The following is a 70,689-nucleotide window of genomic DNA, read 5'->3' as shown; positions in this document are numbered from 1 at the left end:
AACACAAGAGATAGAGAGGACAAAGGTGATGCCGAATGCTGTGTGTCGCAGCATGCAGGACCACTGAGAGGGCCGACCGATGAAGGTCAGAGAACACAGGAAACACAGAGTCAAGGAGAAGAGCAGCAGGAAGCTCAGCTCAGAGTTGTTGGCCCTCACAATAGGAGTCTCTTTGTGAGTCAAAAAAATGACTGATGTCAGAAGAGATAGAAAAACGCCAACACAGCCAAATCCAGTTAAAAGTGCTCCCATGATTTCTTTGTAAGACAGGTATTCAGTCAATTTCGGAAGACACTTGTCTTTATTTTCATTTGGCCAAAACTCAGGTGGACAGATCAAACAATCAGGGGAATCTGTGAAAGAGAAATACAACCATTACACTAAAATAAGAAATACTCAAAAAATTAAATGTACACATATTATATTATGTTAAAAAATATAAATGTATTGTTGCTCTTTCATATATCCCCACTACAAAACACATGACATATTCAATTTTAAGTTATTTACTCACTTGTCTCATTACTTATTGTTCCCTCAGGGCACTCAAAACAGTCAAAGCAACACACAGGCTTCAACTTATTCATGACCTTACGAGTCCCTGGTGGGCATGGTTCTCTACAGACAGACCTTACGACCTGAAAAAGTAAAATCCGGCATGGAAAACCCAGAAATGAAACAAAATGTTTTTGTATATCATGGACATATAGTTCATTAAGTTCTTATAAAGTATAAGGAACACAATTAAATTAGCTTTTTTAAAGTACTTTTTACATTATATTTCAATTTTAACTTTTATGATCAGTATTATAAGAACTTTTGTCTGTTATCTTGTGTGTATTAGGACATATGTAACGTCTGCAATACAATGATATATGTGTTTTTAATCATCAAACAAATCTGACATCAATTAGTTTTCTATCAAGTAAAGACCTTCTATCTATCTCACAGTTTGCATATAAAGTATGTGGGGACTGACACTCTGTTGACTTTACCTTATTCTTGTTTCCTCCCCAAACAATTGTGGTGTTCTTTTTTAGTTTGAACTTTTCCCCCTCTGGAAAAGAGGTATCATATTGACCGATATTTACAATATCCACAGAGCCGTCTTCTTTCATCTGCCAGTTAACTAATTCATACTGAGCAACTGAGTCTCCATTTTCATCAAAGAAAACCTTCGCTCCATTCTGTGTTGTGAAGTTCACATACTTAATGTGTTCCAACACCTACAGAGGAAAAATTATCAATTTTTAGCAATCATAGACTTAACATTCAAATGGTACTCTAATACCTTATATGTATAATATGATATTTATGTATTTTTTTGCATTTACCGCAAAACCAATAATCACTCAATAATAAACAAATAAGTTATATTAAAATAAAAACCGAACTTACAAGCTTAGGCTCAACTTCATTCTTGTTTACACAGGGCTTTCCTGTGGTGGGATTTGAGCCATTTTTACATTGCAATAGTGCATGAAGGGCATATGCCACCAAGTACACAGCTTTGTACACGTTATTCTCAGCCCTGAATTGTGTCACGTCTGTGTAGTCATTGGAGACAGTCCTGAGATCCTCTGTGCCAGTGCACATAGTAGAGATATTTGATGACGAGAAGGTGCAGTCAAAAAACATCTCCCACATTGCTTTAACTATAGCACTTTCTGGTTCATCCGCCGGTTTAAAGTTGAGCAAGAATTCAGCAAGACCTGGTATAGATGACTGAGGCAGGGCAAAGCCCATTGCCCCCTGCAAAATGTTTTTTTTCTTGACAGAAGCTAGGTCTACCTGTGTGATCCAAGCCTCACTACCTAGCCACTGCTTTCCAGTTATTTTATATCCATCCATTTTTGACAGTAACGATTTGGTAAGAGACAAGGACATAAACAACAGGACCACATTTGACGAGGATGCCCTTATTGTCTTTTCAAAAGCATACACCTGCCTTCTTGAGTAACGTAATGTGTATTCAACACATATGCCCTCTTTTTTTGCTTCCTTAATGAGATGAGCGGTTCCTTGTTCTGAGTACAAAGAGTTAGCGTAAATAATCCCAAACCAGCGCCAGTCAAAATATTTCATGAGCTGCACGATACCGATGATTTGGAAGTGGTCACTTGGCACAGTTCTGAAGAACGAGGGGTACCGTCTTCTGTCACTCAAACAAGCACAGGTTGAAAGATGGCTTACCTTCAAAGCAAAAACAACAACAACAACATGCAAAATACAGCAAATAAGAATACAAATATTTTAAAGATGGAAATATATATATAAAGCAAACAAATTGGACACTACAGTTGTATCTACTCACCTGTGGAATGGATAGTGGGCTTAGTATGCTGTTTATGTCTTCACTCACTCCAGAAGATGAATGACCTAAGAGAGCCTGGATGTGACTTCTGCAGCCTTTGGAGTCGTCTCCATTTACAGCTTCTGCAGCTGCTTGTACCAGGTTTTCACTCCCACAGCCATTGAACAGCCTATAACCCAGACTAACTCCAGGAAGAAGCTCAGTATCTCTATTTATCTCTTCCACAGTGAAAATTACTGTTCTGGCAAATTTCAATTCCCTGGTATTCCACCTGAAAACATAATGTTAAGTATTGGAACTTTACTAATAAAGAAGTTATTAAAGCTGAAACACACCAGACGCACACATACTGTTAAACTTGCAATTTTCATAAATTGCATTCCATTTCTATAGATTATAATTTAAGCACTTACCGTGTGCAGTATGAATTTGGCAAAGCCTGGTAGCCATTATCATTCAGTTTGCGAGTACTGGTTATAGAAAACACTCCTCCTATAATAAGATCACCTTCTTTTGAAAACTCCATAAACCTGTCTGCCCAATCAAATTGCATGTTTGGTTTTCCGTCCGACATTGTCCTTGCCAGCAGAGTGAATAAGATGATAGTGATCCAACCCATCATGAACCACCCTCCTCTTCACAAAAGCACGTCTGACCTGGAAGCTGACCTTTATAGTTTTTCTTACCACATGAGAAACATCAGCAGCCAATGTGAGCACAGTCTCAATTCTCAAAGATTATTTTTGTTTTTTCACTGCACTTCAGAAACTAGTCTTGCTGATTGACAGATGATTGACAGTTACCTTTTTTTTTTGTGACCAACTTTTTATTGTTTTTTTTTGTTTGTGCCCTCACAGAGGGACTTATATACCAATTCCAATATATATACCAATACCAATGCAGATACCAATTATATAGACAATATAGACAATAATACAAAAAGAAAGAAAAGACAAAGAAAGAAAATATAGCGAATCCCTTTCCCATGCCACCCCGTCCCTCCCCTTCCCACCCATCTTGCCATTTCACAGAAAATCCACCTGATGTTTGTTAGCAATCGTCTGAGTTCATCTCTCTATTATATATATATATTATTTATATTATAGCATTACAATTTATCCACATAAAATACATTCATACCTTTTTTTAAGAAATAAACATATTAACTATTAAATGTACTTTCTCTTTAGCACACTGTTGTGATGAAGAGTGAAAGAGAATTAGCCAGAAGGCAAAGCTCCCAATCTACCGGTCATCTTCATTCCTACTCTCACCTAAGGTCATGAAGGGTGGGTGCTGACCAAAAGAACGAGATTGTGGATTACAAGGGTCCAGTATGGGTTTCCCCTGGAGGGGCTGGCATCTCCCTTGGGAATAAGGGGAGGAGTTCAGTTGTAGAACGAAGCAAGGTTGAGGTTATTCCGGCACCTAAGGATGCCACCTGGCCGCCTGCCTGAAGTAGGGTAGGGGAGGAGACCAAGGGCCTGACCCAGGATCAGGTGGAGGGATTATTTATTATTTTTTTTTTTCATATACCCATAATCGGCCCACAGAGGGGAAATTTACATTCTGCAATTGACCCATCCTAGTGTTAGGAGCAAGCGGCAACTCTGGGGCAGAGCCGGGAGGCCAATAAGGAAGCTGCCACAAACTGTAGTTCATCTATTGGCTGATAGGCGATGACTGCAGAAAGGATGATTTTCATAGACCCCCATGTTAAAATGCCCAACTTTACAGCAGAAATAAACATGTTTCTACTCCTGGATTGCAATACAAATTATTCGGGATATAGTTAGATTCCACCTTAACCTGTTTAAGCCCGAGAGACCCGGTACCGGGGCACTGCCGCAACATCTTGCAGGAAACAGTGTCTGAGGGCAATGTTCATTTAATAAACTATGAATGTTTTATATCCATGTAACGGGAAGACAACTCATCTAACTGATCTTTTTTTTTTTTTTCTTTTAAATAAAACCCACAATACTAACACTGAGCCTCTGAATTAGCAACGACGCGAAAATGCTAACACCTTACTGCACCGAAAAATCACTCACAAAACCTTATTATTTATCTCTTCCTCTACATCCATGACATCGTTTCACATCGTGAGGTGACACAGAATCGATGGACACCCACATTATTACTGATTATACGAAATGGCGACATTATAAGCAAAAACGGACATCAAAACAGGTGACGCTAGGTAGGCTAAAAATGCTAACATTTTTACCTTGGCTCTGTAGTCTCTCCAAAGTGGTCTTCAATGGCATTAAACGATAAAAACGCTGCTGAAGTTAATCCACAGGTTAATCCAATGTGTCTGTGTCCCTTGAAATGATTTCTGATAATCCATAAGCATTAAAAACTGCTTTTCCGTTTCCAGATGTCAAAGCTAGAGATAGGTTCACTCTGATGCCAAAATTACATGCGCGAAGCCCCCACCTTTTCTCTTCACAATGAGGTGTGTGTGGGGGACTCCCCCTTCGTTCTATTGGCTCTAACGGTCAGAAAGAGGTGTCAACCATCAACAAATCGACCAAGGGGGGCCAGAGATATGGAAAATCCACCCAAATGACCCCAGAAGTGGTTTATTTTTGCTAAATCTCTCCTAAAAAGGTCAAATGTCACTTGTTTTGTCATCAATCTTGATACAGGGTACTTATTATATGTTGTACTTTGGATTCCTAAAGCTTTTAGTCTACCTTACCATCATCCAAGGGTAGTTTTCAATATAAGTACAAAATAAGTTTGGGACGGACATTATAATTTTACAGTTTTTACTATGTAAAATCAGAATTTTCTTCAAAATAACAAACATCTATATTGATTCTGACTTTTCTACATCCAACTCACAGGTGTATCATTACTTTGAGAAAAAAGATTATTAATTTAACCCTTTTAGAAGGGAAGATATGGTCATTTGTTCTGGGAATGTCATTTTCGAGCTTGAGACCTGAAAAACAGGCTCAGGGCTTAACAGGTTAATGATTATTAATTGTTGAGTGAATTGTTTTATAACGCAACCCTTTTGTGGGGGAAACTTCTGAAGCAATTGGAAACAGGTCGCAGAGAGGCACGAGGAGAGCTGGAGCTTTGATGGCAAACACTGATGGTTTATTTGGAGTTACGGCCGGAGAATTGACAAGACAGGTGGTGTGTCACGAGTTGACACAGCGGTTGCCAAACCAATTCTGAAGAATTCTTTCTGGAGCTGGAGGTTTTAACTAGTTCGGAGTGTAATAATCAACATTCTTCATCAGCAAGACTAAACAAATATGGACCCTGAATCTAGAGCTCTCGTCCATAGGAAAGAATGTGCGCCAGGGAACCTACGTCCCTGAACAGTAAACTACCTCATGGCGGCTTGTGCTCTGTCATAGACTGGCAACAACAATGCGCCCAAGCTGCCCCTCCTTAAGAGAGATAGCAGCAATACCCAAGGCCGAAGACCTATGCCATGGGAAAGGAGACAGTGAGAGGAGAAAATGATGAACTGTGTCGAAGGTTGAATACCTAAGCAAATTATTCCCTAACACCTTTTATTTATATTAGGTCTTAACGTTTTTGCATAAATTAGGGGCGTGCTAACAGCAACTTGTCCACTCTGCTAGGCTACAACGTTAACTAGTTGTAGTTTCTGTACTTGACCCTTTAGCCGTGTTCGTGGTGATTGTGCCTTTTAGCGAATGTTGTTACAAATACCAGACGATTAAAATGTTGTGCTGTGCGGTTGAATGTACTAACAGAACTTCCAAGAAGTCTAAAATGATAATATTATTCATGTTAACCCCGTTAGCAGGTGTTTGTGTGCTTGTTAGCTTAGCTTGTTACATAGCTTATTAGCCAGCTAAGGACGTAACCCTTTATACATGTATACATATATATATATACATATACAGTTTAGTTCTGTTTTATCAAAACCAAAGTGCCACGCAGTAACTTGGTATGCATGTATTTCATGTTAGCTTAGCTTCTTAGCTTGAGCTAGCTCTGGAACTTCCAGTTCTGTGGCAGCAGGTCCCTGCTCGGCTCCGCCTCTTTGCCCTTATTTGGATCAGGCTGGAGGAGGCGGGAGATAGACTCTGACGTCACCAGAGGTGTGGACTCGAGTCACATGACTTGGACTCGAGTCAGACTCGAGTCACCAATTTGATGACAACATTTTGGACAAAATCACAAAACACTTGCGACTCGACTTGGACATGAACACCAATGACTCGGGACTTGACTTGGACTTGAGCCTTCTGACTTGAGGTGACTTGATAATTTAATTCAGGGGTCTCCAACACGGCGATCGCGAGATGCCGCTAGAAGAGCAGACTCCCGTCGGAGAGAGCAGAATCTTCAGCCGCTGCAACTCTTGCTGTGAATCCAAGCAGGCAGGGGCGGGACTTTATTTTGCTGAGCCACCATGCGGCCAATCATATGCGAGGACACACTAGGATCATACCATTATGTGAAAGAAGGGTGGGGGGCAGACGCTCCAAAGACAGCAGGTGTAGTGGTACAGGCCAGCTACAGAGCGACAGGGAGACGGAGAGCCGGATTTAAATGCAAGCGTGTCGGAAAAAGTCAAGAAATTTGCGAAAACCGAAAAAAGAAGCAGCATCTGGCTGCATTTCAATGATATTGGAGAAAGCAAAGCTGAGTGCAGGATTTGGTAACAACTCAGGATTTATTGTCAGAGGTGGGAGAAGTTCAGATCTTGTACTTGAGTAAAAGTACCAGAGTATAGGAATACTCGGTTACAATAAAAAGTCCTGCATTCAAAATGTTACAAGTAAAAGTACAACAGTATTAGCATCAAAATATAGTTAAAGTACCACCTGCACAGGGATCTAGATTCAGGTGTTCTTTTCCCCATAGAGACGCCTCGCTGCACATTATCCCTTGCATAAAGATATATTGTGGGTCCCTTATAACATGTTGTACACAGTGGAAATAAACATTCTGGTCTTAACATCAGGGATCTTATACATTAAACTCCTTCTGAATCAAACCGTCACGGTAGCCTTACCTTACTCATCCCTCTTACAATAGAAGAAAAACACGTTACTTTACCAGCAGAGAGAAAATGCATTATTAAATGATTAATGTGACTAATAAAGAGCAGTTTGATTATTAAGTATTATTCTGTTGATCGATGTCATTACATTTGTTGAAAAGCACATACGGACTTGTTTAAGACTCGTTTTGTCAAAGTTTAGGACTTGGACTTGACTTGAACTTGCCCATCCTGACTTGAGACTTGTCTCAGACTTGAGCGCAAAGACTTGAGACTTGACTCGGACTTGCAAAACAATGACTTGGTCCCACCTCTGGACGTCACTGTCCAGACGTTAGTGGCCAGTCCGCCTCCTAAGGGCATCTCGGCAACTCTGCAGGATCCTATGGGTGATGTCACGGACACTACGTCCATTTATATATCCAGTCTATGGTTAGGAGCAGTGGGCTGCCATTATGTACGGCGCCCGGAAAGGTGCCTTGCTCAGGGACACCTCGGTAGTGGTCGGTCTTTCGGGGACTTGAACTGGTGACCGTCAAGTTGCCAAGCCAAGTCCCTATGGACTTCGCCACCACCGCCCTGGCTTGGGAGAGCCTTGAAATCCCCCAGGAAGAGCTGGTAAATGTGGCTAGACCCAACCCAGCGGTTAAGAATGTATGGATCATTGGACATGCTGTGCAGTTATTGTTACACTTCCTTGTCATTCAGAAGATTCTGACTGGCTCAGCATCTTTAATAACCTGGTAAAAAAGCAGAGTCTATTTATATTTCTTATCTCCATAAAATCTCTTCATGAAACTTAACCAACTAAAAATATATTTAACAATTTAGGTGTTCAACTAATTGTAGAAATTTGGCAAGTATTACAAAAAGAGCTGTGGCATTATTTATTTTTTCAGGTCAATCTTGAGTCATTATTTAAGATCCAATGTGTTAATTGTAAAAAAACAAGTCACTGAACTGGGACTTAATGAGTATTTGAATCAAGTTATTGTTGTGTAAAGTGTATATATTGCATGTGTATGCGTCTCAATGAGATCGAAGACACAGAAAAGTTAGGCTTCGGTTTTTACAAATATATGCTCATCCTTTAATATTTCAAAATATTATGGTGTGTTAATGTGTGTGAATGTTAGTTTCCCTGAGCTGGGCACTTTGTATTAATTTGTATGAGTAGGTGTGAATTTGGTTAATCCTGGCTTGTATGTAAAAGCGCTTTGAAGGGTCTCAAAGGCTGGAAAAGCACTGTATTATTTAAAGCAGGCCAAAGACAGTGAATTAGGAGGTACAGTATAATGCAATCTAAATAACATTTTTTTATTATTGTTGAAGTCATTAACATGCAAATAGGCAAATTGCAAATTCACTCCAATTTACAAAGTTTCCTTTTCAAAATATCATATTATTAAGTAATTTTAATAACTTAAATTAGTCTTTATCTAATTACTGGAAAAAAAAACATAGAAACAGTATTATTAATTTCTCCAACAAATTATATTCTTTTTAACATTTGTGACCAACACAACTTTTCTCAAATCCCTTGAAACAATAAAGACAGAAAGCCCTCACAAAACCAAACTGGGAACTAGTGTTGTAGAACGGCTGCCTTTAAAAAAACAAGTGTAATCTTAACACACTAGAAGGTAGCTCAGGAGTGATTAATGTATTTCCTTTTGCTTTTCCTATCTCAATTTTGCATACTTCATATGTTTTCAAAGTCAAGTGGGCTAACATTATTTATTGCATAGATATAACATGGATATATGAACATTTTAAAGTAATTTAAAATGTTAACAAAAGACGTAATGTAAAACATGTTATAATTTATTAACCCCACAGTGTGCTTACTGTAAAGTTTTAAATCTCTATGCCATGATAAGTCATTACTATACATGAACACACAGGAGACATATCCATTTAAAAGCAATCTTTATAAATGAAAACAAAGAGCCCAGGAATTGTCTAAAATGTATAGCCGAGCTTAATAAAATGTACATATATAACATTCAACTGCCATTGATTTGACTGATTTGATTTGATTGACTGCCAGTGTCTGGCATCTTGTGTAAGAAAGATATTTAAAAAATTGTATTTACCAAGAGCAGCTGTTCCTCAGCTGTTGATGGACATTAACTTCCTATATAAATATTATTTTTTCAAATGAACCCGGTGATCTTAATAAACAGTTCATATTTAGTTGCTACCCTTGAATTCTGTACACAGGTTACCAGTTGCACATGTACGAGAACACTCAGGAATGTTAATCTTGTCAGGATGGATTTGAGCAAACTGGGAAGAGAGAGGAACACCAAGTACAAAGCCGTCAGTAGCTCTATCTGCCCCAACACAGCCCATGAACCCACACTTCCCTCAACAAGCATGTCCTCAGACCAGTGTTTTATGTTCATATTTGGGAAAGGAGAGCTCAAAGTCAACCAGATAATAAACACAGTAACAGGCAGAACCCTAAATTGTTGCTGTGTGGGACAAAACAATTTTATGACAGTATGAGCTGCCCTGCAGGCAATTAACACATGTACAGTTCTTTCCAGAGCACAAAAGAGGCACACCATGAGAGAGATCCGGACAGCTAACCTGTCAGAAGGCTGACTGGTGTTACCTGATACTGGTACAAAACAGTGAAATGTCACAGTAAAAAGCATCATCATGGTTGAGTTACTGCCATGAGCAGGACTGACTCTGTTTGGTATTATTTGTATTCTCGCCAGGTAGATTCCAAGTAGCACCACAGCAGCCAGAGCATATCTTGCAACCCATCTGTTGGTGTCTGAAGGCCACACATTCGCCATCCTGCCTGAGTAAACAGTACATTTCATGTAGTTATTCATTTTTAAGGAAATAAAAGCAGGAAACAAATTACATTTTTGTTTTTTACTATTACCTGCTTGTGGCAGAAGTGCTTGGTATTGTGCAGAAAGCATCTGTTGACAAGATGACAGTAAGTTACTGCACACATTACAAATACAGTTGGGCAGTATTACAATGCATACTATACTGTGAGGAGATTCATTTGGTATTAGTGTCGTCGTTATTTTGGATATATAAAATTGAGTATATCAATCATATACATTTCAAATAATTGATGTGTATATTTATTTCTGGACAATCTCTCTATAGAATTAGCAAAATATTTTCATCACATTATATTCTATATCACAATACATACATACTACACTAGAATATGAGTATCAAGAATGCCCACACTTAAAATACTATTCTTCTATACATGTCAGTCTTATTTGATATTCCTCTCCAAACTTCATCTCTGACAGAAAGGTTAAATCTGCACCTGCACAAAGTAGATCCTGACATACGGCCTCCTCAACTTTTCTGAGGACATCAGGCTCACTTGGCTTTCACACAGAATGAAGATAGGAAATTCTTGATATGCAGGTCCGATTTCTCTGTTCAAAAAAACTTGCCGGATTTTGACATCAATGTTGCATGCCTTACAGATGCAAATATAATCCAATGTGTGTTCCGCTTTAACAAAGGTAATGATGTGGTAGCAGTGAGCCACATAACTCAGGAGAACAGATGAGGGACACAAACTGCTGTTATTTGAATGTGTGCTCTGATTACCAGTCTTTATCTGTATAAAGAAAATTTGCAAAAAAAAACAACAACACGATAATGAAAACAGTTATTGATAAATTGGTGTAGTAGAAATACACTCTCTGTAACTCTGGTGCTCACCTTCTCTTTAAGTAGCAGGCAATTGCTCTTAGACAGGGAATACACCAACAACTGTTGCAATTTACATTTGCAGACATGCCTGTTTTGCTTCACAGGTTCCTTTACTTTTTGCAACAGGTTTACACAGCCATTTAAGACAATGCTGTTCAAAGCACCAGGAATAAGGGCACTCTTTTTGAACCTGTCCTCTGTTAAAATCCTCTCAGAGGCAACACTCTTTTCAGTAGATCTAAAAAATAAAGAAAACATCAGTATGTGATACAACTATGTAGCAAATGTTACCCTTATCTACAGTCAAACATTGCATTAATCACTGAACTGTTCAACATGTGTAGCCAAGCATAAGCTCAACCGCCATTTGAACAAACAAAAGCAATTTAAAACAACATATTTAACATTGTATTATTTCATTAGAGTGACTTCAAATTGTAATTGATTCGTCAAAACTCCTCTAGAGATTGTCTCATTATCTATTGAGGGTTCTCTCAATATGGTGTTTAGGCCCCTGTAATTGTAATAAATGGAAACCACACTGGGGTATACACATCATTGACAAAACAAAAAGCTAGTTAATGAGCAAGATACAAGTGAAGGGAATAACAGAAAACACTGCAATTTGGCAAAAATGTACTCACCTCTCCCAAGTAAGTATCAGTTTTGTTTTATCATGAACGACAGCCGTTTTGTATGATGCATTCGAGCTGCAGCCCTTTTTCTCTTCATCACGACCATACTGACTGCGCTCGGCAAACGGATGTAGTCTGAGCCATGTGCCAGATGACACTATCCAAGTGAACAGTGTTAAGTAGACAAATGTGACTGTTGTCATCTCAGAGCCTCGCCTTTGGCACAGCAAAGATTGTTGCTTCATGTGTTTTATAGCTTCTTGTCTGCTTCTCAGGTGTAGGTGGCAACTTAGTGGTCAATTATCAGCGGTACAAGCAAATCCTACGACATAAAGGATGTCAGGCATGAAGATTACATCTGACAGGACTACACAAGGGGCCTTTGTCCTCTAATAACAATCAATCAGAGTGTTTACTGAGACAGACTTAAACCTCTGACACAGTGTTCCTTAACTGCCTTTATGACGCTTTATCAAGCTTAACTTTGAAGTTAGAATGAAGGTACTGATATAATTCTAAACAAAGAAATAATTAATCCATTGATATGACATGTAATGATCAATATTATTATTATTATTATTATTATTACTTGTTACTTGTTAGACGCTTTTATCTAAAGCGACTTACATACTCAATACTGTGGACAATCCCCACAGGAGCAATTTGGGGTGAAGTGTCTTGCCCAGGGACACAACGACATGACTGCAGTGGGGTTTGAACCAGTGACCCCCTGATCCAAACACCAACGCACAACCCACTGCGCCACACGCCTCCGTTTAAACAAATACATTTCCAAAGTAAAGCAACATTTTGGTGCAGAGTGTCTGAATTGGCAATATATTCACAGGGGACCCGCAACCTTTAACCTCAAGCTATCCTAATTAAAATGGGTTCTATGGATACAAACAACTTTCCCCTTAGCAGCCATGGCAACGTTATGCTAATCGAATGCAGTTTTGGACAAAGGCCTGCAGTGATTGGTGTAGATTCATGTGTTATTTTGCTCAATTAGCTTAATTCTCCTATGTTAATTGTCCATAAAGGGGGTTTTTGAGCAGTTTCCTCAACAGAAGCGCTAAAAAACTATTTAGCGAAATGTATTTTATTCTTGAAGAAACCGACAAATGTCTTAGTATTGCAGTTTTTTTTTAACATTTTTATTAATTCTGGTCAAAAATGTTTAAATTTGCCACCAAAACAGTGTAACAAATGGTATGGATCCAAATGTTCCAAGGACTTATACAGAAATGCTTGGAAATTCGAATAGGCGCCTAACAGAAATACAATGTTTATTATAGATTTATCCCCAAAAAATCTTGACAGCACTAAATAGCTAATGCATGTGATGGTTAAATGACTGCAAACACTGAGTAAATTCAAATAAATCATGTATTTACTTATCATATGAGCCATGTAGGATGTTTCATAGTGGTTACACTTAGGAAAGATTTGTATTCTTGTCTGTCACAACCACATGCACAAGGCTCTGCACTCGTGTCTGAATCATGTTTTATTTACTTGATTTTGTGAAGTAAAATACATAAAAATTGTAATTGTCTATTAAGGTATGTTCATATCCCTTAATCACACTTCAACAATGAATCACTAAACTTTCTGGGCTATGGATGGCAGCAGAAATTTGACGATTTAAGGTATTTAAAAGATACAGATTTCATGGCTGTTTGGAGTAAAATTCAACAATTTTTCAAATAATGTATTTGTATTTGCTTAACAAACATGTTCTAATACAAATAAACATGTACACGTGCAATGGTGTTATTAAGTTGGGAGACTCAAAAAAGAAAGTGATTGGTTGGGAAATAAATATTTAATTGAGTCATTAATTAACAATCCAAAACATGGTTTAAATGGAAGTCGTCACAACATTGTACAATTAATGGTGGATATCTTTTGTTTTCCCAATTACATGCTTTTTGGTATTTTGTTCTGGCCTGAGTAAAATAACAACACATTTAGGGATAAAAATACAGAATAGTAGCCCATAACTGGAGGCCAGAATAGCAAATATCTCCACAGCCACAGTGAACTTCCCAGGAGAGCTGGCATATGCTGGGATAAAGGTGATCCAGACGGCACAGAATATCAACATGCTGAATGTGATAAATTTAGCTTCATTAAAATTATCAGGCAGCTTTCTAGCCAAAAAAGCAAGAACAAAACACAACACAGCTAAGAGCCCTATGTATCCTAACACAGCCCAGAACCCTACAGGTGACCCCAGGGCACACTCAAGAATAATCTTATCCTTATATTGGTTCATATTCTTAAAGGGGACTGGAGGGCTTATTGTCAGCCAAAGTATGCAAATGATAATCTGTATTAGAGTGAAACCAGAACACTGAGTCTCTGCTGGGCAGGCCCAAACCACTTCATCATATTACTGCCTGGAAGTGTAGCCCTGAATGCCATTAGCACCACTATAGTTTTCCCCAGAACACAAGAGATACAGAGGACAAAGGTGATGCCGAATGCTGTGTGTCGCAGCATGCAGGACCACTGAGAGGGCCGGCCGATGAAGGTCAGAGAACACAGGAAACACAGAGTCAAGGAGAAGAGCAGCAGGAAGCTCAGCTCAGAGTTGTTAGCCCTTACAATGGGAGTTTCCCGGAAGTGAAAAAAAACTGATGCTATAAGAGTTGTCAAAATCGCCCCCATCAAACAAAATAATGTTAAAATGATCCCCATGATCTCTTCAAAAGACAGAAATTCTATTTCCTTCAGGATGCATGTGTCCCCTCTGGTATTTGGCCAATAATCAATGGGACATTTGAAGCACTCCATAGAGTCTGTTTTTGAAAGAGACAAACAATTAGGTCATAATCTGATCATGGAAAGGGAAAAGCACAAATCCTGATACAGTATTTTTGTAGATCAAACCTGTGATGTTGCTGATTTCTCCATCTGCACACGGTATACAGTCATAACAGCAAACAGGTTTTCCTTTCTGAAAGACTTTGCGTTTCCCCGGGTTACAGCTCTCACTGCACACTGACACAGGCACCTGGCACATGAATATGTGGAGGAATTGTATGTGACCTACAGTGACACTTTTTAATTTTATTGTTGTTTACATGTAATTTGAATTTGGAAACATTATAATATGTATCAATCTAGTTATGCTTAGCTTCATTTATGTGGAACATTAAATATTATGCAGTATTGCATTATGACTAACAATCCAGAAATATGAGTATAAAATAATATGAATTTGTACCGTGTGACTTCCTCCTTCCCACACTATCTTCATGACATTCATTATAAATTGACGATCATGGGGCAGAGAGGCATCAAAAACCCCAACTGTGTCAAAATGTATGGTCCCTGAGGTCACATGTTGTAAATTAATGAGCTCATATTTTGCAGGCGAATCTCCATTCTGGTCAAAGGTCACTCTTTCCCCCTGACTTGTTGTAAAGTTTACATTCTGTAAGTAATGTAGCACCTGCAAGGAAAACGGGGGGCTTTGGGTTATTTCAAATTCCATCTTAGTTTTTTGGGATACAAATAAATAATTTCAAAAGAGCAATTCAAGTTTTCTTTCCTCACTTGCCATGGTTGAATGTGTTTAGTATCAGCACAGCTCCCGTTGTAGAAGGGGCCCCTCCCCTCTTCACATGTGACAAGGTTGTGTATAGCATGAGCCACTGCGTAAACTGACTTGTATACATTATAAGTGAATCTAAGCTCTGAAACATCTGTAAAATATGATTCAACATTCTGCAAGCTCTCAAAGCCACTGCATGGATTTTTTTGTGTGTTTGAAGAGTCATTCAGGGCACAGTTGAACACATCTTCCCAGAGATCTCTTACAAAATGACTGTCAGGAAACTGTGAGGGATGGATCTGCCTCAGGTGTTCCTCCAGCCCGGGGATTTGAGCTTTGCTCACAACAAAGCCCAGTGAGCCCACAAGGATGCTGCGACCCTCGCTGTCAGTCAGAGAGTGATCTGTGATCCAGGCGTCACTGCCAACCAGCTGCAGTCCTTTAATGTTCTGTCTGTACAACTCAGTCGCCAGCACGTTAACTTCTCTGTGGGACATAAATGCCACAATAACCTTAGAGGTGGAGTGCTTCACAGTTTCAACTACTTTGTTTAAGTCATGAAGAGGACCTGTTTGATCAAATGCCTCGTAATACTCAATGCACACCCCCTCTTCTTGTGCAGCTTGTATAAAAGAGGCCATACCGTTGACACCATAGTCATTTTTGTTACTAATTGCCCCCACCCAGGTCCAGCCGAAGTGCTTGACCAGCTTTGCCAGGGCTCTGCTCTGGTGGAGGTCACTGGGAATAGTACGGAAAAAGGATGGAAACTCCTCTCTGTTGCTGAGACATGCACAGGTTGCAAAATGACTGATCTGTGCGAAGGAAAGTTAGACGGAACAGAATAATGTTGATTACAAATTCATCATATGAATATTAAGGATCTATATTATAAGACAAGTTAATCGAGAAGCCCTCTAAAATACAGAATTAAATATATTTCCAAAACAACCTCTTAGTCGAATCACATTGATTCAGAAACATCCTCTTATTCTGTGTGTTTTAGAATTATTTATATGCAGACAATAAAAGTAAAATATTTACCACTGGTATCTGGAACCTTCCCATAATTCGAGCAAATCCCACTGTAGGTGCAGAGGCAGAGTGGCCTAGTATAGCCAGAGCAGTGTCAGCCTTTGTACAGTTCCTCTCATCTATGATCTCCCTCTGCCCGTTGGCTAAATCTAGCGCAGACTTAATCATATTTGTCATTCCACAGGAATTGTATATCTTGTAGCCCAGGTTGGGAAGAAAAGCAGGATTTTGGTTTATTTCCTCAATTGCAAAGATCATAGTCTGGGCAAATTTGAATTCTCTTACATTGATGCTAGAAAAACAAGACATTTATTTAAATTATTTTATTTGGACAAAAATGTATTGAACAAGAAAGCGCGTAAAATAAAAAAGACATACTCACTTCAGGCATTTTGGAGGATCAGGTAAGGTTTGAAAGCTGGGTATGCTGCCTCTGTATCCAGTTTGAAAGGTGAAGATGCCACCTAAGACAAAGTCTCCAGCCTTGGACAGCTCAGGGGGTTGTGCCCTCCCCTGCAGCCGGCACACAGGCATCACCCTCCTGGTAAGAAGAACCAGGAATAACAGGTTCAGTAGAGGCATTGCTTCGCTCTGCAGACTGGCCTCAATGCCTTTATGAGACTTTTTATATTCAAACCTAAACCTTTTCAATGTGTCAATGCTCTTATTCTAGACAGCTTTAGGGTATGAAGCACATGACACAGAGTAGAGGGCCCCAGGGATTGAAGTCAAGGTTTTGGCGTGTAAAGCAAATCAAAGATAATACAACATGCAAAATTAAGTATCCATATCTTCTATCCAAGTTTTTCTTTCTATATCACAAGTCATAGTTCCTGACACATTTATTTGTTTGTCTGTTTCTTACCCCTTTATCCTTATTTTGGCAGAAAGGCAAGTCATGACTCAAAATAAAACTGTAACATGTACAGGCATAACATCTTCACAATTTTCACATGTAATGCGAACGATAAAGAAATACTGCATCTGATTCCCATGATGAAAGAAATAAACATGGGGCAATAATTCACTTTTACCAGGTCCATACAGCCATTAGTTATACAAGTAAACTACTAAAGTGTCAGGATTGGCAGGAATACACAAAATATGACCAAATTGGAGAAGCTCTGAGAGTCGTTTGGCGTTGGCCTATAATTTGCATTAACCACGTTTGTGTCTGCTGTACTTCTAACCTGGGGCTGTACGGTGAATTTCCATTTTGATCCATCCACTTGACTAAATCCAAAGTGTCAGAAACAAGAAAACGGTCTGCAAACATGTCCTATCTTCTCGCCGCCAGGACTCACCATGCTGGGTGGACAGATCATACCATTTGAATTGGTTTTGTGTATGTTGGCAGTGGTTGTGCGATCTAACTAACTTGTATTACTTCAGAAATATATGAACTGGTTAGTTGATCATATTTTCACTTTAACACAAAAACAACTTGTTCCCAATTACTACAGGAACATTGTAGGGTGTAATTGTGAGGGAGACATCATATTGAATGGCCCTTTCACTTATTATTTACATTTGTTTCAATTTCAGGAAAACTCAAAATAAAACTTTCAAATGAAAAGGGATGAAATAGCAAGCCAATTAGTATTACGTTATGTAAAATGCCATAATGCTCCTAATGTGGTTTCAAACAGGCCTGGTGTTAGAATAAACAGGAACTATTGTTTTCTTTAAAAAAAAAAAAACCTTAATTGATTTAACATGTCACATTTACATGTTGTGACACAATTGTCAATCCTTTTAGACCCTATTTTTCAGCTTGAAGCGATATGCCACCTGTTGTTCCTGTTGTTGTGTAAAAGGATGAAGCAATCTGCAATGTTTACCCTCCAGTGTCCATGTCCATGCAGGAGTTTCCCCACTGGAGTCAAGCCGCTGGGTGATAAAGTATTGCTTTAAACAGATGGGGACTCATTTATCTTTCATTGTTGTTCTTCTGTGTTGTTTTTAATTAAGTACAAGTGTTACCTTTATTTCTGGTGTATTGCATCATTGTATTTTTGAACTTGAGAGCTTCACGTTTGAAGGGGACACTAATTAATGTAATATCCCTTCATCTCTCCTGCATCCACTGCTGTTGCATTGACTTGTTATTTATTTGATTTAAATATTTGTTAATGAAAACTTTAACCTTCTTGAATGAAATCAGAGAATACATTTAGTTATGGATGTTATGCGTGAACAGGTGCAACTTGAATTTACTGTGAGATCAGAGGATATCAAACAATGGCCACCAAACACAGGAATATGAACATTGAATTTAATAAATAAATACAATTTAGTTTGTGTAGTGGTGAGCCGTATTATTTCAAATTGAGTCATGCAATATTTAAAATATTTAATCCTTACAATTTAATTTGTTATCTTTTGATTGAGGATTTTACGCATCAAGTTCATAATATTTGTCAGGAGGTAATGGACATTAAACCATAATCTCTCGCCGGGCGCATTATATTTCAATGATTAATGGCATTATTTTTATACCTATCACAAACATATTAAAAGTCAAGCTTTGTTATCATGAATACACTATTACTAAATAAAAACATTTGTATAAATCTGTAATTGTTATTATTGAATGAATGTGTAAAAACAACACGCTTGTACAAAATCGTATTTGATTAAATATTTATTAATAGAAACAAATAGTACATTGCATTAGGAAAACACTATGATACAAAAAGAAGAAGCACATTTTTCCTTTTAGTTGGTTGAGATAAAAACAACATTACAACTGATTTGGGCAATGGTTAATAACGTACATCATTACTAGCTGTCCTTGCCATTAGGTGTTTTTTAGTGTTCTGCTCAGGCCTCACTTTGGAAGTGGCATGCTTAATGATCTCTATTATATTCTGTAGGCTATAAGGTGGACCCGACGATGAAAATGCTTCAGAATACTCAATGCACACTCCATATTCTTGTGCAGCTTTGATAAATAAAGCCATGCCATTCAGGCCATATCTATTATCAACAGCAAGAGCACCAATCCAGGTCCATCCAAAGTGATGGACCAGCTTTGCCAGTGCTCTGCTCTGGTAGTAGTCACTTGGAATTGTTCAGAAAAACATGGGATCTCTTTTCTGTTGCTCAAACAGGCACAGGTTGCATAATGGCTGATCTGCAATAAAATAGACAAACATCTTAATGTCAATGACAGAGCAAACAATCAGCAATGTTACATAAAGTTCAGATTCCTACTACACTAACAATTTTCAATACATCATAAAAAGATGGATATGTGTCTTACGAGAAGACCCTAATCCGGGTCTGGCAGGTCGTTTTTTCACAAAACTGTGTCTCAGGGTTTCTTAATATTTAAAAACCTATTAATGTGTCATACCAGATTAACGGGAAGAAACTCAGCTAACTGACGATGCGAACCATTTTTACCAAAACAAAACACAAGCGTCTAAATGACCCCTGAGCGAAAAAATGCTAACGCATTTGGCACAGAACTCAAGGTAAAGATACCCTTATTACTTATCGTAACTGCACATACAAGATATCGGATTAAAGCTGAGATTCCACAGATTATATAGGTATTAGTATCATCACTGAGTGATCAGAACTCGCGACAGGGGAAGCAAACACAGACATCACAACACGTAGCATTACGGAGCAAACACGGGAGATCGTCTCACATTAGCTGTTATTCTGATCAAAAGTCGTGTTCAATGGCAATAAAATGATAAAAACGCTGCTGAGGGTTAATCCAAAGGTTAATCCAATGTGTCTGTCACTTTGAACAAATTATTGATAATCCATAATTCAATTTTTATGTAAAAATCTGAGAAATAATATTAGCTGCTGGTAGCCACCAGAGTGTATCGCAGCTTCCGGTTTTGGCTATGCGTCACTCTCACTCCTTATTTGGTAACATGTGTGTGTATGTGGAACCTCCCCTCGATTCCATTGGCTCTAGTGGTTAAAAAGAGATGTCAATCATCAAAACCGACCAAGGGGGGCCAGAGATAGGTCAAATCCACCCAAATGACCCCAGAAGTGGGTTTTCTTTAGATAAATCTCTCTAAAAAGGTCATATTTCACTTGTTTTGCATCAATCTTGATACAGGGTACTTATTATATGTTATAGTTTGGATTCCTAAAGCTTTTAGTCTACCATCCCATCATTCAAGGGTGGTTTTCACTATAAGTACATTTCTTTTTTTGGACGGACACTATAATTTAAATTGTTTTACTGTGTTCAATCTGAATTTACTTTAAAATAAAAACATCTATATTGATTCTGACACTTCTACATCCAACTCACAGATGTAACCTTGCTTTGAGAAAAACGTTTATTAATTTACCCCTTTTATAAGTGCCTGAGACCTGAAAAACAGGCTCAGGGCTTAACAGGTTAAAGGTACACTTAATAGAATGTTAAAAAACACTTCAGAACAACTTTAATTGCCTTTATTTTACATACCACAGGTATGTGAAACCTTCCAACAACTTTTGCAAATGCAATAGTTGGTCCTGATCCTGAATGTCCCAAGTTAGCTTTCACCGTTTCAGCTCTGGTGCAGTTGTCGTCACTGACTTCTTTCTTAAATCCACTCACCAGTGCCAGTGCAGCTCTCAGTATGTCCATAGTTCCACAGTTATTATAGATACTGTAGCCAAGTTTAACATTACGGAGAATGTCAGGATTTGTGTTGATCTCATTGATAGCAAAAATCAATGCTTGAGCAAATTTGAATTATCTCAAATTGAAGCTAGGGTGTTGTGAAAGATAGAACAAAATAATACATTTGTGTTAAAGGTAGGGTAGGTAAGTTTGAGAAACCGGCTCGAGATCGCTAGAATTTGAAATAACACAACTGGAGAAAATCTGCCAATTCCTTACAGAGCCCTCCTCCAACACACGAACGCGCACATGACCAATGAGGGCACGAGATAAGTTTGTGCACAGATGGAAGGCTGACAGGCAGGTAGGCCATCCAGTTATTTTAGCCGGGCCGGCTAAAATGATTGGTCGTACTTTTTACAGTATTACGGCTTCCACAGATGACATTTTTTTATGGATTTTTTGTCAAAGCACTTAAGATATTCATTGCTATCGGGATGTTAAGAGCATTCCATGGAATATAACAAAAAGTGTATCTCGAGCCGGTTTCTCAAACTTACCTACCCTACCTTTAAGTCTCAAATACAGTACAATGAACATATATAAGCCGTTGAAAATATGCCTAACAATACATACTTTTTACATTTCCGTACTCCTGGAATTGTCTGAAATGTGTTAATTACGTAATCCTGCCTTGTGCGACAGGAAAAATGCCTCCAATAACAAGGTCAACAGTTCAGGCGGTTGTGCGGAGCCTTGCAGTCGGAACACAGAGTCCCCCTTCCCCATTAGCAGAACCAAAAGGAGCGGCCTCAGTAAGGACATGGCAGTGCTCTTCAGGTCACGCCAATCTGCTTGAGAGCTCATGACAAACCCCTTTATACACCATCAATAACAAGAAGGGAATTGTCCTGCTTGAAAATAAGTCTCAGGAGACGAGAGGAAATGTACTGTAAGTTTAGTCAAATGTTTTATGCGAGACAATGTTGATTTTATTATTTGAATAACAATTTCTGAAATCACATAGGAGATTGGTATTTTGGGTCTGCATATAATTGTATTCTTTTTTTATTTGCATATATACATATTGGTTGAAACGATGGTACATTGCATTCTATTAAAAGGAGTCATCTCAATATGCTACGTTACACAGTAAAATAACTCACAGTTGGAGACACTAAAATAAACAAATATAATTATAGGGTTCCATAATTATTTTAGGGCTCCCTTTCCCATTATATATTTTTTTGTATTCCTCTCTGGTTTGAGTAAGATGATATAACATTTTGGGATGAAAATACAAAAGAGCAGTCCAAAACTGGAGGACAGAATAGCAAATATCTCTACAGCAACACTAAACTTTCCAGGAGAGCTTACATACGCTGGGATGAAAGTGATCCATACAGCGCAGAATATCAGCATGCTAAAGGTTATAAACTTGGCTTCATTAAAGTTATCAGGCAGTTTCCGAGCCAGAAAAGCAAGAATGAAACATAAAATGGCCAGTAGTCCTATGTACCCAAGTACAGACCAAAAGCCCAAAGCTGAGCCCAAAGCACATTCTAAGATTATTTTGTCTTTGAAGTCTTTAAAATTCTTAAATAGAAAAGGAGGAGAAATTGTTAACCAGAGGATACATATCATTACTTGTATTAGAGTGAAACCCAGAACAGTTAGTCTCTGCTGGGCAGGCCCAAACCACTTCATCATATTACTGCCTGGAAGTGTAGCCCTGAAGGCCATTAGCACCACTATAGTTTTCCCCAGAACACAAGAGATACAGAGGACAAAGGTGATGCCGAATGCTGTGTGTCGCAGCATGCAGGACCACTCAGAGGGCCGACCGATGAAGGTCAGAGAACACAGGAAACACAGAGTCAATGAGAAGAGCAGCAGGAAGCTCAGCTCAGAGTTGTTAGCCCTGACAATTGGAGTCTTCCTGTATCTGAAGAAAATGAATGCCACAACAGCTGTGATGCATGTTCCAAATAAGGATGCTGCAGTGAGCAGCGCTCCCATAATCTCTTCATATGACAGAAACTCTGCCTCCTTCTTTACACAGGCATCTCTTCTTTCATTTGACCAGAACTCAGGGTGACACCGCACACAGGTGACAGAATCTGAAAAAAAAAAATGTGGTAAACATTATGTATAATTATTTTTTAATTTTGTATTTGTCCCTACGTTGCATCTTTTCTAAGCATACAAGACAGTACAGCACATAATAAGTATATACAATGTTTTGCTTATGTGTACAAGCACAAGTTCTTCCCAGGGATTTCTATGAATTTCTATGAATAATGAAATGATTTATTTTAGTTAGACTTGAAGTAGAAACATTTATTTTACATTGGTGCTTTAACATAATGCATTAATCCTTAGGAAGACTTTTGCATATATTTATATAGCTGACTTCAGAATTCTGTCTCAGTATCTGTATATGTATCATTTGCAATTATTTGTTATGTAACGATATTGTGTTTTTTTTCTTCTTAAAGGACTGCATGGTTTCAAAATCCCCCAAAAACCCACTGCAATTTCTTAAAATGAACAATACATGTTTTGTCTTGCATTCATGTAACTACACCTGTAATGTTGCTGATGTGTCCCTCTGCACATCTTATACAGTCATAGCAGCAGACAGGCATTCCTTTTTGGAGAACCTTGCGAGTTCCTGGAAGACATTTTTCACTGCAAACTGACACAGGCACCTGTGGGATCAAATCGACTATGAGAAGAAAGAAAAAGATCGGCCTTCACTTAGATTACTGTGTTGCCTTTGCATATTTCTATTTAAAATGTTGATGCATAAAAACCATACATTATGATGTGCATGACTAACAGTGTCAATTTCATATTTACAATGAAAAAAAAAGACTGTAATTAGCAACGACAGTGATCTTAGAGTATGTTACCTGTTGGGAGTTCTGTGTCCAAGTTATAGACACATTTTGCAGATTTAGCTGTTTGTTTGCAGGTAAAGATGCATCATAAAGGCCAACTGTGACAAAGTCCACAATGTCATTTTCTCTTGGCTTCCAATTTATAATTTCATACTTTGCTGCTGGGTCTCCATTTTCATTGAAGTAAACCTCTTCTCCTTCCTTTGTTTTAAACTGAATAGTTCTTATGTGCTGTAAAATCTGAAACACAAATATCCGTCAATGCAGCACATAATTTGAAGAATGTGTTGTAGTCCAAGTGTTTTAACAGCATGATAGACAGCAAAAGTTAAAATGTCATAAACATGTTGCTTGTTGATGTGATTCGATGTAAAAACTTCAGTAACATTGGTGTTCAACTCACCGTAAATGGATCTAGCTGCACCTTGGTGTTACATGTTTTGTTACAGCTGAGGATAAAATGAAGTGCGTGGGCCGCAGCATACACTCCTTTATAGACATTGTTAAAGATAGGCATCAGAGACATATCGGTGAAGCTGTTTTGCACTTCAGTCAAATCTTCACGTCCAGTACATTCTTTCTGATTTCTTGATGAAGACTCTGACTGCTTGAACTTACAACTAAATAACGTCTCATAAAACGTTGTAAACATTTCATTACTAGATACATTGAGCGGCCTCACATCCAACATGAACTCCCTCATGCCACTGACATGTGCTTTGGGGATGGACAGGCCTATAGCACCGTCTAGAATGTGATGCTTATCCACGGCTGCAGTTTGAGAATCAAAGATCCAGCTCTCAGACCCTATCCACTGGTACCCAGTCAAGTTGTGGTGAGAAAATTCATGTAGTATCACATCCAAATCCATGTAGGAGAGGAAAGCAATGATCACCTTGGAAGTGGAAGCCTTGATAATGTCAATTATCTTTTGCATTTTGTCTGGTGGATCGGTTCTAAAGAAGGACACAGAGTACTCAAGACAGATGCCAAGCTGCTGGGCCGTTTCTGTGAATGTGGCCATACCGTTGTTTCCATAATCATCATTTGTTCTAATCGCTCCAACCCAAGACCAACCAAAATGCTTAACCAGCTGTGCCAGGGCTCTGCTTTGGTAGTAGTCACTGGGTATTGTTCTGAGGAAGGATGGGTACTTGGATTTATCACTGAGACAGGCACAAGTAGCAAAGTGGCTGATCTAAAAGAAAAAAACAAGTTATATCCCAACGTAAAGATTCAGGATATAAAGTAGTTATACAGCCAACTACAATCCCTTTTGCTATACATAGTTGCAATAGTTGAATATTAATAATATCAAACAATCTTACCCACCATTGGAATATGAAAGGGTCCGATGGCAGTAGCCATAGCCATGCAAGGAGAGGAAGAACTTTCTCCCATAATGGCCTGCACTTGGGCAGGTCTTGTACATGGTACTTCAGAGGGTTGTGATACAACTTCATTACCATTTGCAAAGGCCAATGCAACCCTCACACTTTTGGCAATTGAGGCACAGGAATCATAGATCCTATAGCCCAGAGAGATACCAGGCAATAGGTCCGTGCTGTTATTAATCTCCTCTAAGGCAAATAGCATAGCCTGGGCAAACTGGAACCCTCTGAAATCCAAGCTTGATGCAAACAGTTAATAATAATTAGTTAAAAAAATTCCATGCAGTAGAAAGAGTGGCACAGTACATGGAAGTATTTGATGATAAAATCAAACACAACAGGAGTATATCTTCGTTTAAATATTCAATGTTATACCCTTTCAGAAATATGAAGCAAAATATTGATATGGTATACTGTTACCTGGTGCATTGCAGTGGCAGTGGTTTGTCCATGTAGGAATCCCGTCTGTTCTTCCAGCTGCTGTGGAAAGAGAAGATTCCCCCCAACATTATGTCCCCATCCTTAAACATCTGAGGGATCTCAGGGTCCCCTCTATGTGTGCACACTGGCTCCTCAGCCTGAGAGAAAGATGCCACCAGCAACAGATGTAAGAGTGCCCATCCCTGCTCCGGCCACCTCTGTGTGGATGACATACTGTTTGAGTGAGCCAAAACAATTCAGTGGCATCACATGAACCCCAATGTAAATTTAAATTGGGCACTTGTATTTATATATTTTGGAGAAACTTGGGAAAGAATAATGGAACATTGATGTTTTATCTCTGTGGACTTGGGGGCAAAGGAAGGAGGCGCCAAACAGGAAAAGGGTTATTTGCGTTACCAAACTTACTGGTTTTAAATAGACAAATACATCTGATTGACAGAGAGCTGTGACACTGGAAGTTGGTAAACTTTTCAAGTAAAGGCGTGGACTGGGTTTATCTGCTAAAAAAAACAACTATTAATCAATTATTTCTCAAAAGATCATATCTTGAAACTTCTCTAACCCAAAATCCATGGCCTATTTCCAAGTTGCCTTTTATAGTTAAAGCCAGCTAGTGCTAGTGGAGTACGCGCATGAACTGCGAGCGCCGGAGCCTCGCAGCGGCGGAACTGTGGCGCACTTAATTGCGTCTCTTTTACGCATCAGATGAGGCCCCACGCAGTCTGCGTGATCTGCAAAAACCACTGTAGGGAGGGGTGGGCCTGGATGGCATGTTTTAGGTTTGGCAGCTTCAACTTCAGTAAACAGTTTTGTTTTTTAAGAAATCTACCTAAGGATTAGATATAAAATGCATAAATAAAAAGGATAACATTGATCTAAGGAAATGTGCAGTAGAGGAAGCCGATGGCCTCAGTAGCCATTCGGATCATGCCTTCTGCCTTTCCTTCCCTGAGCCAGCTAGCCCACCTACTTTCTGACTGATCTTGTATTTTCTGAACCCTGTGAGCCTTCAGTCGACCTGTTGACCAGTAAGCCTGACATCCTTCGGCCATGTCTCACCTTGCCAGGGGCGGACTGGGACTACAAATAAGCCCGAGACTCTCGACCGGCCCACTTCGGTACCGCTGGCCCACCTCGGTACCGCAAGTAATTACCGCTAGTAAATTGTCAACGGGGGTGGGGAGCGGGTGCTAGTGACTTATCCGACCGTCCAACATCGTCCAACCGGCCCACTTCAGTGCCGGCCCATCGGGATTCGTCCCGAACGTCCCGATGGCCAGTCCGCCCCTACACCTTGCCATTTGCAGGACGTTATTCCTACAAAAAAGCATTCACCATGCCATCTTTGCGGATGCACAGCCAGATCATCAGTAGGCCATCTACACTGACAGCCAGCCAGATCAGTCTTCATTGACACCTAAAATCAGATGACCATCTCTTCCAAATCATCGGTCAGCCTACCTGAGAGTTCCTGCACTGCTACTCTCAGTAGTTAAACAAATAGAGCATTATTAATGTGCTAATGCACTTACACGTCAAACATAGGAAGAACATTCAAAGGTCAGAGGGTTGCACACTTTTTATTCCTCCAAATTAAATAACTTTTATATCAACATGCACCAGTGGCGAACCGTTAGGGCCTTCAAGGTATTCAGAGAATACCCTGGAACACTCAGATAAAACAAACAAAAAATCGATTTAATTATATAAATAAAATGTATGTAAAATGAATAAATGAGAATCGTATCTGTGTTGATGATCTGTAATATTACAGTGTTACGTTGATTTGTTTGTCCTTCTCGGTCCATGCACTACGCATTTCAGTGGTTTTGTGTTAGAAAAGAAAAGCAACTAATCAGATATTTGTCTGGGTCTCTGGGTAGAATATCCTTCAACAAGGTATTCTATATCCTTGATAGAATACCCTGGCCGTTGCACTGAATGAGAGCGTACCTTTGGATTGACAGTTTGATCAACCAATCATATATTGATTTGTAGCCAATGGGCGTATTCTTTCAGAGTTTCCCTCGGTTCCAGGGTATTCTAGAAGGCCCGGTAGTTCACTGGCTCGAGACAGAGGATCTAGATAAATGCCACGAAGCAATTCATATGCCGATTTATTGTTTTTAACGTTGAAATGGCAAGTGCAACAGGTGAAGATGATGTTGTTGCGGAATTGTTGTGAGTACCCTTTTCAAGACGACAATTCAGTGAAAAGACGGACATTATAACGGCGGGGGGCGCGGCGGTGGAGGCGGAGGGTGTTTGTGTGTCTACAGAAGGTCCAGTTGTGATAGACACGGTTCGCCACTGACATGCACACATTGTGAAACATTACCAATACTATAACGTTGGTAAATGTTCTATCACTTTTATTTTTTACTTGTATCTCATTGTTAAGTTCCTGTCAAAGCCTAACAGTATGGTCTTATCTAGGAATGATTTGACATCTAACTTAATTGCTTCCAAAGGTTTAAAAACATAAGCATATAAACTTAAAGTATGAGTCTTTCTTTCTTTACTTCAGGGTAGAACGTTTTGTATCGAAAGTCAACATCATGGTCAAATCCTCCAGGGCATAATTATGATTATCATGATGCAACAGGCCTGAGGGGAAGTTTCCAGTATAGGCTGAGGGGACAGGTGTGGAGCAAGCGGCAAACTCTGGGGAAGAGCCGGGACGCCAATACGGAAGTGCCACAAACTGCAGTTCACATATTGGCCGATAGGCGATGACTGCAGAAAGGAGGAATTTCCATAGGCCCCCATGTTAAAATGCCCAATTTTACAGCAGAAAAAAACATGTTTCTACCCCTGGATGCAATAAATATTATTATGGATATAGTTAGATTCCACCTTCATGATTATGAATTTGTGAGTGAATTGTTTTCTAACGCGACCCTTTTATTTATATTAGGTCTTAAGGTTTTTGCATAAATTAGGGCGTGGTCAATTTGATGGACAGGTACGTGCCTCACTGTCAGCTAACAGCAACTTGTCCACTCTGCTAGGCTACAACGTTAGTTAGTTGTAGTTATTGTACTTGACCCTTTAGCCGTGTAGGTGTGCCTTTTAGGGAATATTGTTACAAATACCAGACAATTACAATGTCGTGCTGTGCGCTTGAATGTACTAACAGAACTTCCAAGAAGTCTAAAATGATAATATTATACATGTTAACCCCGTTAGCAGGTGTTTGTGTGCTTGTTAGCTTAGCTTGTTATATAGCTTATTAGCCAGCTAAGGACGTAACCCTTTATACATTTATATATATATATACAGTTTAGTTTATGACTCAGCCTTGGGTAAGACTTTTATAGTATATGGCTATGACGCCCATAATGCTAAACGGGAGCAAATGTTAAAAGGGGACCCAATTATCCCAGTGGTGGCCGCCGGAGCTGACGGAGCCGCAGGGGGCTAGCTCCAGCCGGCGTCCAGCTCCAGCCGGCGTCCAGCTCCAGCCGGCGTCCCGGAGCCCCCTGCGGCTCCGTTAGCTCCGGGCGGTGGAGTCCGGCGTTATAACTGGAGATCAAGGAATGCAGCGAAATGTGGACTTGGTTTGCCTGCAGCCCGCTGTAGTATTAGCTAAATAAATGATGTTGAACAAGGCTTATTAAGCTGAACATCGCCACAATTGTTCTGCTATGTATCGGTACTTCTTTTATTTTATTAACGTGATGACAAGCATTAAGAATAACAAAAAATAGCTAATTCTCTTGCAGATTGTCTCGTTTGATTATGAATGTAACGTTTATATAGGGGAACTACACTGTTTTATCAAAACCAAAGTGCCACGCAGTAACTTGGTATGCATGTATTTCATGTTAGCTTAGCTTCTTAGCCTGAGCTAGCTCTGTTTACTTCCAGTTCGGAGGCAGCAGGTCCCGCCTCGGCTCCACCTCTTTGCCCTTATTTGGAGCAGGCGGGAGTTAGACTCTGACGTCACTGTCGAGCCGTTAGTGGCCGACTCCGCCTACTAAGGGCTTCTCGGCAACTCTGCAGAATCCTATGGGTGACGTCACGAACACTACGTCCATTTATATATACAGTCTATGGTGTGGAGGAAGGCTGGGGACACTGTGAACTCCAGAGGAAGTTTGTTAGTTTGTTAAAGCGCTTCGAGTGGAAATAGCCTGAGGTTTATCTGCAGTAAAATAGACACCAGTGCCAGTGCAACTCTCAGTATGTCCATAGTTCCACAGTTATTGTCGATAGCCTACTGTAGCCAAGTGTAACATTAGGGAGCATGTCAGGATTTTTGTTGATCTCATTGATAGCAAAAATCAATGCTTGAGAAAATTTGAATTCTCAAAAATTGAAGCTAGGGTATTGTGAAAGATAGAACAAAATAATACATTTGTGTTGAGTCTCAAATACCGTACAATGAACATACAACATTGAAAATATGCCTAACAATACATACTTTTTACATTTCCGTACTCCTGGAATTGTCTGAAATGTGTTAATTACGTAATCCTGCCTTGTGCGGAATGAAAAAATGCGTCCAATAACAAGGTCACCATCTTGGAACAGTTCAGGCGGTTGTGCTGAATCTTGCAGTCGGTAAAACAGAGTCCCCCTTCCCCATTAGCAGAACCAAAAGGAGCGGCCAGTAAGGACATGGCTGTGCTCTTCAGGTCACGCCAATCTGCTTGAGAGCTCATGACACCCCTTTATACACCATCAATAACAGGAAGGGCATTTTCCTGCTTGAAAATAAGTCTCAGGAGACTAGAATGAAATTTAAGTTTAGTCAAATGTTTTATGCGAGACAATGTTGATTTTATTATTTGAATAACAATTTCTGGCAATTAATCTGAAATCACATAGGAGATTGGTATTTTGGGTCTGCATATAATTGTATTCTTTTTTTATTTGCATATATACATATTGGTTGAAACTTGTATTCTATTAAAAGGAGTCATCTCAATATGCTACGTTACACAGTAAAATAACTCACAGTTGGAGACACTAAAATAAACAAATATAATTATAGGGTTCCATAATTATTTTAGGGCTCCCTTTCCCATTATATATTTTTTTGTATTCCTCTCTGGTTTGAGTAAGATGATATAACATTTTGGGATGAAAATACAAAAGAGCAGTCCAAAACTGGAGGACAGAATAGCAAATATCTCTACAGCAACACTAAACTTTCCAGGAGAGCTTACATACGCTGGGATGAAAGTGATCCATACAGCGCAGAATATCAGCATGCTAAAGGTTATAAACTTGGCTTCATTAAAGTTATCAGGCAGTTTCCGAGCCAGAAAAGCAAGAATGAAACATAAAATGGCCAGTAGTCCTATGTACCCAAGTACAGACCAAAAGCCCAAAGCTGAGCCCAAAGCACACTCTAAGATTATTTTGTCTTTGAAGTCTTTAAGATTCTTAAAAGGAAAAGGAGGAGAAATTGTTAACCAGAGGATACATATCATTACTTGTATTAGAGTAAAACCCAGAACAGTTAGTCTCTGCTGGGCAGGCCCAAACCACTTCATCATATTACTGCCTGGAAGTGTAGCCCTGAAGGCCATTAGCACAACTATAGTTTTCCCCAGAACACAAGAGATACAGACGACAAAGGTGATGCCGAATGCTGTGTGTCGCAGCATGCAGGACAAATCTGAGGGCCGACCGATGAAGGTCAGAGAACACAGGAAACACAGAGTCAAGGAGAAGAGCAGCAGGAAGCTCAGCTCAGAGTTGTTAGCCCTGACAATTGGAGTTTTCCTGTATCTGAAGAAAATGAATGCCACAACAGCTGTGATGCATGTTCCAAATAAGGATGCTGCAGTGAGCAGCGCTCCCATAATCTCTTCATATGACAGAAACTCTGCCTCCTTCTTTACACAGGCATCTCTTCTTTCATTTGACCAGAACTCAGGGTGACACCGCACACAGGTGACAGAATCTGAAAAAATAATAATTTGGTAAACATTATGAATAATTATTTTTTAATTTTGTATTTGTCCCTACGTTGCATATTTTCTAAGCATACAAGACAGTACAGCACATAATAAGTATATACAATGTTTTGCATATTTGTACAAGCACAAGTTCTTCCCAGGGATTTCTATGAATTTCTATGAATAATGAAATGATTTATTTTAGTTAGACTTGAAGTAGAAACATTTATTTTACATTGGTGCTTTAACATAATGCATTAATCCTTAGGAAGACTTTTGCATATATTTATATAGCTGACTTCAGAATGCTGTCTCAGTATCTGTATATGTATCATTTGCAATTATTTGTTATGTAACAATATTGTGTTTTTTTCTTTTTAAAGGACTGCATGGTTTCGAAATCCCCCAAAAACCCACTGCAATTTCTTAAAATGAACAATACATGTTTTGTCTTGCATTCATGTAACTACACCTGTAATGTTGCTGATGTGTCCCTCTGCACATCTTATACAGTCATAGCAGCAGACAGGCATTCCTTTTTGGAGAACCTTGCGAGTTCCTGGAAGACATTCTTCACTGCAAACTGACACAGGCACCTGTGGGATCAAATCGACTATGAGAAGAAAGAAAAAGATCGGCCTTCACTTTGATTACTGTGTTGCCTTTGCATATTTCTATTTAAAATGTTGATGCATAAAAACCATACATTATGACGTGCATGACTAACAGTGTCAATTTCATATTTATAATGAAACAAAAAGACTGTAATTAGCAACGACAGTGATCTTAGAGTATTTTACCTGTTGGGAGTTCTGTGTCCAAGTTATAGACTCATTTTGCAGATTTAGCTGTTTGTTTGCAGGTAAAGATGCATCATAAAGGCCAACTGTGACAAAGTCCACAATGTCATTTTCTCTTGGCTTCCAATTTATAATTTCATACTTTGCTGCTGGGTCTCCATTTTCATTGAAGTAAACCTCTTCTCCTTCCTTTGTTTTAAACTGAATAGTTCTTATGTGCTGTAAAATCTGAAACACAAATATCCGTCAATGCAGCACATAATTTGAAGAAGTGTTTTAACAGCATGATAGACAGCAAAAGTTTAATTTACGTTATTGTAAACATGTTCCTTGTTGATGTGATTTAATGTAAAAACTTCAGTAACATTGGTGTTCAACTCACCGTAAATGGATCGAGCTGCACCTTGGTGTTACATGTTTTGTTACAGCTGAGGATAACATGAAGTGCGTGGGCCGCAGCATACACTCCTTTATACACATTGTTAAAGATAGGCATCAGAGACATATCGGTGAAGCTGTTTTGCACTTCAGTCAAATCTTCACGTCCAGTACATTCTTTCTGATTTCTTGATGAAGACTCTGACTGCTTGAACTTACAACTAAATAACGTCTCATAAAACGTTGTAAACATTTCATTACTAGATACATTGAGCGGCCTCACATCCAACATGAACTCCCTCATGCCACTGACATGTGCTTTGGGGATGGACAGGCCTATAGCACCGTCTAGAATGTGATGCTTATCCACTGCTGCAGTTTGAGAATCAAAGATCCAGCCCTCAGAGCCTACCCACTGGTACCCAGTCAAGTTGTGGTGAGAAAATTCATGTAGTATCACATCCAAATCCATATGGGAGAGGAAAGCAATGATCACCTTGGAAGTGGAAGCCTTGATAATGTCAATTATCTTTTGTATTTTGTCTGGTGGATCGGTTCTAAAGAAGGACACAGAGTACTCAAGACAGATGCCAAGCTGCTGGGCTGTTTCTGTGAATGTGGCCATACCGTTGTTTCCATAATCATCATTTGTTCTAATAGCTCCAACCCAAGTCCAATCAAAATGCTTAACCAGCTGTGCCAGGGCTCTGCTCTGGTAGTAGTCACTGGGTATTGTTCTGAGGAAGGATGGGTACTTGGATTTATCACTGAGACAGGCACAAGTAGCAAAGTGGCTGATCTAAAAGAAAAAAACAAGTTACATCCCAAGGTAAAGATTCAGAATATAAAGTAGTTAGCCAACTACAATCCCTTTTGCTATACATAGTTGCAATAGTTGAATATTAATTATATCAAACAATACCCACCATTGGAATATGAAAGGGTCCGATGGCAGTAGCCATAGCCATGCAAGGAGAGGAAGAACGTTCTCCCATAATGGCCTGCACTTGGGCAGGTCTTGTACATGGTACTTCAGAGGGTTGTGATACAACTTCATTACCATTTGCAAAGGCCAATGCAACCCTCACACTTTTGGCAATTGAGCCACAGGAATCATAGATCCTATAGCCCAGAGAGATGCCAGGCAATAGGTCCGTGCTGTTATTAATCTCCTCTACGGCAAATAGCATAGCCTGGGCAAACTGGAACCCTCTGAAATTCAAGCTTGATGCAAACAGTTAATAATATTTAGTTACAAAAAGTCCATGCAGTAGAAAGAGTGGCACAGTACATGGAAGTATTTGATGATAAAATCAAACATAACAGGAGTATATCTTCATTTAAATATTCAATGTTATACCCTTTCAGAAATCTGAAGCAAAATATTGATATGGTATACTGTTACCTGGTGCATTGCAGTGGCAGTGGTTTGTCCATGTAGGAATCCCGTCTGTTCTTCCAGCTGCTGTGGAAAGAGAAGATTCCCCCCAACATTATGTCCCCATCCTTAAACATCTGAGGGATCTCAGGGTCCCCTCTCTTTGTGCACACTGGCTCCTCAGCCTGAGAGAAAGATGCCACCAGCAACAGATGTAAGAGTGCCCATCCCTGCTCCGGCCACCTCTGTGTGGATGACATACTGTTTGAGTGAGCCAAAACAATTCAGTGGCATCACATGAACCCCAATGTAAATTTAAATTGGGCACTTGTATTTATATATTTTGGAGAAACTTGGGAAAGAATAATGGAACATTGATGTTTTATCTCTGTGGACTTGGGGGCAAAGGAAGGAGGCACCAAACAGGAAAAGGGTTATTTGCATTACCAAACTTACTGGTACTTGTGTGCTCTCGGTTTATCTGCTAAAAAAACAACTATTATTCAATTATTTCTAAAAAGATCATATCTTGAAACTTCTCTAACCTGAAATCCATGGCCTATTTCCAAGTTGCCTTTTATAATTAAAGCCAGCTAGTGCTAGTGGAGCATACGCGTGAACTGCGAGCGCCGGAGCCTCGCAGCGGCGGAACTGTACCGCGCTTAATTGTGCCGCTTTTGCGCATCAGATGAGGCCCCCTCCGCAAGATGAGGCCCCACACAGTCTGCGTGATCTGCGTGTAGGGAGGGGCGGGTCTGGATGGTATGTTTTAGGTTTGGCAGCTTCAACTTCAGTAAACAGTTTTGTTTTTTAAGAAATCTACCTAAGGATTAGATATAAAATGCATAAATAAAAAAGCATAACATTGATCTAAGGAAATGTGCAGTAGAGGAAGCCGATGGCCTCGGTAGCCATTCGGATCATGCCTTCTGCCTTGCCTTCCCTGAGCAAGCTAGCCCACCTACTTTCTGACTGATCTTGTATTTTCTGAACCCTGTGAGCCTTCAGTCGACCTGTTGACCAGTAAGCCTGACGTCCTTCGGCCATGTCTCAACATGTCTCACCTTGCCATTTGCAGGACGTTCTTGCTAGAAGAAAGCATTCACCATGCCATCTTTGCGGATGCACAGCCAGATCATCAGTAGGCCATCTACTCTGACAGCCAGCCAGATCAGTCTTCATTGACACCTAAAATCAGATGACCATCTCTTCTAAATCATCGGTCAGCCTACCTGAGAGTTCCTGCACTGCTACTCTCAGTAGTTAAACAAATACAGCATTATTAATGTGCTAATGCACTTACACGTCAAACATAGGAAGAACATTCAAAGGTCAGAGGGTTGCACACTTTTTATTCCTCCAAATGAAATAACTTTTATATCAACATGAACCAGTGGCGAACCGTCAGGGCCTTCAAGGTATTCAGAGAATACCCTGGAACACTCAGATAAAACAAACAAAAAATCGATTTAATTATATAAATAAAATGTAATAAAATGGATGTGAAATGAATAAATGAGAATCGTATCTGTGTTGTTGATCTGTAATATTACAGTGTTACGTTGATTTGTTTGTCCTTCTCGGTCCATGCACTACGCATTTCAGTGGTTTTGTGTTAGAAAAGAAAAGCAACTAATCAGATATTTGTCTGGGTCTCTGGGTAGAATATCCTTCAACAAGGTATTCTATATCCTTGATAGAATACCCTGGCCGTTGCACTGAATGAGAGTGTACCTTTGGATTGACAGTTTGATCAACCAATCATATATTGATTTGTAGCCAATGGGCGTATTCTTTCAGAGTTTCCCTCGGTTCCAGGGTATTCTAGAAGGCCCGGTAGTTCACTGGCTCGAGACAGAGGATCTAGATAAATGCCACGAAGCAATTCATATGCCGTTTTATTGTTTTTAACATTGAAATGGCAAGTGCAACAGGTGAAGATGATGTTGTTGCGGAATTGTTGTGACTACCCTTTTCAAGACGACAATTCAGTGAAAAGACAGACATTATAACGGCAGGGGGCGCGGCGGTGGCGGCGGAGGGTGTGTGTGTGTCTACAGAAGGTCCAGTTGTGATAGACACGGTTCGCCACTGACATGCACACATTGTGAAACATTACCAATACTATAACGTTGGTAAATGTTCTATCACTTTTATTTTTCACTTGTATCTCATTGTGAAGTTCCTGTCAAAGCCTAGCAGTATGGTCTTATCTAGGAATGATTTGACATCTAACTTAATTGCTTCCAAAGGTTTAAAAACATAAGCATATAAACTTAAAGTATGAGTCTTTCTTTCTTTACTTCAGGGTAGAAAGTTTTGTATCGAAAGTCAACATCATGGTCAAATCCTCCAGGGCATAATTATGATTATCATGATGCAACAGGCCTGAGGGGAAGTTTCCAGTATAGGCTGAGGGGACAGGTGTGGAGCAAGCGGCAAACTCTGGGGAAGAGCCGGGACGCCAATACGGAAGTGCCACAAACTGCAGTTCACATATTGGCCGATAGGCGATGACTGCAGAAAGGAGGAATTTCCATAGACCCCCATGTTAAAATGCCCAATTTTACAGCAGAAAAAAACATGTTTCTACCCCTGGATGCAATACATATTATTATGGATATAGTTAGATTCCACCTTCATGATTAGGAATCTGTGAGTGAATTGTTTTCTAACGCGACCCTTTTATTTATATTAGGTCTTAAGGTTTTTGCATAAATTAGGGCGTAGTCACTTTGATGGACAGGTACGTGCCTCACCAGGGGCGTCGCCTGGACCTGAAAACATTCGGGGCTTAGCCCACAGTGGCGGCGGCACGACAGTGGCATTTTTTACTGCAACACTCCCCACACGCACACACACAATACACCCGCGACTGTTACAATGAAGGCTCGATAATCAGCTCACGGCATATAGGCAGGGATAAAGTGGTATTTTTTATGAGTGGGGGGCGGACCTCACCTACTCTAGGGGGGTCCGGGGGGATGCTCCCCCGGGAAGATTTTTTTTTAAATATTGAAGTTAAATGCATCAATCTGGTGCACTTTGAGAGCAAAATGAAGAGATCTATGGATAACTCTCTCAACACCCATATGAAGCAGAACTGTAAACAGATGTACTTTTTCTTTATGGATATTTTACTAATCACTCCCCTTTTAAACTCTATTCTTGTTTTACTGCCTTATAGTATTTCATAACTGTTTTTCCTTTATTCTCTTATTTTTTTTATAACTATAATGATCATATGAAGGTGTGCCGTGGAAATAATCTTTTGAATAATTTGTGACCAAACCGTTTGAGACCCACTGAGATAACTTAGACTAAAGTTAAGTATCTAAACAGTCCTTTAGCTCACCTGAGTCTCTCAGTCTGATAGGAGAGGACTCTCCTCCAGCTTGTTGTGGAACAAACAGCTCCTTATGTCCGTTAGTGCAGCTAGCTAACCAGATGCTAACAACACGGTCCCTGCTGGCACCGGTCCCTCCCTCCCCCTCTCTCCCTCTCTCTCTCTCTCTCTCTCTCTCTATCACACTAAATGCGCTATTGCCACACACACACAGAGCCGAGCTTGAATGACACAAGCACACGTTTATTTCCATGCAACTCTCTGATTGGTCTGGTGTCATGCCTCTGTTGCATTCACTGAACACGGGAAATTACAGTGCTGCCGTCCTCTCGTGTCATGATGAGGTTCACGTAAAGCACGGTTAATGTATTATATTATTGAGGGAGAATTGTCCGGGGCTACAGAAAAAACATTCGGGGTTAAAGCCCCGGATGCCCAGGCCAGGCGACGCCACTGTGCCTCACTGTCAGCTAACAGCATACTTGCCAACCCTCCCGATTTTCGCGGGAGACTCCCGATTTCATTGCCCTCTCCCGGTTTTCTCCCGGGGTCATATTTCTCCCGCATTTCTCCCGATTTCTGACAAAATCAGATTTACTCAAGACTGTTTCCACTCGGACTTTAATACAGCTACACCATTTGGTTTCCATGGTAGCGCGTCTCGTTAGTAGCGCGCGCAACTGACAGTCTGAGAGGATGAGGAAGATAGTCACAGCAAACAGAACAAGGATCGACAAGTCTACCCTCTGCTCACTCCTTTCCTGCAGTGCACTTACAACTACAATAAGCATGTTCATGTTAATCTAATACAGCTCCGGCGATCCACTAGCACACCCCCCCCCCGGTGGTTTTGGAAATCCTCCCGATTTCTGAGGTCTCAAGGTTGGCAAGTATGGCTAACAGCAACTTGTCCACTCTGCTAGGCTACAACGTTAGTTAGTTGTAATTACTGTACTTGACCCTTTAGCCGTGTTCGTGTGCCTTTTAGGGAATATTGTTACAAATACCAGACAATTAAAATGTCGTGCTGTGCGCTTGAATGTACTAACAGAACTTCCAAGAAGTCCAAAATGATAATATTATACATGTTAACCCCGTTAGCAGGTGTTTGTGTGCTTGTTAGCTTAGCTTGTTATGTAGCTTATTAGCCAGCTAAGGACGTAACCCTTTATACATTTATATATATATATATATACAGTTTAGTTTATGATTCAGCCTTGGGTAAGACTTTTATAGTATATGGCTATGACGCCCATAATGCTAAACAGGAGCAAATGTTAAAAGGGGACCCAATTATCCCAGTGGTGGCCGCCGGAGCTAACGGAGCCGCAGGGGGCTAGCTCCAGCCGGAGTCCAGCTCCAGCCGGCGTCCCAGAGCCCCCTGCGGCTCCGTTAGCTCTGGGCGGTGGAGTCCGGCGTTATAACTGGAGATCAAGGAATGCAGCGAAACGCGGACTTGGTTCGCCTGCAGCCCGCTGTCAAATAAATTATGTTGAACAAGGCTTATTAAGCTGAACATCGCCACAATTGTTCTGCTATGTATCGGTACTTCTTTTATTTTATTAACGTGATGACAAGCGTTAAGAATAACAAAAAATAGCTAATTCTCTTGCAGATTGTCTCGTTTGATTATGAATGTAACGTTAGGGGAATTACACTGTTTTATCAAAACCAAAGTGCCACGCAGTAACTTGGTATGCATGTATTTCATGTTAGCTTAGCTTCTTAGCCTGAGCTAGCTCTGTTTACTTCCAGTTCGGAGGCAGCAGGTCCCACCTCGGCTCCGCCTCTTTGCCCTTATTTGGAGCAGGCGGGAGTTAGACTCTGACGTCACTGTCGAGCCGTTAGTGGCCGACTCCGCCTACTAAGGGCTTCTCGGCAACTCTGCAGAATCCTATGGGTGACGTCACGGACACTACGTCCATTTATATATACAGTCTATGGTGTGGAGGCAGGCTGCGGACACTGTGAACTCCAGAGGAAGTTTGTTAGTTTGTTAAAGCGCTTCGAGTGGAAATAGCCTGAGGTTGATCTGCAGTAAAATAGACACCAGTGCCAGTGCAGCTCTCAGTATGTCCATAGTTCCACAGTTATTGTAGATAGCCTACTGTAGCCAAGTGTAACATTAGGGAGCATGTCAGGATTTTTGTTGATCTCATTGATAGCAAAACATTTTTATACACCATCAATAACAGGAAGGGCATTTTCCTGCTTGAAAAGAAGTTTCAGGAGACGAGATCAAATTTAAGTTTAGTCAAATGTTTTATGCGAGACAATGTTGATTTTATTATTTGAATAACAATTTCTGGCAATTAATCTGAAATCACATAGGATATTGGTATTTTGGGTCTGCATATAATTGTATTCTTTTTTTATTTGCATATATACATATTGGTTGAAACTTGTATTCTATTAAAAGGAGTCATCTCAATATGCTACGTTACACAGTAAAATAACTCACAGTTGGAGACACTAAAATAAACAAATATAATTATAGGGTTCCATAATTATTTTAGGGCTCCCTTTCCCATTATATATTTTTTTGTATTCCTCTCTGGTTTGAGTAAGATGATATAACATTTTGGGATGAAAATACAAAAGAGCAGTCCAAAACTGGAGGACAGAATAGCAAATATCTCTACAGCAACACTAAACTTTCCAGGAGAGCTTACATATGCTGGGATGAAAGTGATCCATACAGCGCAGAATATCAGCATGCTAAAGGTTATAAACTTGGCTTCATTAAAGTTATCAGGCAGTTTCCGAGCCAGAAAAGCAAGAATGAAACATAAAATGGCCAGTAGTCCTATGTACCCAAGTACAGACCAAAAGCCCAAAGCTGAGCCCAAAGCACACTCTAAGATTATTTTGTCTTTGAAGTCTTTAAGATTCTTCAAAGGAAAAGGAGGAGAAATTGTTAACCAGAGGATACATATAATTACTTGTATTAGAGTAAAACCCAGAACAGTTAGTCTCTGCTGGGCAGGCCCAAACCACTTCATCATATTACTGCCTGGAAGTGTAGCCCTGAAGGCCATTAGCACCACTATAGTTTTCCCCAGAACACAAGAAATACAGAGGACAAAGGTGATGCCGAATGCTGTGTGTCGCAGCATGCAGGACCACTCAGAGGGCCGACCGATGAAGGTCAGAGAACACAGGAAACACAGAGTCAAGGAGAAGAGCAGCAGGAAGCTCAGCTCAGAGTTGTTAGCCCTGACAATTGGAGTTTTCCTGTATCTGAAGAAAATGAATGCCACAACAGCTGTGATGCATGTTCCAAATAAGGATGCTGCAGTGAGCAGCGCTCCCATAATCTCTTCATATGACAGAAACTCTGCCTCCTTCTTTACACAGGCATCTCTTCTTTCATTTGACCAGAACTCAGGGTGACACCGCACACAGGTGATCGAATCTGAAAAAAAAATATTTGGTAAACATTATGTATAATTATTTTTTAATTTTGTATTTGTCCCTACGTTGCATCTTTTCTAAGCATACAAGACAGTACAGCACATAATAAGTATATACAATGTTTTGCTTATTTGTACAAGCACAAGTTCTTCCCAGGGATTTCTATGAATTTCTATGAATAATGAAATGATTTATTTTAGGTAGACTTGAAGTAGAAACATTTATTTTACATTGGTGCTTTAACATAATGCATTAATCCTTAGGAAGACTTTTGCATATATTTATATAGCTGACTTCAGAATTCTGTCTCAGTATCTGTATATGTATCATTTGCAATTATTTGTTATGTAACGATATTGTGTTTTTTCCTCTTAAAGGACTGCATGGTTTCGAAATTCTCCAAAACCCCACTGCAATTTCTTAAAATGAACAATACATGTTTTGTCTTGCATTCATGTAACTACACCTGTAATGTTGCTGATGTCTCCCTCTGCACATCTTATACAGTCATAGCAGCAGACAGGCATTCCTTTTTGGAGAACCTTGCGAGTTCCTGGAAGACATTCTTCACTGCAAACTGACACAGGCACCTGTGGGATCAAATCGACTATGAGAAGAAAGAAAAAGATCGGCCTTCACTTTGATTACTGTGTTGCCTTTGCATATTTCTATTTAAAATGTTGATGCATAAAAATCATACATTATGACGAGCATGACTAACAGTGTCAATTTCATATTTATAATGAAACAAAAAGACTGTATTAGCAACGACAGTGATCTTAGAGTATTTTACCTGTTGGGAGTTCTGTGTCCAAGTTATAGACACATTTTGCAGATTTAGCTGTTTGTTTGCAGGTAAAGATGCATCATAAAGGCCAACTGTGACAAAGTCCACAATGTCATTTTCTCTTGGCTTCCAATTTATAATTTCATACTTTGCTGCTGGGTCTCCATTTTCATTGAAGTAAACCTCTTCTCCTTCCTTTGTTTTAAACTGAATAGTTCTTATGTGCTGTAAAATCTGAAAAAACAAATATCCGTCAATGCAGAACATAATTTGAAGAATGTGTTGTGGTCCAAGTGTTTTAACAGCATGATAGACAGCAAAAGTTTAATTTACGTTATTGTAAACAAGTTCCTTGTTGATGTGAGTTAATGTAAAAACTTCAGTAACATTGGTGTTCAACTCACCGTAAATGGATCTAGCTGCACCTTGGTGTTACATGTTTTGTTACAGCTGAGGATAACATGAAGTGCGTGGGCCGCAGTATACACTCCTTTATAGACATTGTTAAAGATAGGCATCAGAGACATATCGGTGAAGCTGTTTTGCACTTCAGTCAAATCTTCACGTCCAGTACATTCTTTCTGATTTCTTGATGAAGACTTTGACTGCTTGAACTTACAGCTAAATAACGTCTCATAAAACGTTGTAAACATTTCATTACTAGATACATTGAGCGGCCTCACATCCAACATGAACTCCCTCATGCCACTGACATGTGCTTCGGGGATGGACAGGCCTATAGCACCGTCTAGAATGTGATGCTTATCCACGGTTGCAATTTGTGAATCAAAGATCCAGCTCTCAGACCCTATCCACTGGTACCCAGTCAAGTTGTGGTGAGAAAATGCATGTAGTATCACATCCAAATCCATGTGGGAGAGGAAAGCAATGATCACCTTGGAAGTGGAAGCCTTGATAATGTCAATTATCTTTTGTATTTTGTCTGGTGGATCGGTTCTAAAGAAGGACACAGAGTACTCAAGACAGATGCCAAGCTGCTGGGCCGTTTCTGTGAATGTGGCCATACCGTTGTTTCCATAATCATTATTTGTTCTAATAGCTCCAACCCAAGTCCAACCAAAATGCTTAACCAGCTGTGCCAGGCCTCTGCTCTGGTAGTAGTCACTGGGTATTGTTCTGAGGAAGGATGGGTACTTGGATTTATCACTGAGACAGGCACACGTAGCAAAGTGGCTGATCTAAAAGAAAAAAAACAAGTTACATCACAAGGTAAAGATTCAGGATATAAAGTAGTTATACAGCCAACTACAATCCGTTTTGCTATACATAGTTGCAATAGTTGAATATTAATAATATCAAACAATCTTACCCACCATTGGAATATGAAAGGGTCCGATGGCAGCAGCCATAGCCATGCAAGGAGAGGAAGATTGTTCTCCCATAATGGCCTGCACTTGGGCAGGTCTTGTACATGGTACTTCAGAGGGTTGTGATACAACTTCATTACCATTTGCAAAGGCCAATGCAACCCTCACACTTTTGGCAATTGAGCCACAGGAATCATAGATCCTATAGCCCAGAGAGATGCCAGGCAATAGGTCTGTGCTGTTATTAATCTCCTCTATGGCAAATAGCATAGCCTGGGCAAACTGGAACCCTCTGAAATTCAAGCTTGATGCAAACAGTTAATAATAATTAGTTACAAAAAGTCCATGCAGTAGAAAGAGTGGCACAGTACATGGAAGTATTTGATGGTAAAATCAAACACAACAGGAGTATATCCTCATTTAAATATTCAATGTTATACCCTTTCAGAAATCTGAAGCAAAATATTGATATGGTATACTGTTACCTGGTGCATTGCAGTGGCAGTGGTTTGTCCATGTAGGAATCCAGTCTGTTCTTCCAGCTGCTGTGGAAAGAGAAGATTCCCCCCAACATTATGTCCCCATCCTTAAACATCTGAGGGATCTCAGGGTCCCCTCTCTGTGTGCACACTGACTCCTCAGCCTGAGAGAAAGATGCCACCATTAACAGATGTAAGAGTGCCCATCCCTGCTCCGGCCACCTCTGTGTGGATGACATACTGTTTGAGTGAGCCAAAACAATTCAGTGGCATCACATGAACCCCAATGTAAATTTAAATTGGGCACTTGTATTTATATATTTTGGAGAAACTTGGGAAAGAATAATGGAACATTGATGTTTTATCTCTGTGGACTTGGGGGCAAAGGAAGGAGGCGCCAAACAAGAAAAGGGTTATTGGCGTTACCAAACTTACTGGTACTTGTGTGCTCTCAATTTATCTGCTAAAAAAACAACTATTATTCAATTATTTCTAAAATGATCATATCTTGAAACTTCTCTAACCCAAAATCCATGGCCTATTTCCAAGTTACATTTCATAATTAAAGCCAGCTAGTGCTAGTGGAGCACGCGCGTGAACTGCGAGCGCCGGAGCCTCGCAGCGGCGGAACTGTGGCGCGCTTAATTGTGCCGCTTTTGCGCATCAGATGAGGCCCCCTCCGCAAGATGAGGCCCCACGCAGTCTGCGTGATCTGCGTGTAGGGAGGGGCGGGCCTGGATGGTATGTTTTAGGTTTGGCAGCTTCAACTTCAGGAAACAGTTTTGTTTTTTAAGAAATCTACCTAAGGATTAGATATAAAATGCATAAATAAAAAAGCATAACATTGATCTAAGGAAATGTGCAGTAGAGGAAGCCGATGGCCTCGGTAGCCATTCGGATCATGCCTTCTGCCTTGCCTTCCCTGAGCCAGCTAGCCCACCTACTTTCTGACTGATCTTGTATTTTCTGAACCCTGTGAGCCTTCAGTCGACCTGTTGACCAGTAAGCCTGACGTCCTTCTGCCATGTCTCAACATGTCTCACCTTGCCATTTGCAGGACGTTCTTCCTAGAAGAAAGCATTCACCATGTCATCTTTGCGGATGCACAGCCAGATCATCAGTAGGCCATCTACACTGACAGCCAGCCAGATCAGTCTTCATTGACACCTAAAATCAGATGACCATCTCTTCCAAATCATTGGTCAGCCTACCTGAGAGTTCCTGCACTGCTACTCTCAGTAGTTAAACAAATAGAGCATTATTAATGTGCTAATGCACTTACACGTCAAACATAGGAAGAACATTCAAAGGTGAGAGGGTTGCACACTTTTTATTCCTCCAAATGAAATAACTTTTATATCAACATGAACCAGTGGCGAACCGTCAGGGCCTTCAAGGTATTCAGAGAATACCCTGGAACACTCAGATAAAACAAACAAAAAATCGATTTAATTATATAAATAAAATGTAATAAAATGTATGTGAAATGAATAAATGAGAATCGTATCTGTGTTGTTGATCTGTAATATTACAGTGTTACGTTGATTTGTTTGTCCTTCTCGGTCCATGCACTACGCATTTCAGTGGTTTTGTGTTAGAAAAGAAAAGCAACTAATCAGATATTTGTCTGGGTCTCTGGGTAGAATATCCTTCAACAAGGTATTCTATATCCTTGATAGAATACCCTGGCCGTTGCACTGAATGAGAGTGTACCTTTGGATTGACAGTTTGATCAACCAATCATATATTGATTTGTAGCCAATGGGCGTATTCTTTCAGAGTTTCCCTCGGTTCCAGGGTATTCTAGAAGGCCCGGTAGTTCACTGGCTCGAGACAGAGGATCTAGATAAATGCCACGAAGCAATTCATATGCCGTTTTATTGTTTTTAACATTGAAATGGCAAGTGCAACAGGTGAAGATGATGTTGTTGCGGAATTGTTGTGACTACCCTTTTCAAGACGACAATTCAGTGAAAAGACAGACATTATAACGGCAGGGGGCGCGGCGTTGGCGGCGGAGGGTGTGTGTGTGTCTAAAGAAGGTCCAGTTGTGATAGACACGGTTCGCCACTGACATGCACACATTGTGAAATATTACCAATACTATAACGTTGGTAAATGTTCTATCACTTTTATTTTTCACTTGTATCTCATTGTGAAGTTCCTGTCAAAGCCTAACAGTATGGTCTTATCTAGGAATGATTTGACATCTAACTTAATTGCTTCCAAAGGTTTAAAAACATAAGCATATGAACTTAAAGTATGAGTCTTTCTTTCTTTACTTCAGGGTAGAAAGTTTTGTATCGAAAGTCAACATCATGGTCAAATCCTCCAGGGCATAATTATGATTATCATGATGCAACAGGCCTGAGGGGAAGTTTCCAGTATAGGCTGAGGGGACAGGTGTGGAGCAAGCGGCAAACTCTGGGGAAGAGCCGGGACGCCAATACGGAAGTGCCACAAACTGCAGTTCACATATTGGCCGATAGGCGATGACTGCAGAAAGGAGGAATTTCCATAGACCCCCATGTTAAAATGCCCAATTTTACAGCAGAAAAAAACATGTTTCTACCCCTGGATGCAATACATATTATTATGGATATAGTTAGATTCCACCTTCATGATTAGGAATCTGTGAGTGAATTGTTTTCTAACGCGACCCTTTTATTTATATTAGGTCTTAAGGTTTTTGCATAAATTAGGGCGTAGTCACTTTGATGGACAGGTACGTGCCTCACTGTCAGCTAACAGCAACTTGTCCACTCTGCTAGGCTACAACGTTAGTTAGTTGTAGTTACTGTACTTGACCCTTTAGCCGTGTTCGTGTGCCTTTTAGGGAATATTGTTACAAATACCAGAAAATTAAAATGTCGTGCTGTGCGCTTGAATGTACTAACAGAACTTCAAGAAGTCTAAAATGATAATATTATACATGTTAACCCCGTTAGCCGGTGTTTGTGTGCTTGTTAGCTTAGCTTGTTATGTAGCTTATTAGCCAGCTAAGGATGTAACCCTTTATACATTTATATATATATATATATACAGTTTAGTTTATGATTCAGCCTTGGGTAAGACTTGTATAGTATATGGCTATGACGCCCATAATGCTAAAGAGGAGCAAATGTTAAAAGGGGACCCAATTATCCCAGTGGTGGCCGCCAGAGCTAACGGAGCCGCAGGGGGCTAGCTCCAGCCGGCGTCCAGCTCCAGCCGGCGTCCCGGAGCCCCCTGCGGCTCCGTTAGCTCCGGGCGGTGGAGTCCGGCGTTATAACTGGAGATCAAGGAATGCAGCGAAACGCGGACTTGGTTCGCCTGCAGCCTGCTGTAGTATTAGTTAAATAAATGATGTTGAACAAGGCTTATTAAGCTGAACATCGCCACAATTGTTCTGCTATGTATCGGTACTTCTTTTATTTTATTAACGTTATGACAAGCATTAAGAATAACAAAAAATAGCTAATTCTCTTGCAGATTGTCTCGTTTGATTATGAATGTAACGTATAGGGGAACTACACTGTTTTATCAAAACCAAAGTGCCACGCAGTAACTTGGTATGCATGTATTTCATGTTAGCTTAGCTTCTTAGCCTGAGCTAGCTCTGTTTACTTCCAGTTCGGAGGCAGCAGGTCCCGCCTCGGCTCCGCCTCTTTGCCCTTATTTGGAGCAGGCGGGAGTTAGACTCTGACGTCACTGTCGAGCCGTTAGTGGCCGACTCCGCCTACTAAGGGCTTCTCGGCAACTCTGCAGAATCCTATGGGTGACGTCACGGACACTACGTCCATTTATATATACAGTCTATGGTGTGGAGGCAGGCTGGGGACACTGTGAACTCCAGAGGAAGTTTGTTAGTTTGTTAAAGCGCTTCGAGTGGAAATAGCCTGAGGTTGATCTGCAGTAAAATAGACACCAGTGCCAGTGCAGCTCTCAGTATGTCCATAGTTCCACAGTTATTGTAGATAGCCTACTGTAGCCAAGTTTAACATTAGGGAGCATGTCAGGATTTTTGTTGATCTCATTGATAGCAAAAATCAATGCTTGAGAAAATTTGAATTATCTCAAATTGAAGCTAGGGTGTTGTGAAAGATAGAACAAAATAATAAATTTGTGTTGAGTCTCAAATACCGTACAATGAACATACAACATTGAAAATATGCCTAACAATACATACTTTTTACATTTCCGTACTCCTGGAATTGTCTGAAATGTGTTAATTACGTAATCCTGCCTTGTGCGGAATGAAAAAATGCCTCCAATAACAAGGTCACCATCTTGGAACAGTTCAGGCGGTTGTGCTGAGTCTTGCAGTCGGTAAAACAGAGTCCCCCTTCCCCATTAGCAGAACCAAAAGGAGCGGCCTCAGTAAGGACATGGCTGTGCTCTTCAGGTCACGCCAATCTGCTTGAGAGCTCATGACACCCCTTTATACACCATCAATAACAGGAAGGGCATTTTCCTGCTTGAAAATAAGTCTCAGGAGACGAGAATGAAATTTAAGTTTAGTCAAATGTTTTATGCGAGACAATGTTGATTTTATTATTTGAATAACAATTTCTGGCAATTAATCTGAAATCACATAGGAGATTGGTATTTTGGGTCTGCATATAATTGTATTCTTTTTTTATTTGCATACATACATATTGGTTGAAACTTGTATTCTATTAAAAGGAGTCATCTCAATATGCTACGTTACACAGTAAAATAACTCACAGTTGGAGACACTAAAATAAACAAATATAATTATAGGGTTCCATAATTATTTTAGGGCTCCCTTTCCCATTATATATTTTTTTGTATTCCTCTCTGGTTTGAGTAAGATGATATAACATTTTGGGATGAAAATACAAAAGAGCAGTCCAAAACTGGAGGACAGAATAGCAAATATCTCTACAGCAACACTAAACTTTCCAGGAGAGCTTACATACGCTGGGATGAAAGTGATCCATACAGCGCAGAATATCAGCATGCTAAAGGTTATAAATTTGGCTTCATTAAAGTTATTAGGCAGTTTACGAGCCAGAAAAGCAAGAATGAAACATAAAATGGCCAGTAGTCCTATGTACCCAAGTACAGACCAAAAGCCCAAAGCTGAGCCCAAAGCACACTCTAAGATTATTTTGTCTTTGAAGTCTTTAAGATTCTTAAAAGGAAAAGGAGGAGAAATTGTTAACCAGAGGATACATATCATTACTTGTATTAGAGTAAAACCCAGAACAGTTAGTCTCTGCTGGGCAGGCCCAAACCACTTCATCATATTACTGCCTGGAAGTGTAGCCCTGAAGGCCATTAGCACCACTATAGTTTTCCCCAGAACACAAGAGATACAGAGGACAAAGGTGATGCCGAATGCTGTGTGTCGCAGCATGCAGGACAAATTTGAGGGCCGACCGATGAAGGTCAGAGAACACAGGAAACACAGAGTCAAGGAGAAGAGCAGCAGGAAGCTCAGCTCAGAGTTGTTCGCCCTGACAATTGGAGTTTTCCTGTATCTGAAGAAAATGAATGCCACAACAGCTGTGATGCATGTTCCAAATAAGGATGCTGCAGTGAGCAGCGCTCCCATAATCTCTTCATATGACAGAAACTCTGCCTCCTTCTTTACACAGGCATCTCTTCTTTCATTTGACCAGAACTCAGGGTGACACCGCACACAGGTGATCGAATCTGAAAAAAAAAAGATTTGGTAAACATTATGTATAATTATTTTTTAATTTTGTATTTGTCCCTACGTTGCATCTTTTCTAAGCATACAAGACAGTACAGCACATAATAAGTATATACAATGTTTTGCTTATTTGTACAAGCACAAGTTCTTCCCAGGGATTTCTATGAATTTCTATGAATAATGAAATGATTTATTTTAGTTAGACTTGAAGTAGAAACATTTATTTTACATTGGTGCTTTAACATAATGCATTAATCCTTAGGAAGACTTTTGCATATATTTATATAGCTGACTTCAGAATTCTGTCTCAGTATCTGTATATGTATCATTTGCAATTATTTGTTATGTAACGATATTGTGTTTTTTTCTTCTTAAAGGACTGCATGGTTTCGAAATCCCCCAAAACCCACTGCAATTTCTTAAAATGAACAATACATGTTTTGTCTTGCATTCATGTAACTATACCTGTACTGTTGCTGATGTCTCCCTCTGCACATCTTATACAGTCATAGCAGCAGACAGGCATTCCTTTTTGGAGAACCTTGCGAGTTCCTGGAAGACATTCTTCACTGCAAACTGACACAGGCACCTGTGGGATCAAATCGACTATGAGAAGAAAGAAAAAGATCGGCCTTCACTTTGATTACTGTGTTGCCTTTGCATATTTCTATTTAAAATGTTGATGCATAAAAACCATACATTATGACGTGCATGACTAACAGTGTCAATTTCATATTTATAATGAAACAAAAAGACTGTAATTAGCAACGACAGTGATGTATGTTACCTGTTGGGAGTTCTGTGTCCAAGTTATAGACTCATTTTGCAGATTTAGCTGTTTGTTTGCAGGTAAAGATGCATCATAAAGGCCAACTGTGACAAAGTCCACAATGTCATTTTCTCTTGGCTTCCAATTTATAATTTCATACTTTGCTGCTGGGTCTCCATTTTCATTGAAGTAAACCTCTTCTCCTTCCTTTGTTTTAAAGTGAATAGTTCTTATGTGCTGTAAAATCTGAAAAACAAATATCCGTCAATGCAGAACATAATTTGAAGAATGTGTTGTGGTCCAAGTGTTTTAACAGCATGATAGACAGCAAAAGTTTAATTTACGTTATTGTAAACATGTTCCTTGTTGATGTGAGTTAATGTAAAAACTTCAGTAACATTGGTGTTCAACTCACCGTAAATGGATCTAGCTGCACCTTGGTGTTACATGTGTTGTTACAGCTGAGGATAACATGAAGTGCGTGGGCCGCAGCATACACTCCTTTATAGACATTGTTAAAGATAGGCATCAGAGACATATCGGTGAAGCTGTTTTGCACTTCAGTCAAATCTTCACGTCCAGTACATTCTTTCTGATTTCTTGATGAAGACTTTGACTGCTTGAACTTACAGCTAAATAACGTCTCATAAAACGTTGTAAACATTTCATTACTAGATACATTGAGCGGCCTCACATCCAACATGAACTCCCTCATGCCACTGACATGTACTTCGGGGATAGACAGGCCTATAGAACCGTCTAGAATGTGATGCTTATCCACGGTTGCAATTTGTGAATCAAGGATCCAGCCCTCAGAGCCTATCCACTGGTACCCAGTCAAGTTGTGGTGAGAAAATTCATGTAGTATCACATCCAAATCCATGTGGGAGAGGAAAGCAATGATCACCTTGGAAGTGGAAGCCTTGATAATGTCAATTATCTTTTGTATTTTGTCTGGTGGATCGGTTCTAAAGAAGGACACAGAGTACTCAAGACAGATGCCAAGCTGCTGGGCTGTTTCTGTGAATGTGGCCATACCGTTGTTTCCATAATCATCATTTGTTCTAATAGCTCCAACCCAAGTCCAACCAAAATGCTTAACCAGCTGAGCCAGGCCTCTGCTCTGGTAGTAGTCACTGGGTATTGTTCTGAGGAAGGATGGGTACTTGGATTTATCACTGAGACAGGCACACGTAGCAAAGTGGCTGATCTAAAAGAAAAAAACAAGTTACATCCCAAGGTAAAGATTCAGAATATAAAGTAGTTATAGAGCCAACTACAATCCCTTTTGCTATACATAGTTGCAATAGTAGAATATTAATAATATCAAACAATCTTACCCACCATTGGAATATGAAAGGGTCCGATGGCAGCAGCCATAGCCATGCAAGGAGAGGAAGAATGTTCTCCCATAATGGCCTGCACTTGGGCAGGTCTTGTACATGGTACTTCAGAGGGTTGTGATACAACTTCATTACCATTTGCAAAGGCCAATGCAACCCTCACACTTTTGGCAATTGAGCCACAGGAATCATAGATCCTATAGCCCAGAGAGATGCCAGGCAATAGGTCCGTGCTGTTATTAATCTCCTCTACGGCAAATAGCATAGCCTGGGCAAACTGGAACCCTCTGAAATTCAAGCTTGATGCAAACAGTTAATAATAATTAGTTACAAAAAGTCCATGCAGTAGAAAGAGTGGCACAGTACATGGAAGTATTTGATGGTATATCCTCATTTAAATATTCAATGTTATACCCTTTCAGAAATCTGAAGCAAAATATTGATATGGTATACTGTTACCTGGTGCATTGCAGTGGCAGTGGTTTGTCCATGTAGGAATCCTGTCTGTTCTTCCAGCTGCTGTGGAAAGCGAAGATTCCCCCCAACATTATGTCCCCATCCTTAAACATCTGAGGGATCTCAGGGTCCCCTCTCTGTGTGCACACTGGCTCCTCAGCCTGAGAGATAGATGCCACCATTAACAGATGTAAGAGTGCCCATCCCTGCTCTGGCCACCTCTGTGTGGATGACATACTGTTTGAGTGAGCCAAAACAATTCAGTGGCATCACATGAACCCCAATGTAAATTTAAATTGGGCACTTGTATTTATATATTTTGGAGAAACTTGGGAAAGAATAATGGAACATTGATGTTTTATCTCTGTGGACTTGGGGGCAAAGGAAGGAGGCGCCAAACAGGAAAAGGTTATTGGCGTTACCAAACTTACTGGTACTTGTGTGCTCTCAATGTATCTGCTAAAAAAACAACTATTATTCAATTATTTGTAAAAAGATCATATCTTGAAACTTCTCTAACCCAAAATCCATGGCCTATTTCCAAGTTGCCTTTTATAATTAAAGCCAGCTAGTGCTAGTGGAGCACGCGCGTGAACTGCGAGCGGCGGAGCCTCGCAGCGGCGGAACTGTGGCGCGCTTAATTGTGCCGCTTTTGCGCATCAGATGAGGCCCCCTCCACAAGATGAGGCCCCACGCAGTCTGCGTGATCTGCGTGTAGGGAGGGGCGGGCCTGGATGGTATGTTTTAGGTTTGGCAGCTTCAACTTCAGTAAACAGTTTTGTTTTTTAACCTCTTAAGCCCTGAGCCTGTTTTTCAGGTCTCAGGCTCGAAAATGACATTCCCAGAACAAATGACCCGATCTTCCCTTCTAAAAGGGTTAAATTAATAATCTTTATTGTCAAAGTAATGATAAACCTGTGAGTTGGATGTAGAAAAGTCAGAATCAATATAGATGTTTTTTATTTTAAAGAAAATTCAGATTTTACATAGTAAAAAACTGTAAATTATAGTGTCCGTCCAAAAATTCTTTTTTACTTATAGTGAAAACTACCCTTGGATGATGGGTTAGTAGACTAAAAGCTTTAAGAATCCAAAGTACAACATATAATAAGAACCCTGTATCAAGATTGATGCAAAACAAGTGAAATTAGACCTTTTTAGAGAGATTTAGCCAAAAACCCCCACTTCTGGGGTCATTTGGGTGGATTTGACCTATCTCTGGCCCCCCTTGCTCGATTTTGATGAATGAAATCTCTTTATAACCGCTAGAGCCAATGGAATCGAGGGAAAGTTATATACACACCAAAACGTTAACAAATAAGGAGTGAGAGTGACGCGTTACCAAAACCGGAAGCTGCATACACTCTGGTGGCTACCATTAGCAGCTAACTTTTCCGCTCCGATCTTTACATAAAAAATGGAATTATGGATTATAAATAATTTCTTCAAAGGCACAGGTACATTATCAACCTATGGATCAACAGTTGTAGCATTTTTTTTTTTCGTTTTAATGCCATTGAACACGTATTTTGACCTAATTGACAGCTACGGTGAGACGATCTGCCGTAAAAGCTCCGTAAAGGTACGTGTTGTGATGTCTGTGTTTGCTTCCCCTGTCGCAAGTTCGGATCGCTCAGTGATGATACTATACCTAAATAATGAGTGGAGTCTCAGCTTTAAATCGGCTATATTGTATGTGCAGCTACAATAAGTAATAAGGGTATTTTTATCTTGAATTGTGTGCCGCAGTGCGTTAGAATTTTTTCGCTCAGGGGTCATTTAGACGCTTCTTATGAGACTTGTGTTTTGTTTTGGTAAAAATGGTTCATATCTTCAGTTAGCTGAGATTCTTCCCGTTAATCTGGTGCTACACATTAATAGTTTCATAAATGTTAAGAAGCCCTTAGACATTATCTCGAAAAAAAAACGGTGGGAGGGGTCCAATGGGGGGACCGCCGTGCTTAAGAGGTTAAGAAATCTACCTAAGGATTAGATATAAAATGCATAAATAAAAAAGCATAACATTTATCCAAAGAAATGTGCAGTAGAGGAAGCCGATGGCCTCGGTAGCCATTCGGATCATGCCTTCTGCCTTGCCTTCCCTGAGCCAGCTAGCCCACCTACTTTCTGACTGATCTTGTATTTTCTGAACCCTGTGAGCCTTCAGTTGACCTGTTGACCAGTAAGCCTGACGTCCTTCGGCCATGTCTCAATATGTCTCACCTTGCCAGGACGTTCTTCCTAGAAGAAAGCATTCACCATGCCATCTTTGCGGATGCACAGCCAGATCATCAGTAGGCCATCTACTCTGACAGCCAGCCAGATCAGTCTTGACACCTAAAATCAGATGACCATCTCTTCCAAATCATCGGTCAGCCTACCTGAGAGTTCCTGCACTGCTACTCTCAGTAGTTAAACAAATAGAGCATTATTAATGTGCTAATGCACTTACACGTCAAACATAGGAAGAACATTCAAAGGTCAGAGGGTTGCACACTTTTTATTCCTCCAAATGAAATAACTTTTATATCAACATGCACCAGTGGCGAACCGTTAGGGCCTTCAAGGTATTCAGAGAATACCCTGGAACACTCAGATAAAACAAACAAAAAATCCATTTAATTACATAAATAAAATGTAATAAAATTAGGGGTGTCAGTCGATTAAAATATTTAATTGCGATTAATCGCATGATTGTCCATAGTTAATCGCGATTAATCGCAAATTAATCGCACATTTTTTATCTGTTCTAAATGTACCTTAGAGGGATATTTTTCAAGTTTTGAATACTCTTATCAACATATGAGTGGACAAATATGCTTTATATGTTTGTTTATTATCATTTGAACAATGACAAATATTCTCATGAATATTAAACACAACAACCTCTGAACATTACAAATATTCGCCTCAATTCAACCTGGAACCTCTCTCATACAATAATACAATACAAAGTGTGTGTGTGTGTGTGTGTGTGTGTGTGTGTGTGTGTGTGTGTGTGTGTGTGTGTGTGTGTGTGTGTGTGTGTGTGTGTGTGTGTGTGTGTGTGTGTGTGTGTGTGTGTGTGTGTGTGTGTGTGTGTGGAGACACTGTGATGGATCGTTGGAGCTATGTGCAGCTCAAGGCATATATGCTCGAACGGGAGCTGCCTGGACGCTGCAATCATGTTGCGCGCACTATCCGTGCTGAGTGTGCTGACTTTTCGTACAATGTCCCACTGTCTGGCTACCTGCATAAAGTCAAGTGCTCGGCGCAGTTGTCGGTGAAATGTCGCTCCTCTGTTTTCATTGAAACAGCTCCTTATATCCGTTAGCGCAGCTAGCTAGCACCAGATGCTAACAACAACAACACTATTTTAAACTCGATGCGCTCTGAAACTACGGGGCGGGGCGGCCGAGGACAAATAAATACACATGCGTTAATCGCGTTAAAATAATTAGTGGCGTTCATTTTTTTTTGCTATTTTGTTATTAACGCGTTAACTTGACAGCCCTAAATAAAATGTATGTAAAATGAATAAATGAGAATCGTATCTGTGTTGTTGATCTGTAATATTACAGTGTTACGTTGATTTGTTTGTCCTTCTCGGTCCATGCACTACGCTTTTCAGTGGTTTTGTGTTAGAAAAGAAAAGCAACTAATCAGATATTTGTCTGGGTCTCTGGGTAGAATATCCTTCAACAAGGTATTCTATATCCTTGATAGAATACCCTGGCCGTTGCACTGAATGAGAGCATACCTTTGGATTGACAGTTTGATCAACCAATCATATATTGATTTGTAGCCAATGGGCGTATTCTTTCAGAGTTCCCCTCGGTTCCAGGGTATTCTAGAAGGCCCGGTAGTTCACTGGCTCGAGACAGAGGATCTAGATAAATGCCACGAAGCAATTCATATGCCGTTTTATTGTTTTTAACATTGAAATGGCAAGTGCAACAGGTGAAGATGATGTTGTTGCAGAATTGTTGTGAGTACCCTTTTCAAGACGACAATTCAGTGAAAAGACAGACATTATAACGGCGGGGGGCGCGGCAGGGGGCGCGGCGGTGGCTGCGGAGGGTGTGTGTGTGTCTACAGAAGGTCCAGTTGTGATAGACACGGTTCGACACTGACATGCACACATTGTGAAACATTACCAACACTATAACGTTGGTAAATGTTCTATCACTTTTATTTTTCACTTGTATCTCATTGTGAAGTTCCTGTCAAAGCCTAACAGTATGGTCTTATCTAGGAATGATTTGACATCTAACTTAATTGCTTCCAAAGGGTTAAAAACATAAGCATATGAACTTAAAGTATGAGTCTTTCTTTCTTTACTTCAGGGTAGAAAGTTTTTTTATCGAAAGTCAACATCATGGTCAAATCCTCCAGGGCATAATTATGATTATCATGATGCAACAGGCCTGAGGGGAAGTTTCCAGTATAGGCTGACGGGACATGTGTGGAGGCAGGCTGGGGACACTGTGAACTCCAGAGGAAGTTTGTTAGTTTGTTAAAGCGCTTCGAGTGGAAATAGCCTGAGGTTGATCTGCAGTAAAATAGACACCAGTGCCAGTGCAGCTCTCAGTATGTCCATAGTTCCACAGTTATTAAAGATACTGTATCCAAGTTTAACATTAGGGAGCATGTCAGGATTTTTGTTGATCTCATTGATAGCAAAAATCAATGCTTGAGAACATTTGAATTCTCAAAAATTGAAGCTAGGGTGTTGTGAAAGATAGAACAAAATAATACATTTGTGTTAAGTCTCAAATACAGTACAATGAAGTAAGGACATGGCTGTGCTCTTCAGGTCACGCCAATCTGCTTGAGAGCTCATGACACCCCTTTATACATCATCAATAACAAGAAGGGCATTTTCCTGCTTGAAAAGAAGTCTCAGGAGACGAGATGAAATTTAAGTTTAGTCAAATGTTTTATGCGAGACAATGTTGATTTCATTATTTGAATAACAATTTCTGGCAATTAATCTGAAATCACATAGGAGATTGCTATTTTGGGTCTGCATATAATTGTATTCTTTTTTTATTTGCATATATACATATTGGTTGAAATGATGGTACATTGCATTCTATTAAAAGGAGTCATCTCAATATGCTACGTTACACAGTAAAATAACTCACAGTTGGAGACACTAAAATAAACAAATATAATTATAGGGTTCCATAATTATTTTAGGGCTCCCTTTCCCATTATATATTTTTTTGTATTCCTCTCTGGTTTGAGTAAGATGATATAACATTTTGGGATGAAAATACAAAAGAGCAGTCCAAAACTGGAGGACAGAATAGCAAATATCTCTACAGCAACACTAAACTTTCCAGGAGAGCTTACATACGCTGGGATGAAAGTGATCCATACAGCGCAGAATATCAGCATGCTAAAGGTTATAAACTTGGCTTCATTAAAGTTATCAGGCAGTTTCCGAGCCAGAAAAGCAAGAATGAAACATAAAATGGCCAGTAGTCCTATGTACCCAAGTACAGACCAAAAGCCCAAAGCTGAGCCCAAAGCACACTCTAAGATTATTTTGTCTTTGAAGTCTTTAAAATTCTTAAAAGGAAAAGGAGGAGAAATTGTTAACCAGAGGATACATATCATTACTTGTATTAGAGTGAAACCCAGAACAGTTAGTCTCTGCTGGGCAGGCCCAAACCACTTCATCATATTACTGCCTGGAAGTGTAGCCCTGAAGGCCATTAGCACCACTATAGTTTTCCCCAGAACACAAGAGATACAGAGGACAAAGGTGATGCCGAATGCTGTGTGTCGCAGCATGCAGGACCACTCAGAGGGCCGACCGATGAAGGTCAGAGAACACAGGAAACACAGAGTCAAGGAGAAGAGCAGCAGGAAGCTCAGCTCAGAGTTGTTAGCCCTGACAATTGGAGTCTTCCTGTATCTGAAGAAAATGAATGCCACAACAGCTGTGATGCATGTTCCAAATAAGGATGCTGCAGTGAGCAGCGCTCCCATAATCTCTTCATATGACAGAAACTCTGCCTCCTTCTTTACACAGGCATCTCTTCTTTCATTTGACCAGAACTCAGGGTGACACCGCACACAGGTGACAGAATCTGAAAAAAAGAAAATGTGGTAAACATTATGTATAATTATTTTTTAATTTTGTATTTGTCCCTACGTTGCATATTTTCTAAGCATACAAGACAGTACAGCACATAATAAGTATATAAAATGTTTTGCTTATTTGTAAAAGCACAAGTTCTTCCCAGGGATTTCTATGAATTTCTATGAATAATGAAATTATTTATTTTAGGTAGACTTGAAGTAGAAACATTTATTTTACATTGGTGCTTTAACATAATGCATTAATCCTTAGGAAGACTTTTGCATATATTTATATAGCTGACTTCAGAATTCTGTCTCAGTATCTGTATATGTATCATTTGCAATTATTTGTTATGTAACGATATTGTGTTTTTTTCTTCTTAAAGGACTGCATGGTTCCAAAACACACTGCAATTTCTTAAAATGAACAATACATGTTTTGTCTTGCATTCATGTAACTACACCTGTAATGTTGCTGATGTCTCCCTCTGCACATCTTATACAGTCATAGCAGCAGACAGGCATTCCTTTTTGGAGAACCTTGCGAGTTCCTGGAAGACATTTTTCACTGCAAACTGACACAGGCACCTGTGGGATCAAATCGACTATGAGAAGAAAGAAAAAGATCGGCCTTCACTTTGATTACTGTGTTGCCTTTGCATATTTCTATTTAAAATGTTGATGCATAAAAACCATACATTATGACGTGCATGACTAACAGTGTCAATTTCATATTTATAATGAAACAAAAAGACTGTAATTAGCAACAACAGTGATCTTAGAGTATGTTACCTGTTGGGAGTTCTGTGTCCAAGTTATAGACTCATTTTGCAGATTTAGCTGTTTGTTTGCAGGTAAAGATGCATCATAAAGGCCAACTGTGACAAAGTCCACAATGTCATTTTCTCTTGGCTTCCAATTTATAATTTCATACTTTGCTGCTGGGTCTCCATTTTCATTGAAGTAAACCTCTTCTCCTTCCTTTGTTTTAAAGTGAATAGTTCTTATGTGCTGTAAAATCTGAAAAACAAATATCCGTCAATGCAGAACATAATTTGAAGAATGTGTTGTGGTCCAAGTGTTTTAACAGCATGATAGACAGCAAAAGTTTAATTTACGTTATTGTAAACAAGTTCCTTGTTGATGTGAGTTAATGTAAAAACGTCAGTAACATTGGTGTTCAACTCACCGTAAATGGATCTAGCTGCACCTTGGTGTTACATGTTTTGTTACAGCTGAGGATAAAATGAAGTGCGTGGGCCGCAGCATACACTCCTTTATAGACATTGTTAAAGATAGGCATCAGAGACATATCGGTGAAGCTGTTTTGCACTTCAGTCAAATCTTCACGTCCAGTACATTCTATCTGATTTCTTGATGAAGACTTTGACTGCTTGAACTTACAGCTAAATACCGTCTCATAATACGTTGTAAACATTTCATTACTAGATACATTGAGCGGCCTCACATCCAACATGAACTCCCTCATGCCACTGACATGTGCTTCGGGGATGGACAGGCCTATAGCACCGTCTAGAATGTGATGCTTATCCACGGTTGCAGTTTGTGAATCAAAGATCCAGCTCTCAGAGCCTATCCACTGGTACCCAGTCAAGTTGTGGTGAAAAAATTCATGTAGTATCACATCCAAATCCTTGTGGGAGAGGAAAGCAATGATCACCTTGGAAGTGGAAGCCTTGATAATGTCAATTATCTTTTGTATTTTGTCTGGTGGATCAGTTCTAAAGAAGGACACAGAGTACTCAAGACAGATGCCAAGCTGCTGGGCCGTTTCTGTGAATGTGGCCATACCGTTGTTTCCATAATCATCATTTGTTCTAATAGCTCCAACCCAAGTCCAACCAAAATGCTTAACCAGCTGTGCCAGGGCTCTGCTCTGGTAGTAGTCACTGGGTATTGTTCTGAGGAAGGATGGGTACTTGGATTTATCACTGAGACAGGCACACGTAGCAAAGTGGCTGATCTAAAAGAAAAAAACAAGTTATATCCCAAGGTAAAGATTCAGAATATAAAGTAGTTATACAGCCAACTACAATCCGTTTTGCTATACATAGTTGCAATAGTTGAATATTAATAATATCAAATAATCTTACCCACCATTGGAATATGAAAGGGTCCGATGGCAGTAGCCATAGCCATGCAAGGAGAGGAAGAACTTTCTCCCATAATGGCCTGCACTTGGGCAGGTCTTGTACATGGTACTTCAGAGGGTTGTGATACAACTTCATTACCATTTGCAAAGGCCAATGCAACCCTCACACTTTTGGCAATTGAGCCACAGGAATCATAGATCCTATAGCCCAGAGAGATGCCAGGCAATAGGTCTGTGCTGTTATTAATCTCCTCTACGGCAAATAGCATAGCCTGGGCAAACTGGAACCCTCTGAAATTGAAGCTTGATACAAACAGTTAATAATATTTAGTTACAACAAGTCTAAGCAGTAGAAAGATTGGCACAGTACATGGAAGTATTTGATGGTAAAATCAAACACAACAGGAGTATATCCTCATTTAAATATTCAATGTTATACCCTTTCAGAAATCTGAAGCAAAATATTGATATGGTATACTGTTACCTGGTGCATTGCAGTGGCAGTGGTTTGTCCATGTAGGAATCCCGTCTGTTCTTCCAGCTGCTGTGGAAAGAGAAGATTCCCCCCAACATTATGTCCCCATCCTTAAACATCTGAGGGATCTCAGGGTCCCCTCTCTGTGTGCACACTGGCTCCTCAGCCTGAGAGAAAGATGCCACCAGCAACAGATGTAAAAGTGTCCATCCCTGCTCCGGCCACCTCTGTGTGGATGACATACTGTTTGAGTGAGCCAAAACAATTCAGTGGCATCACATGAACCCCAATGTAAATTTAAATTGGGCACTTGTATTTATATATTTTGGAGAAACTTGGGAAAGAATAATGGAACATTGATGTTTTATCTCTGTGGACTTGGGGGCAAAGGAAGGAGGCACCAAACAGGAAAAGGGTTATTTGCGTTACCAAACTTACCAAACTTACTGGTGCTCTCGATTTATCTGCTAAAAAACAACTATTATTCAATTATTTCTCAAAAGATCATATCTTGAAACTTCTATAACCCAAAATCCATGGCCTATTTCCAAGTTGCCTTTTATAGTTAAAGCCAGCTAGTGCTAGACCGCCAGGAAGGCCATCAGCAGAGGTCGGCTCGTCAGGACTTCGCGGCGGTGATGGCTATGGTGGCGGAGCGTGCAGGCTTGCTGCGTCCCCCACCAATACCTCCGAGGCCGGTGAGCCGCCTGCGCCAGGGCTTCTACGGCACGGGTCGTCATCTGGCGGTGTGTGGAAGCCACGTGGCGGCAGCCACTGAAAACGAAGGCTACGGTGGCTACTTGGGCAGGAATCCTCAAGGTGGAGGGCCACTCAGACACGGAGTGTTTCGGTGTGCCCCCTGGCGGCGCATCTGCTTCCGCAGGCAGCTGGGTGGGCAGAGGGGAGAAGGCCCCTGCCCCAGCTGCCGGGTGACCGAGAGATGCTTGAGTATCTCGATAAAATGTTCAAGCTCGGGGTGCAGATAGCGGCGGTGGCCAATAATCTGGGTGTGTTAGGAGTGTCGCTGATTTCCCCTCAGCAGGACGCTCCCGCCCCCCCTTCTGAGGACGGGAGTGATTATTCGGACCGCTGCGTGGGCCAGATGAATAATCTGGTCCACGGCATGGCTACCGCAGCCGGTCGGGTGATGGCCCTGACCACCGTGACGTCGCGCCACGTGTGGTTAGGTTTGACCGCCCTGGCTAAGAAAGACCGGGATGATCTCCTTGGGGCCCCCGTTGCCACAGAAGGGCTTTTTGGATCGATAGCCTCGGTCACTCAGCGCTTCAACCGCCTGGAAGTGGAGAAGGCTCAGCTCAGCCGCATGTTGCCGCTGGCTCACCCTCAGGCCCCCCCGCAAGGGGGAGTGCGTCCAGCGGGGGTAAGACGGAGAGAGAGGCGTCGGGTGAGAGCCCCGAGAGCGCCCTCTGCCTCCGCGGTCCGTCCCGAGGTGTTGGGTCGGGGCCGACCCCCGCAGGGACAGGCCGACCGAATCCGTCGGGCTCCTGCTCCTCCAGTCCGCACTCGGGTGCCACCGCAGCAGAGGGGCACCGGGTGGGGAGCTCCCTCCTCCAGGAGTTGACTGGCGGCGGGAGGAAGCGTCTCGGCAGGGAGAGGGGAATTCTCCGGTCAGGACGCAAGGGCAAATCCTGCCTCCTCCCTCTATGATCTTTTTGTGCTTAAATCGTCCTTTTCTAATAAAAGTGATAAAAAGTGTTCCAGTTTGAGCGTCTCTGATTTCCACACACCCACACAGCCACATAATGTTTTCAGTACAGTTTCCCCACTCGCTGCCCAGGCTGTTTCTCCAGTAAAGGAGTCAGCTAGTGCGCATGCATAAACCGCGCTATGCGGGTACAGGGGCATTGTGGCAGGCGTAACAGGGTTAGATAACAATTAAAATCAAGTGTGAGGACTCCACCCACGCGCTCCCGAGGGAGTGCACCATGCTGCGTTCAAAGACCTCAGTTAAGCAGGCTCCGCTTGATGTTTTTCACTGTTCGGGTGAGAACATCTTAGCGGTGCGCACACTCCCGAGGGAATGTGCCATGCTGTGTAGTATGTAGTATGCTCAGTAGAGAGTCGGCCCTTTCCGTGTCGACCCCCCATGGGCAAATGCTCCCTTCACAGGAGTTTTTGCGGCCGGACGGGTCATCAGGGAATATCACAGCTTTATTGCTGGGGCCACACAATTAATGGCACAGTGTTACGGGAGGTGGAAACACAGATGCATGCTAACTGAGTGGATGGACAGGACGCTGAAACAGGGTTACTCACTCCAGTTTTCCAGCACCCCTCCTCCGTTTACAGGCATAAAGGAGGCAAAGCTATCATCCCAGAGGGAGATAGGTTTTCTCTCAACCGAGGTTCAGACTTTAGTACGAAAACAGGTGGTATCTGTTGTGCGCACACAAGACAGAGAGAGGGGGCATTATTCTTTGTATTTTCTGGTGCCCAAGAAAACAGGCAAATTCAGGCCCATTCTGGATCTCCGTGATCTGAACCTTTATATTGTACGCAAAACGTTCCAGATGTTGACTGCGAAACGGTTATTGGAACTGGTGCAGCCAGGCGATTGGTTTACAACCATCGACCTGAAGGACGCCTACTTTCATGTCGGAATTGCTCCGAAACACAGAAAGTATTTACGTTTTGCCTTCCAGGGGGTGGCCTACGAGTACAACAGGCTGCCGTTCGGCTACTCCCTGTCCCCGTGCACGTTCAGCAAGTGCGTGGAGGTGGCACTCCAGCCGCTGCTCAGCCGGGGCATGAGAGTATTCTTTTACCTAGACGACCTCATAGTTATGGCCAGCGCCAGGGAACGGGCAATGTTTCATACGGCTCAATTGATCCTACATCTAACCGAGTTGGGATTTGCGGTCAATTGGGAGAAGAGCGCCCCCATGCCTCAACAACAGGTATTGTATTTGGGAGTGGTGCTCGATGCAGGCAGGCTATGCGCCACCCTGTCAGAGAGCAGACAGGCATCCTTGCTACAGGCAGTTTGCAGACTGTGACAGGGGGCAACGGTGACGGCTTTAACTGTTATGCAGACCTTGGGTCTCATGGCAGCGGCTCACGTTGTGGTTCCGCTGGGGTTATTGCATATGCGCCGCCTGCAGAGATGGTTCTCCAGTCTGTGTTTAGATCTCATGAGACACAAACGGCGGCTGGTGACCATCCCCCCCTCCGTGAGGGGCAACCTCCGGTTTTGGGGGTCCCCGGACCATCTCCGGAGGGGAACCCCGCTGGGACGGGTGATTTCCCACATCTCAGTGTTTTCACGGATGCGTCCGGAACGGGATGGGGAGGAACCTGCCTAGGGGAAGCTGTAGGAGGTTGCTGGTCTCTGACAGAGACGCGGCACATCAACCTCCTGGAGCTGTGGGCAGTGATATTAGTCCTCCAACATTTCAAACCCTTAATTCAGGGGAAACATGTAATGGTCAGGAGGGACAACAGCACCACAGTGGCATATATCAACAGACAGGGCGGAGTCCGCTCCGCCGCTCTGTTGACCATGGCGGAGAAATTGTGGTTATGGGCTGCGGAGGTAATGTTATCTCTGGGAGCCCTCCACATTTCGGGTCTGGAGAACAGGGGGGCCGACCTCATGTCGAGGGACGGACCCCTGCCAGACGAATGGACGCTTCACCCAGAGGTGGTGAAGCGGATCTGGGCCCAGTTCGGGACAGCAGAGGTGGATCTGTTCGCCAGCCGGCGCAACACCCACTGCGCACTGTGGTTCTCCATGGCTCTGAGCGACGACCCTCCTTTGGGGGTGGACGCGTTTGCACACGAGCCATGGCCAAAGAAGCTGCTTTATGCCTTTCCACCGTTAAGTCTCATTCTCCCTCTCCTAGGGAGAGTGAGGCGGGAACGTCTGTCAGTCATTCTGGTGGCACCGGATCGCGTGGGGGCGCCGTGGTACTCCCCCAAGTGGGGGGCAATCTCCCAGGAGAGGCTGAGACGGGAGGGATTGTCTGATAGTGTGATTCAGTCTATCCAGGCAGCTAGAGCGGGATCCACCACAGCCTGTTACAGGCCGAAGTGGCTGGGATTCCGGCGATGGTGTGAGGAGCGAAAAATAGAGCCCCTATCTTGTAAATTGGGTTTTATTTTATCGTACTTACAGTTGTTGGTAGACAGAAGGCTTGCTTATTCCACAGTGAAGGTATATGCAGCAGCCATCTCGTCATGCCATGAGGGATTTGGCGACAAGTCAGTTTTTGCCCAGCCGCTGATGTTGCGGTTTTTGCGAGGGGTCAGCAGGCTGTGCCCAGTGGTGCGCGTCTCTGCCCCGCAGTGGGACTTGCCGCTGGTGCTCGAGGCTCTGGTCACAGGACCATTTGAGCCTCTGGAGCTCTCTTCCCTGAAAGACAGTCATGGAAGACAGCATTGCCACTTGCCTTAACGTCAGCCAAAAGAGTGTCTGACCGCTTTATCGGTGCACCCGAGTTGTTTAAACATCCGGGGTGACCGAAGCGGTGCAACACTCAGACCGAACCCCTCCTTTGTGCCTAAGAGCCTAAGGAGTACGTTCAGGTCGAGGGCTATTCAGTTGGGGGGTTTTAATCTCCCCCCCATAGTGGGGCGAGGGAGGCTAAATTGCACCTCCTCTGCCCGGAGCGTGCGCTGGCATGTTATGTAGAGCGCATGGCTGCCCTTAGACTCACAGAACAGTTGTTTGTGTGTTTCGGCGGTGGGGTAACTGGAAAAGCTTTGTCCAAGAAACGCCTGGCAGGCTGGCTTTGTGAATGCATTTCACATGCCTACGGACAGGCGGGGAAGACTTTCCCCACGGGAGTCCATGCACACTCTACACGAGCCATGGCTGTATCAACAGCCTTATTTAATGGCGTAAGTGTGGAGGACATATGCACGGCGGCATCGTGGTCAACACCAGGTCCCTTCATCAAGTTTTATCTCTTGGACATGTCTGGCTCCTTTTCATCGTCTGTGCTTGCTGGAGCAACACAGGACTGGTGAGGAGAGAGAGGGGAGGCTGTGGGTCAGTGGGCATCTGACCCCCTCCCCGGACGTAATGTGCTTATGTTTTTCGGGGCCCTCGGCCCCGGGGGGAGGTAACGCGCACATGGGCCCAGAGGGCTGGATTTTTTCCTTTTCCCTGCATTAAGGCTGGGGGAGAAAATCCTCTACGTTATGGCACACCTCCGCGGGGTAAGCGCGTCAGGGTGTGCGCGGCCCGCCGCAGCCTCTTTTTTTCTTCTCTCCTTGGCGTTGGCCGAGGGAGAGGTGAGGGAGGCGCAGCGGCTGCTAGACCGGAGCCTGTGAGAGATATAACATAGGGTTACGTATGGTAACCCATGTTATATAAGCACAGCGGAGCCCTTATGGAAGCCCTGCTGCCTATACTGCTCAGCTAAAAGAGAAAGTAAAGGGATAGCAGTGAGCGGGCGGGGCCGCCTTTTATGCAGTGGATGCGCGCGCATTCAGGTAGGCCCGCCCAGGGGGCCGGCTACGGGTATAAGTCTCAGTGAAAGAATGCGTGCATAGATAGGATTGAGGGGAGTACCCCATAGAGTCCAGTAGAGGGCTCCGCTGTGCTTATATAACATGGGTTACCATACGTAACCCTACATTTTGTGTTAGAAAAAAAAAGCAACCAATCAGATATTTTTCAGGGTCTCTGGGTAGAATATTCTTCAACCAACGTATTCTATATCCTTGATAGAATACCCTGGCCGTTGCACTGAATGAGAGCGTACCTTTGGATTGACAGTTTGATCAACGAATCATATATTGATTTGTAGCCAATGGGCGTATTCCTTCAGAGTTTTCCTCGGTTCCAGGGAGAAGGCCCGGTAGTTCACTGGCTCGAGACAGAGGATCTAGATAAATGCCACGAAGCAATTCATATGCCATTTTATTGTATTTAAAGTTGAAATGGCAAGTGCAACAGGTGAAGATGATGTTGTTGCGGAATTGTTGTGAGTACCCTTTTCAAGACAACAATTCAGTCAAAAGACAGACATTATAACGGCGGGCGGCGCAGCGGAGGGTGTGTGTGTGTCTACAGAAGGTCCAGTTGTGATAGACACGGTTCGACACTGACATGCACACATTGTGAAACATTACCAATACTACAACGTTGGTAAATGTTCTATCACTTTTATTTTTCACTTGTATCTCATTGTGAAGTTCCTGTCAAAGCCTAACAGTATGGTCTTATCTAGGAATGATTTGACATCTAACTTAATTGCTTCCAAAGGTTTAAAAACATAAGCATATAAACTTAAAGTATGAGTCTTTCTTTCTTTACTTCAGGGTAGAAAGTTTTTTATCGAAAGTCAACATCATGGTCAAATCCTCCAGGGCATAATTATGATTATCATGATGCAACAGGCCTGAGGGGAAGTCTCCAGTATAGGCTGAGGGGACAGGTGTGGAGGCAGGCTGGGGACACTGTGAACTCCAGAGGAAGTTTGTTAGTTTGTTCCCTGCTGAAAAAACCAGCTCAAACCAACAAGGCTGGTCAGGCTGGTCAGACTGGTAAACCAGCCTGACCAGCCAGTCAATATTAGGCTGGATTAGTTTGCTGGTTAAGAGGGGTTTTGGACACTTTAGCTGGTCAGGATAGCTGGTGGTCACAGTGGTCTAGCTGGTCACCATTAGCTGGTCGGGATAGCTGGTTTAGCTGGTAAAAGCTGGTGGTCACAGTGTTCTAGCTGGTCACCATTAGCTGGTCAGACTTGTATGATCTTGAGTAGAACTTTAGCTGGGATTACTTGATAGTTAAGCTGGTCATATATGATGATGAAACACTCTCACCCAATTGCAGTAGCTCAATCTATCATTTCAGATCAGAGCACCCACCTTACCAGAAAGGTACCAGAATGTAGTATTGTCTGTAAATAAATACTCATGCATCAAATGATTAGAAGCAGGAAAATAATTTATAACACACAATGAACATTAACACAAATTTGAAAACATTTTCAAAACACCCATTACTTCATATTTTTAAGCAGTTTCCTTCAACTGTTTCTTTCCGCTTTTCACAAGATCCTGTATTTTTTGTGAAATGTAGTAACCGGCCAACTTTTCCCTCTCTGTCTTCTTCACGTTTTGTGAATTCAGCCATCCTCTGAAGCACTCTTGAAAAGAGAAAGGAAAAACAGATTAACTTTTAGCTTTGTGTTATTATTACTTAAATATGTGCACTGTGAGATGAAAAAGAAAAATGTATCAAATTTAGTTTTGAACATTCACTGTGATTGGGTCTATTATCCACGCAATACACCATATTACATTTTTTTCTTAATTTACATTATTTAATTTCATATTCTGTTCTTGTAAATATCATATTCTATTATATTAAATGTATATAAACTTTTTGCACTACTTTTTATTTTGTATTTTTGTATTTTATTATATATGTTGCATTGTTGGTGGAGCTCAGGTCAGAAGAATTGCATTGACATTTCTACACTGTAGCTGCTGAGCATATGAGAATAAAACCTTTGAATCTTGAATCCAACACTTTTTTCAGTGGAAAATCCTAAATTGTAGGATAGTTTGGCCATAATAATGCTTTATGATTACATTTCTAGTGAGAAGTGTATATTTTACTTTCAGAATCTACCTCCAGTGGATGTGTAGGATCTACACAGGGTATATACAGGAATCTTGAAGTCAAATGTAATACCTTTTAAGACCTTTTTTAAGACCCTTTCCATACATTTTAAGACCTCATCGCCACTTTGAGTTTTAACCGGTTACATTGGCGACACACTTTACCTCACATTTACTATATACAGTATTGATTGTCCTTCCTCCTTATCTTCCAACCATTTGGACGCAAACTTGCATTTCCCCATAACGATGTTGTTTAACAACCGGCGTAAACGGACCTTCGCGCGCTATCAAGCAGTGAGAGTGCGATGTCCTGTTCAGATGACGTCAAATCTAACGGGATGCCATAAATAAACTACACAGAATCACACTACACACACACCTACGCAATGATTACATTCAGGCAAACTGTAGAATACACCTCTTTGGACAATTTATATACTTATTGAAAACAAGCTACAAAATGTAATACCTTGGAAAATGCCGTTTAATACTTTGAAATGGCCTTAATTTTCGCTAAATTGATTTATCAACTTGTAATACTTGTTAAGACCCCGCGGACACCCTGCTACAGTATGATAGATATATTACTTTCCACCAGGAAGTATGTATTGTCATTGTTATTGTCGATAAATTGAGGGATATACGCTATATTATATTAACACCAGTATGTACTTTATACATCCACCTCGAGTGTTTGTCTCTGCACCGGAAATAATGTAATTTTAAAGTTCAACTGCATATTATATAGACTATATCAGCGCCACACCTGCGTAACACATGGTGCCTCTTGTCTGAACAACCTGATCTCACCAGAATGCGTGACTCCACCACGACTCCTTAACACTGCATTGCGTGGTGGAGTCACGAACTTTGTTACATTTACGTGTCTGCACCACGCAAACAACCCCAATGTAAAGTGAATGAGGCTCCTTTGTCGTGGTGCACACACGCATTTCTACAACGTCCAGCAGTGAGCTTTTATTCTATAAAACGTTTTTAAAATCTACTGTATAGCTTGTAGTAACTCACAGGAGGCTTCTTTTATTTTATTTGTATTCATAATAATTTTTATTTTTCGTCAGAATGTATTATGGTGCATTATTCACCAATGTTTGTTCTCAAAAAACAATGTATTGTAAGTAATACAACTGTGATTTTTATTAAATTAGTTCGTTTTTAAGGAAGGCCAGAGCTTCAGCTGTGTCAAAGAGATTGTTCCCTTTAGTTAACGTTATTTAAAAGATAATTATATTCCTATTTGATTAAGTACCCTTTATTGTATTACGGACCCAAAGAGCTGAGCGTCCATTCCCATTGGATAACAGAGCATTTTACACCCGGAAGTAAGTATTCTCCTTACTGTCCATTGATTTTATTTACAGTGATATCTGCACTACTCATCAACTCAAAAACACCAGATTATCCTTGTTAATTACACAACATTGATTGGTTTAAATTGTGTACAATGCTTTTGTATTTTCCCCTTTCGATTCGGAGAAACAAATATGTTTTCGGAGTGTGTGGATGGTAGAAGACACTACACTACCCAGAATCCTCAGCTATTGTTCCGCTTTGCCTCAAGCTCTGTGATTGGTTGACCTCCAACTGCATTCCAATGAAAAAAACGTTTCGTCAAAGATCAAATCATACTTTATTCAGCAGTGCTTGCTTTACTCTTTGAAAGTCATCACATGAATGCATTGTAATGAATGGTTTGGCTGCATTAAACATTACACATCTGTCGTAGTTCTTTATTTATCTACAGAGATCGGGCCTCAGAATGGACCGGAAACTATTCTTTTACCGTTCTATTTTAATTTCACAATAAAGTTAGTAGTAATAATTTGTTTTGATATTATTGTTTTTTATTAACTACTAGACCGCTGGGTCATGTTAAGACCATCTTTTCTGTGTTGCTGTGGGTTTTTTACATCGCTTTTGTGTTACAAATATCAAAACAATAACAGAATATATCCGTCGTAAACTAAACCAGAAACAGCAGTATATTTTATTTTGTTAACACTGTAAACTTGACAGCTTTTTAACCCGCACCTCCTACTGGTTAAAGCACGTTATTACACGTTTAGAGTAATGCAATGCAGGTAGATTGGGTTGCTTTTTATTGACTGTTTTAAAATGCCTTTTTCTTAATGTCTTTCATTTTTGTAAAGCACTTTTGAATGTGTTATATTTGATGAAAACATTTAAATATTAAGAGTACATACTCTTAATATAGTGGGAAAGTGGAAGGTCAATGATATAAATAATATAGAATAGAAAATATCAAGAAGATACTGTAAGTGATCTCTACAATAAAACAGTTTAGTGCCTGATAGGAGGATGTGCAAAACAGACAAACTTATAAGGCTTTATTTAAACATTAAAGAATACTTTAGGTTAAGGTCGTCTTTTAAATAAGAAAAAAGCTTTGGGGGTATCTACAGATATTAAGCCTGACAAAGTACTTAACGTCTAATATATTGCATGGTTTGTTTTGGAACTTGACAATCAACTTTCCTTCAATGTTAACTATGTTGAAGCACTTATTTTAACTGATATTATACATATTAATTATACTCTTATAAGATGTATGTAGATAGTATAAGAAATGTGCAGAATATGTTTAATGGTGGAGGTACACAGATATCGATAGATGTCTTGTGATGCACTGTTGATGAACCTGTGACCCAAGTGTTTCATTCATTGCATAACTACACCGTAGTTGTGTATATGATATGTCAATAAACCTTAGAAAATCTTGAAATCTTGAAAGGGATGTGCAAAATAGCC

General features: G+C 40.8%; 7 protein-coding genes across 7 annotated transcripts in view; all 7 read right to left on the bottom strand.

Annotated features, from left to right (window-relative positions):
• The window catches only part of LOC117470571 (extracellular calcium-sensing receptor-like), a 3,449-nt gene extending 561 nt beyond the window's left edge, over positions 1-2,888 (bottom strand). The window contains exons 1-6 of the mRNA XM_034115392.1: positions 2,728-2,888; positions 2,315-2,585; positions 1,399-2,193; positions 996-1,226; positions 515-638; positions 1-353 (exon numbers count right to left, since the gene is read on the bottom strand). The exon at positions 1-353 is cut by the window's left edge and continues 561 nt beyond it. Of these exons, the coding sequence (XP_033971283.1) occupies positions 1-353; positions 515-638; positions 996-1,226; positions 1,399-2,193; positions 2,315-2,585; positions 2,728-2,888 (1,935 nt within the window). The remainder of the gene's footprint in view (positions 354-514; positions 639-995; positions 1,227-1,398; positions 2,194-2,314; positions 2,586-2,727) is intronic.
• A 10,668-nt stretch (positions 2,889-13,556) lies between these two features.
• Positions 13,557-16,781, bottom strand: LOC117470226 (extracellular calcium-sensing receptor-like). The gene is given in 7 exon segments (XM_034114922.1): positions 13,557-14,014; positions 14,017-14,469; positions 14,561-14,684; positions 14,898-15,125; positions 15,230-16,042; positions 16,272-16,554; positions 16,645-16,781. Coding segments are annotated over 6 exon segments (2,325 nt in total). The 5' UTR covers positions 16,521-16,554; positions 16,645-16,781.
• A 5,281-nt stretch (positions 16,782-22,062) lies between these two features.
• On the bottom strand, positions 22,063-25,689 carry LOC117470225 (extracellular calcium-sensing receptor-like). Its single transcript, XM_034114921.1, has 6 exons — positions 25,565-25,689; positions 25,086-25,383; positions 24,157-24,951; positions 23,766-23,993; positions 23,438-23,561; positions 22,063-22,970 (listed from the first exon to the last, which is right to left on the bottom strand). The coding sequence occupies exons 1-6, from the start codon at positions 25,672-25,674 to the stop codon at positions 22,063-22,065; spliced, it is 2,463 nt and encodes an 820-aa protein (XP_033970812.1). The 5' UTR covers positions 25,675-25,689.
• A 4,908-nt stretch (positions 25,690-30,597) lies between these two features.
• On the bottom strand, positions 30,598-34,208 carry LOC117470230 (extracellular calcium-sensing receptor-like). Its single transcript, XM_034114928.1, has 6 exons — positions 34,084-34,208; positions 33,605-33,902; positions 32,683-33,477; positions 32,301-32,528; positions 31,973-32,096; positions 30,598-31,505 (listed from the first exon to the last, which is right to left on the bottom strand). The coding sequence occupies exons 1-6, from the start codon at positions 34,191-34,193 to the stop codon at positions 30,598-30,600; spliced, it is 2,463 nt and encodes an 820-aa protein (XP_033970819.1). The 5' UTR covers positions 34,194-34,208.
• Positions 34,209-39,909: 5,701 nt separating this feature from the next.
• On the bottom strand, positions 39,910-43,610 carry LOC117470231 (extracellular calcium-sensing receptor-like). The gene is made up of 6 exons (XM_034114929.1): positions 43,417-43,610; positions 42,938-43,235; positions 42,008-42,802; positions 41,610-41,837; positions 41,283-41,406; positions 39,910-40,817 (listed from the first exon to the last, which is right to left on the bottom strand). Exons 1-6 carry the CDS (start codon positions 43,593-43,595, stop codon positions 39,910-39,912), a joined length of 2,532 nt encoding a protein of 843 aa, XP_033970820.1. The 5' UTR covers positions 43,596-43,610.
• Positions 43,611-48,163: 4,553 nt separating this feature from the next.
• LOC117470385 (extracellular calcium-sensing receptor-like) lies at positions 48,164-51,837 on the bottom strand. Its single transcript, XM_034115147.1, has 6 exons — positions 51,644-51,837; positions 51,186-51,483; positions 50,257-51,051; positions 49,860-50,087; positions 49,538-49,661; positions 48,164-49,071 (listed from the first exon to the last, which is right to left on the bottom strand). The coding sequence occupies exons 1-6, from the start codon at positions 51,820-51,822 to the stop codon at positions 48,164-48,166; spliced, it is 2,532 nt and encodes an 843-aa protein (XP_033971038.1). The 5' UTR covers positions 51,823-51,837.
• Positions 51,838-56,812: 4,975 nt separating this feature from the next.
• On the bottom strand, positions 56,813-60,434 carry LOC117470381 (extracellular calcium-sensing receptor-like). Its single transcript, XM_034115140.1, has 6 exons — positions 60,310-60,434; positions 59,831-60,128; positions 58,902-59,696; positions 58,505-58,732; positions 58,177-58,300; positions 56,813-57,720 (listed from the first exon to the last, which is right to left on the bottom strand). Exons 1-6 carry the CDS (start codon positions 60,417-60,419, stop codon positions 56,813-56,815), a joined length of 2,463 nt encoding a protein of 820 aa, XP_033971031.1. The 5' UTR covers positions 60,420-60,434.
• Positions 60,435-70,689: the final 10,255 nt, after the last annotated feature.

Source organism: Trematomus bernacchii, unplaced genomic scaffold, assembly GCF_902827165.1.
Source record: "Trematomus bernacchii unplaced genomic scaffold, fTreBer1.1, whole genome shotgun sequence".
Lineage (NCBI taxonomy): Eukaryota > Metazoa > Chordata > Actinopteri > Perciformes > Nototheniidae > Trematomus > Trematomus bernacchii.
This window is presented reverse-complemented; position numbering and strand designations above follow the sequence as displayed.

Bases quoted from the DNA above. Each gene is read 5' to 3' on its own strand.
- LOC117470225 (XM_034114921.1), bottom strand. From the start codon at position 25,674: ATGTTTAAGGATGGGGACATAATGTTGGGGGGAATCTTCTCTTTCCAC. The intron at 23,994-24,156 runs GTGAGTTGAACA...TTTGTGTTTCAG, and splicing joins TGCAGCTAGATCCATTTACG to ATTTTACAGCACATAAGAAC. The intron at 23,562-23,765 runs GTAACATACTCT...TTGATCCCACAG, and splicing joins GGACACAGAACTCCCAACAG to GTGCCTGTGTCAGTTTGCAG.
- LOC117470230 (XM_034114928.1), bottom strand. From the start codon at position 34,193: ATGTTTAAGGATGGGGACATAATGTTGGGGGGAATCTTCTCTTTCCAC. The intron at 33,903-34,083 runs GTAACAGTATAC...GTTTGCATCAAG, and splicing joins CTGCCACTGCAATGCACCAG to CTTGAATTTCAGAGGGTTCC. The intron at 31,506-31,972 runs GTGTAGTTACAT...TTATTTTTTCAG, and splicing joins ACACATCAGCAACATTACAG to ATTCTGTCACCTGTGTGCGG.
- LOC117470231 (XM_034114929.1), bottom strand. From the start codon at position 43,595: ATGGTGGCATCTTTCTCTCAGGCTGAGGAGTCAGTGTGCACACAGAGA. The intron at 42,803-42,937 runs GTGGGTAAGATT...TTTTTCTTTTAG, and splicing joins GACCCTTTCATATTCCAATG to ATCAGCCACTTTGCTACGTG. The intron at 40,818-41,282 runs GTGTAGTTACAT...TTTTTTTTTCAG, and splicing joins AGACATCAGCAACATTACAG to ATTCGATCACCTGTGTGCGG.
- LOC117470385 (XM_034115147.1), bottom strand. From the start codon at position 51,822: ATGGTGGCATCTATCTCTCAGGCTGAGGAGCCAGTGTGCACACAGAGA. The intron at 51,052-51,185 runs GTGGGTAAGATT...TTTTTCTTTTAG, and splicing joins GACCCTTTCATATTCCAATG to ATCAGCCACTTTGCTACGTG. The intron at 50,088-50,256 runs GTGAGTTGAACA...TTTGTTTTTCAG, and splicing joins TGCAGCTAGATCCATTTACG to ATTTTACAGCACATAAGAAC.
- LOC117470381 (XM_034115140.1), bottom strand. From the start codon at position 60,419: ATGTTTAAGGATGGGGACATAATGTTGGGGGGAATCTTCTCTTTCCAC. The intron at 58,301-58,504 runs GTAACATACTCT...TTGATCCCACAG, and splicing joins GGACACAGAACTCCCAACAG to GTGCCTGTGTCAGTTTGCAG. The intron at 57,721-58,176 runs GTGTAGTTACAT...TCTTTTTTTCAG, and splicing joins AGACATCAGCAACATTACAG to ATTCTGTCACCTGTGTGCGG.